The sequence below is a fragment of the Alosa alosa genome, chromosome 24 (genome assembly GCF_017589495.1).
Source record: "Alosa alosa isolate M-15738 ecotype Scorff River chromosome 24, AALO_Geno_1.1, whole genome shotgun sequence".
Lineage (NCBI taxonomy): Eukaryota > Metazoa > Chordata > Actinopteri > Clupeiformes > Clupeidae > Alosa > Alosa alosa.
Genome location: NC_063212.1, coordinates 6,775,465 through 6,844,999, shown reverse-complemented (window position 1 = coordinate 6,844,999; position 69,535 = coordinate 6,775,465). Strand labels below are relative to the sequence as shown.

General features: G+C 43.5%; 4 protein-coding genes and 2 long non-coding RNA genes across 15 annotated transcripts; 4 read left to right on the top strand and 2 right to left on the bottom strand.

Annotated features, from left to right (window-relative positions):
- Window positions 1–10,773: 10,773 nt before the first annotated feature.
- Window positions 10,774–11,347, bottom strand: LOC125289447. Its single transcript, XR_007192635.1, has 3 exons — window positions 11,271–11,347; window positions 11,047–11,126; window positions 10,774–10,836 (listed from the first exon to the last, which is right to left on the bottom strand). It is a non-coding gene; the product is annotated as an uncharacterized LOC125289447 (long non-coding RNA).
- A 249-nt stretch (window positions 11,348–11,596) lies between these two features.
- On the top strand, window positions 11,597–16,927 carry znf131 (zinc finger protein 131). 4 transcript variants are annotated; one of them, XM_048236289.1, is made up of 8 exons: window positions 11,816–11,950; window positions 12,528–12,575; window positions 12,694–12,832; window positions 13,167–13,268; window positions 13,382–13,526; window positions 13,654–14,396; window positions 15,199–15,329; window positions 15,615–16,927. In XM_048236289.1, the coding sequence occupies exons 3-8, from the start codon at window positions 12,709–12,711 to the stop codon at window positions 16,182–16,184; spliced, it is 1,815 nt and encodes a 604-aa protein (XP_048092246.1). In that variant the 5' UTR covers window positions 11,816–11,950; window positions 12,528–12,575; window positions 12,694–12,708; the 3' UTR covers window positions 16,185–16,927. The 4 variants fall into 4 exon arrangements, with proteins under 4 accessions (XP_048092243.1, XP_048092246.1, XP_048092245.1 ...); XM_048236288.1 differs by having other exon boundaries at window positions 11,816–11,967; XM_048236286.1 differs by lacking the exons at window positions 11,816–11,950; window positions 12,528–12,575 and adding an exon at window positions 11,597–11,721.
- Window positions 16,696–17,795, bottom strand: LOC125289446. The gene is made up of 3 exons (XR_007192634.1): window positions 17,540–17,795; window positions 17,025–17,109; window positions 16,696–16,830 (listed from the first exon to the last, which is right to left on the bottom strand). It is a non-coding gene; the product is annotated as an uncharacterized LOC125289446 (long non-coding RNA).
- Window positions 17,133–29,070, top strand: nim1ka (NIM1 serine/threonine protein kinase a). Of its 7 annotated transcripts, none has more exons than XM_048236296.1 (6): window positions 17,133–17,311; window positions 17,546–17,613; window positions 24,589–25,228; window positions 25,691–26,048; window positions 27,312–27,580; window positions 28,042–29,070. In XM_048236296.1, exons 4-6 carry the CDS (start codon window positions 25,697–25,699, stop codon window positions 28,804–28,806), a joined length of 1,386 nt encoding a protein of 461 aa, XP_048092253.1. In that variant the 5' UTR covers window positions 17,133–17,311; window positions 17,546–17,613; window positions 24,589–25,228; window positions 25,691–25,696; the 3' UTR covers window positions 28,807–29,070. The 7 variants fall into 7 exon arrangements, with proteins under 7 accessions (XP_048092253.1, XP_048092250.1, XP_048092249.1 ...); XM_048236293.1 differs by lacking the exon at window positions 17,133–17,311 and adding an exon at window positions 24,104–24,209 and having other exon boundaries at window positions 17,569–17,613; XM_048236292.1 differs by lacking the exons at window positions 17,133–17,311; window positions 17,546–17,613 and adding exons at window positions 17,911–18,062; window positions 24,104–24,209.
- Window positions 29,071–29,244: 174 nt separating this feature from the next.
- Window positions 29,245–34,798, top strand: creb3l3l (cAMP responsive element binding protein 3-like 3 like). Its single transcript, XM_048236590.1, has 10 exons — window positions 29,245–29,364; window positions 30,299–30,487; window positions 31,193–31,529; window positions 32,023–32,141; window positions 32,254–32,346; window positions 32,537–32,643; window positions 33,511–33,579; window positions 33,713–33,797; window positions 33,948–34,041; window positions 34,142–34,798. The coding sequence occupies exons 2-10, from the start codon at window positions 30,350–30,352 to the stop codon at window positions 34,507–34,509; spliced, it is 1,410 nt and encodes a 469-aa protein (XP_048092547.1). The 5' UTR covers window positions 29,245–29,364; window positions 30,299–30,349; the 3' UTR covers window positions 34,510–34,798.
- Window positions 34,799–39,078: 4,280 nt separating this feature from the next.
- Window positions 39,079–40,614, top strand: gadd45ga (growth arrest and DNA-damage-inducible, gamma a). The gene is made up of 4 exons (XM_048236589.1): window positions 39,079–39,229; window positions 39,334–39,435; window positions 39,546–39,756; window positions 39,874–40,614. Exons 1-4 carry the CDS (start codon window positions 39,180–39,182, stop codon window positions 39,985–39,987), a joined length of 477 nt encoding a protein of 158 aa, XP_048092546.1. The 5' UTR covers window positions 39,079–39,179; the 3' UTR covers window positions 39,988–40,614.
- The last annotated feature ends 28,921 nt before the right edge of the window (window positions 40,615–69,535 follow it).

Below are 69,535 nucleotides of genomic sequence, written 5' to 3'. Positions count from 1 at the left end.
AAAGATCCTGAATGTATGCAGATGCTAAAGAATCAAATTCTGTCTGTAGCGTGATACGCTCCTTGTAGAGGTCAGCAGATGGCACGGCTGCATTTCTCTGATCGATATCACAAATAGAGTTTGCTAGTTCAGTCATGCGTTTTGCTCTATCCCTGTTGGCACTGGCAGTGTATGATATAATTTGGCCTCGCAGGTAAGCTTTCATAGCCTCCCATACGGTCCCTACGCTTGTCTCAGACGGCATGTTAGTTTTCAGGAAAACATCAATGTTTGTCGAGACAAAGTGAATAAAATTTTCGTCAGATAGAAAACGCTGGTTAAACCGCCAAGCTCTGTTCGGGGGTACATGGTCATGAAAGCAAAGCTGCAACACCACTGGACTGTGGTCTGAAATTACTATACTCTCATATACAGTGGATTTCAAGATAGAGAGTAGATTTTTGTCGAGCAGAAAGTAATCTATTCTAGAGTAAGATTGATGCGCAGAGGAGAAAAAAGAAAACTGTTTAGTTGTAGGGTTTTTAAATCGCCATGGGTCCACGATCCCATAATTCTCTATGAAAGAGTTGATAACTCTGGCAGAGTTTGACAGTGACCTAGAGGGGGCAGCCGAACGATCAAGAGAGCTATGCAGAACACAGTTCCAATCCCCTGACAAGATTAAACGGTGGGAATTTAAGTCGGGCAGTACCGCAAAGAATTTTTTTTAAAAATCAGCATCGTCCCAATTAGGGGCATAGACACATGCCAACACCACTGGTATATTGTATAAAAGGCCCTGCACAACGACATATCTCCCACATGGATCAGCAATAATATTAGACTGAACAAACTGCACCTGTCTGCGTATCAATATAGCGGCCCCTCTACATTTAGCCTGAAATTTAGAATGGAAAATTTGAGAGAAACCATCCTCCTTAGCCTTGGCTGCTCTGCGTAGGATAGCCTCCTTTTCCTGGTAGTAGTGGCATTTAATCACAAACGCTCGAGGTGGTTGGTCATCTCCAGGGCGCTCACGCAAAGTCCGATGAGACCTGTCAAGCGTTGGGCAGTTCTCTAGACCCAGCGTGTCACGTAGTAACCCTGCCATGAACTCCGACGGTGCTTTCCCCGACTCCCGCTTCTCCTTCACCCCGGTGATGCGGAGATTGCACCTCCTTGACCTAGCCTCCAGATCTTCGTTTTTATCCGTCAGTGTTTTAATGTCCCGTTTCAACTGCTGAACCTCGTCATGTAGTTTACAGATGGCTTCGGAGTGGTTATTGCACGCTGTGTGCATACTCTCCAGTGTCCTCCAGTGCCCTGGTCCGACTGCTAACTTGTTCAATGCTACCTTTTAGCTCCTCTCGCAGCAGGGTAATTTCCCGCTTCAGCTCCAAGGACTGCATCTTAGTGTTCTCATCCATTTTCTTAAGCAAATCGTCCTTAAGACACTGAATCGCCTGTAGAATAGTGGCGTTTGATGAGTCGCTGCTGCTGATCTCCTGGTCGTTGTTAGCATTGGCGCCATTTCTAGCCTTAGCACTTAGCACAGCAGACCGTTTTTGCTGGGATGAAGCCATCGTTAGAGGAAAAAGTATATGTATCTGACGCAAAAAAGTGGAAATACCGTGGTGTAACCGAGATAGAAGTATTGTAGAATGAGATGGTATACTGTAGTTAATATTGATTCATCTTAATATAGCTAATATATACAAAATGTACAGTTCTGACGAGGAGCTCAAGAAAGTGCAACCTCACTCGGCACCGCTCATACCGGAACTCTACCGCACTAAACAAATTAAAGTGTATTGCATAGCCTATTGTTATAGGTCACTTTTAAAATCACGTCATATTATATAATTATATCCTGGCCATGGATGCATTAATCATTGCATCTGTATTCAAAAATGTCGGGTAAAAAGCAATTAAGCATCCTCTCATTCACCCTGAGAGGAAAGCCCCTAAAAGGTCAGGTTAGTGGATGCTCAGAGGTGGTGAAAAGGCCCATTATTGAATTGTCAGTGCCATGTGTCAAATCATTTCTTTTGCAAATCTGAGCAATTATAAATTATACTTTTGCCCCATTTTGACTTAGGAGGGCATTGCTCCTACATACTTTAGCCAATAATCAAACGTCTGCTCTCTTTTGGAAAGCTGAGACACTGTTGGAAAACAATTAGAATAACTGTGTGATGTACTGTCACAAAGTTACAAAGGCTAAATTATTCTTTTATTTTTCTACCGGATAACAAGCATCTTTGAACTGACCACATTTCAGCCCTCTAGGTCTTGACTTGATATGACTTGAGTCCTAGCATTAGGTCTTGTCATGCTGTGTGCAAAAGTAGATCAATATAGAATGACAACATGAGTACTTTAGACCATTATTTGCCAAGGTATGTTCATGCATTTGGTAAAATGCCCTATGAAAACTCCCCATACACTCTAAAAAACATTGGGTTAAAAACAACCCAATTTCAACCCAGCCACTGGGTAAATAGTGGTCGAGCCCAGCACTGAGTTATAATAGCCCTGAAAATTGGGTTGTTCGGTCAACCCAATGAGTTGGGTTGATAGTCTAACCCAAACATTGGGTTATCGTAACAAAACCTACATAATTGTTGGGTAGGCTATCTTATACAACCCAGCATTTATATTATTTTCACTGTCATTTCTGGGTTATGCTGACCTAATTTGTGGGTTATTCTAAGTATCTTATTTTCCTCCTTAATCCAATCACTATTAATTGATAATAATTAAAACAAATGTTTCAAAATCATTAATGTTACAATATAATGTTTTAAAATCCATCCAATGGGCAACAATAGCCATGCAAAAAAATAAAACAGTTCGACATTTATTTATTTGGCAGTTTATTTTTTGAACAGATAGCTAGAAAAAGCTTGTGATACTTCCATGAAGGCAGGCAGATTCCACCGTCCGTTTTGGGGGTCACCCCAGAATCAAAGAACAAAAAAAAAAAGAGTGCATTAATCACTGTTATTTACAGAACTTTATATCAAGACTTTCATGAACCATTATCATTGAATGATGTTGACAAACATTAAAAATCCACCAGGAGACAACATATTAGCGCAACACACTCGGAAACCATGACCACCTATGGAGTTGTTCTAATAACTTGTAGATGTTACCGGGTAACATTAGCTAAATGACTGTCTGATAATGCTACAACCAAAAACATCCAGTAACGTTAAGTTGCATGGCTATAATATGAAGCTACCCTGAATGAATTAATAAGAGTTTGCCATTATTAATACCGTACGTGTGGCTTGTGAAGACTAACATTACTTCAACTGTGTTAGCTAATATTAGCTGACAAACGTTAGCTGCTGCAACCATAGGCTACAGCCAGCCACCACGAAGCAATAGCATAGCTTCTAGATAGCTATATGGTCGTCTGCTAATGTTAACCAGCTTGGTATGTCCATTTTACCGTGCTTTCGAGATGTCTCGTAAATCCGCCGCCCGAGTTGGAAAGTGTAAATTACCCAGCTTTCTTGCGGCATTTTGGGCAGGCACGCCCACTTCACCTGAGGGTACCCCGAGGTGGACGTACGACCTTACAACAAACATGGCTGCGCCCATAGTTGAGATGAGATTACATGTATTTTTTTGGCCCATGTACTGTGTTGGTCATGTTAATGTTGATGTAATGCTCTTACACACTAGATTACATTGCTGCTTCAATCCGGTCACCAATTCACGCATTGCACGGTCTTGCTGTGCCTGCAATACAATGTAACAATTTGTTTTCCAGCCGTTTAGCTAGGGGCTGGCTACATGTAGCACAAAACAATAACAATGACTAGCCTCCTGCTAATGCCGCTCGTGGCTCGAGAGAAAGGCGTTCCTAAAGCCACTCATTCCTACATGTTGTACGAGTGGGTGTACGATGATACACAAGACAAATAAAAAGCAGCATTGCGTAGTGATATGAAAGAATTGACTTAGAAGCACAAAGCCCATTTTCCTTGACAACGGTCTGAAATACTTAGCAACGGTCTGTTATTCAGAATTAGCAGACCGCCGAACGTTGGGAAGGCCCATTCAAGTGAATGGAGCATTCTGCAGCACTATGAAGAGCCGTGTAATAACGATGTTTTTTCAAACTCTCAAATAACTACACAGCTGTGTTAAAGTCACCCAGTGCTGGGTAGTGTACTTCACGTCAGGTGGGAGAGAGGAGGGGCACTGTCCCAAACTATCAACCCAACAAGCTGGGTTACAGAAAATAACCCAACATGAGTAAAAACAACCCCACAAAATGACCTGACAGCCTCAACCCGGCGTTTGGGTTGTGATTGTCGATGGGGAATGTCACTCTGGCCTGTCCTCAAAACTTGAGAGCCCTGTGCATAGTAGGGCCTAGGCTACACACCCCCGACCGTCGGGAACCACCACTGGCATGCTGTGACGGAACGCAAGACAGGCCCCTAATTTTCTGTCTGACTCACCACACGTTACCCCATGTATTATAGCCCGGTTTCTAACAGGTTTCTGTGCCAACATGTAGAAACACTACTCCAGCGTTTATTTGGTGAATAGAGGTGCAAATTCCTTTCTTTGGTTGTTGTCCGTGATTCACATTAACTGTGTCACCGCCAGTGCATTGTAAACGTTTTTTCCCAAATTGTGTGCCGTCGGACTCCTACGCACATTCCTACGTTTTGCCTGTATGGATGCGCAACATCTAAATGTAACATGCAAGATGCAACAACCATTTCTAAGAGCCCTATAAACAGGTTAATTTTTGACATTAGCCTACTACTAGCCTGGGTGTTCCCATGCTGCCTTGCGCGCGATTTGATTCACGCTGCTAAGGCAGCCTGGAAACTACCGCCCTAATTTTTGCCTCAGATAGGGTACCAATCACAGAACAGGGGGGAAAGCTAGACAATGATGAGCTATGCACAGACGCATTTGATAGACATCCGTGGCACCCAATAAACGGATCTGGGCATTTTTTTCAAATACGAGAAAATAAACGTTTGGTTCCCAGACCACGTCTCATTGAGAAGTGGTGGCGCTAGCCAGGCTATACTACTAGCATATGAATGCATTATTTATGTTGTAAGACGTGAAAGAAATGAATGACATAGGCATGCACAAATTCATCATTTAAACTAAAAGGGCATAAGTTTCATTTTCGCTATCATTGCAAGAAAATAGACTACAATATGGAAAATGCTTCAAAAATCCCTTTGAGTCTGATCAGCTCCAAAAATTAATGGGGTTTCCTTAGCCTGTGCTACACCTTTCCAACAAGTTTTGTGAGAACTGGTACCGGTACCTTTTGAGATATTGTTGACATGCCTATTGCACCGCTACCCTGGGAATCCAGAGTTCTCGCGGAAGCATTTGCTCAGCGAGAGACTGGCAACGAGTAAAGATGCACGGAACTTTTGCCCCTTGCATCGCGGGGAACCAATCATATCTGTGCATCTGATATAGGCGAGCCAGAGGCAAGCTAAACAGATGGCAGACGTAGTGTTATCTAATTGCATCAAAGTCCGGAATCAGTCAGTTAACATTGGTCGTATTGTGTTATCCAATTGCGTGCAGTGAGATTTTCAAATGCATGCTTGGTGCCGCCCCTCGAGTTGGGCCATTACATTATTCGTGACCAGACCCATAATCTTTCAGATTTGGATCTGGAATCTCCAGGCTATCACACCGCAGTATGGTGCAGTAAATGGAAGATTTTGATAGCCACTTGCACAAAAAACGCCAAACCCACCAGTACAAACCCCTCAGGGGTATACTCTCTCTGGAACCATCTACTATTTGTGCGTTTGATTCACGTTTGATTACATTTCAGTTGGTGGTGCTGTCCTGAAAACACAACACTTCTGCTGCTCTTAAACCCCACTATGCCACTTTCTTCATTACTCAGGTACAAACCCCTCTTATTGGGGACTTTGCACTAGTTTTTTATTGACTGTCTATGCACAATTTCAACAAAATTTTGGAACCATTTACTTACTTACTTACTTTTTTTGTTTTATTTGTTATGTTTGTCTGTTTAAAATTGGTAAAATTCTTGTCTTCACCGTTTGATTTTCATTTTGTAGTTGGTGGTTGACAATAAAGCTGCTTTGACTTTTGCTTGTTGGTTCCTATAGTAGCCTGTAGTGTTTGTTTTTCTTTCTTTACTTTTTTATGTCCGTATATTGGGGGGACATTTTGGTCATATTTGAATATGGGGGGGGGGTCTGATAGTCTGGGGATAAGACATTCTCATAATGCCCTTTTGCCAGCTTGTGTTTACAACCCTTGTTTGTTTGAGCCACATTGATATCACACTATTAACAATAATATGCACAATATTAAGTTGTTATAAGCAGTCTTCATTGCTTTGGAAATGGAAGCTTGTAATGACATCTTGCTTCACATTTCTGTTTGCAATTAACAGTGAATTATGGGCCGTAGCCACCTAGCTATCTAAATGGAATGTGTTTCAGTTGGCTCGGCATTTCATGTTCTTCATGCCCAGGGTCCTATTTTCTCAGGGTCCTATATGTTCCTGAGGTCCTATGTTCCCCAGGTCTTATGTTTCCAGATTTTGATGCGCATTCCACTTTGTGAGGGCTTAGGGCTGTGCCACTGTAAAACTGTGAAGTGCATGAGGGCTCACTCGCACCCTTTCTGTGTCCTTTCCGTAAGTCAGCATGTATGCAGACTTTACCCAAGGGAATTACCAACATTCCCATTGGCTCTGTTGAGAGGCACCATCCATTCACAGCAGTGAACTGATGCACAAGCTGCAAGTCTGGCCTGGTGCTGTAACTTGGTGCTGTAACTTAGCCTACACTGTGAGAGATCCGCCACTGTCGTAGGTCCATCGAGAGGTTGAAGCTGGACTTCCATGCTGGCGCTGCCTGGACTAGACGGACGGTTGCTGGGGAACTTTGAACTGAGAGCTGCCTTGAGACATCTGTCCCAGGCCCATCGGGCTACTTGCCTGTGCAGAGACACTTCATTGGCATGTAGTATACTGTAAATGTGCCTGCGCAACATCTGAAATTTGTCCCGGTAAATAAGATGCAACACATTCTGTAATCTCAAATCCCTTTCTTCATATTCTCCAATCACCAACTAAGGTGTCAAAGGAGAAGGCTAATATTGTTGTATTGACAAAGGGAGGCTTTACCATTTAATAAATGTATTCATTGTGGTACATGTTTTTTGGTAACAATTCCTAATATGACTTTAATGAATAACATTAAATTGTGTCTGATGAAAATATATGACATTCAAACAGTTTGTTTCTGATATATTTAAATAGGGTGGGAGGGAATATCTCTTTGGATATAAATCTGTATAATTTTGTATGTTTGACCAGAACATTCATTTACCTTGTAGCAGTTTTGAGCTGTATGAGATAAAACTTGTCTTTCTTCTTTACATTCCACAACCACATCTCATTACGATTAAGGTGGATACGGTTTTCTTAAATGTACCAATAATGATAAATGTAGTCATTGCAGTCATGTTTTAGGAGTAGTAGTAGGCTAGTATTTTATTAGTTGTTGTGAAACATTTCTTTTTGTAAATATAATGTGCAATGTTATGAATAGAGCTAAAAGTTTTGTGACTGTAATAATATTTTCTTAGAACAGGGGTTCATGCAAAATAAATGCATTTTTTTTAACATTTTAACATTTCCTGAGCTTGTTTTTTGCAGTCTTTACAGCCGTCTGTCACTTCAGTTGGTTTATGTTTTTCATTATGTACTTCTGAATCATTGTGTGTGTGTGTGTTTTGTGTTTGTGTTTCAGAATAATTATCTGGCATGGCAATTTTTCTCTCTCTTCTCTACACCGTGTTTGCACTGAGCATGGCAACAGGTCAGTCAGTCTTGCTAGTAGGCAATCTAATTATCATGTGTTCTTTAAAAAAATGTTTAGGGAATGTTGCAAAACGCTGCTGTCGGGTGGAAACCGACAGCAAAAAGTGAAAAAAAAAAACTGTATTAGGCAACTATGAATAAATGTTTCACAATCTCAAAAGTGAAATATTTAAGTTGTCATTCTTATCTAATTAAGTGATAGCCCATAATATCCCCCTTGTTCAAAGTTGTAATATGATGGCAGGTTTAGTGATTTGGGGACTCGGGAAGATATGAGCTCTCGAAGAAAACAGACCTTTTGACTCAAACTTGAAACAGACCTTTTGCCTTGAACTGCTGTCCCTCATTGACACATTTTAACTGTGTCAAATTCGTCTTGAGATTCATACTCCAAAATGCTTTGGTGGTTTCTCTGGCAATGGCGAGAATATGTTTACTTTCAGAGCTACTGTGTGAAACAAGGAGGGAATCTTGTATCTATCCACGACCGTGACGAGGCACAATTTGTCGGGGAACTATCAGGCAACAGTCGGCCGACATGGTTTGGAGGCGCGGGGACTGCTGGGGTAACTTACTGCAGTGTATCTATTTTCTTATACAGTAGATGTTGGTTTGATGTCTGTTTGTACTGTCGTGAAGTGATTTCAACATGTCTGACTAAGAGAGTAAACACAGATGTGTAAATGTAGGCCTACTGATCAAAAGATGATTTGTATGCAGGCTTTTACACTGTAAAAAAAGGGAAAAGTCAGGGCTGTCCAATTTCTTAAACCATATTACGCTAAATGACCAATTATTCTAGAATTTGAATAAAACACAAACTTATTGTTCAAATAGTCATTCCAATCAAGCAATCCATTTTTCAACATTTTAAACAAACTCATGTTTTTCTTTCAAACATAATGTTATTAGGCTACGTTGAACAGACATATTTTGCCACAATAATGAATGTATCCAACAGAATTATGTAAGATCAATGTGAAGCAAGTAGTAAACCTAATGAAGGCAAATGAACACATGGTGTCACCATTTCATTGTTTTCCCACAGGCCTTTGCAAAAACACTGAAATAATTATGCAGCTAGCAGTGTTGCCAAAGGTTTTCACATGGATTTTCTTAAAAAGGGTTATGATTAGAGACCAGAATTTGGAGCTGAGTTGTATGTTATACTTTGACACGAGTATGTTAGATATTGAGCACGCACAAAGTGTCAGTGGTTCAACATCTCTGGAATTCAAAGAAGTTGGATTACTATGGCAGTTCTCTTTGAACATGTTCACAAGATTGCATCTTGAGTAATAAATATGAAAAGGATTTTGACCATTGATGTTGCAGTACCAAGTGTCTGACTGCTCACTCCTAGTACAAGTGTCCTCCTGTGGAACATAATGATGGTGGATTAACAGGAATATTTAATGAAAAATTAATTGACATTTTTCATTGGAATTACTTCAGATTGGGTAACCATGGTATGAATCAATTTTGTAAATTGAAAGAGAAATATTGGACTAATTCAAGACATTTCACTCATGTGCAATCGATAGACAATAAAATCAAGTAAATCCAGTGTTTTTTTTTCTTTCCGGTGTACATGGTACTGGACTGATGGAAGCGCATTCGACTATTCCAACTGGCATTCCTGGGAGCCTGATAACTCTGAGGGAGATGAACACTGTATTGGTGTCAACTTGGGTAAATCATTATCCTCATTATCCAAACATTATCCTCATTCTCTCTGTTCTATAAAGGTTTGCATACTATAGACCTATAGTTCTATGCAATATGGCTAAAACTTCCTCTGTGTTGATGTGGAAAAATAGTGTTGATCATGATTTTCCATGATATGTTCTGTGGCTTCTCTTGGTGGTGGCGTGTGGAATGATGTCCGCTGCAACGTTATTATGCCGTTTGTGTGTTCCACGTAGTAAGGTTGGAGTTTGGGGTTTGGAGTGTGGAGTTTTACGACTCTCTGTGATTTGAAACTTTCCTCCTTTCTTCATAAATGGCAATACAACACTAAGCATCAGTGCCTTTAAAGATTATGTTCTGTATCACTGCATTTGTAGAATAACTCTGGAATTCTTTCTCTTCCTTCAATTTGTTTTTTAGTTCACTTGCATACATCTGTTGCTGTTTTGAAATGCCACAGTTACCATATAGCCTTAATGTTCCCTTCGTATCCACTGACATCCAAACATCCAATTTTTGAGGACCTTTGACACAGTCTTGCCTGCAGTCAATGTTGCTAGGAGAAGAACACTAACATCAGTCTTTGATTAAAAAAATGTGTTTCATAGATTTCAATTCTCAAGACATAAGGTGATTTATGAGTTCACGATTTTGATAAAGCTGATTATTGTTCAATAATGTTGAATAAAACGTACTTGCCCTTACAAAATTATCTAATATAAAACGTGTTGCTTTACTGTAGTGTGCATGAGGTTTGTCCATGTGTGCTGTCTATGAGTGCCATTATCAGGGGTTAAATAAACCACACCATAGCCTTTTGTAACCTTCTAGTGGTGTGAGCCTATAGAGCACACATCAACTGACACATTTCCTTATTTCATGACATGTCATGCCATTATCTTATGATGTGAAGATTCAAACTTGGCAAACTGCACGATCTTTGACATACTGCATCACTGCCACTTTCTCTGGATACACACAATTCTTTATGAAATTCCATTACTGTAAGGAACACTGTAACTGACATTTTGCTTCAACTGCTTGGGCCCCGATCAGCGCTTGCTGATAATACTGAATCCTTTTTATTTAACTAATGAAATTCAATTACCCATTTTATAATAAGTACATCACTGTTATCCTTCCATTTTAGAAGTCATCAAAAAGTAGAGGAATGGATGAATTATTTGATGGAAAAAAACCCCACCAAATCCAACAATTGTGCTGATGCATTTATTTATTTGTCGGTCAGGAAGAAGGAAAGTTTCATATCAGAGATATCCAAACACCACTACCTAGAGAAGAAACAGAACATATCTAAATCATGAAAAATCCACATCAACACAGAAGAAGACGTTTTAGCCATCTTGCATGGAATTATATACAGTAGGCCTATGTTGTGTAGTGCAGAGCAGAGTATAACTCAACCAATGCAAACCTTTATAGAACAGAGAGAATCAGAATAATGTTTGATAAATGTTTGGATGATGAGGATTATGAATTACCACGGTTGTTGATGGCAATGCAGTGTTCATTTCCTTCATAGTTATCAGGCTCCCAGGAATGCCAGTTGGAATAGTCGAATCTGCTTCCATCAGTCCAGTAACATGTAAAAGCGAGAGTGCATTATTGAAAGGCATTCAATAGCCTACTGCATAGGCTACTGAATATTATCCTATAATACATTCTAATAAATGCAGTGAGCAGAATTTAAACATGGCTACATTACTTTTTTTGAAGATCAAAATGGTATAGGCCTAAGCCTAACAGCTGTTTTGAGGGCCAAAATTATTTAATCTTTTCATCTGGGGGGGGGTTATGTCCTTGGACCCCCCATAGCAGTTTTTGATAATAATTCTAATTTGATTTATTTTCTTCTAAAACATCATTACTCAATCCAAAGAAGGGCAGTACTGCATTTGGATTGCAAACGTCCAATAAAGTCACAGAAAAGCCTCTGCACCATGCTCTGCAGTGCACACACAGCATCTTTCACACAAATGCGCTGGCAATCCCCAGTTGCCGAGCAACTTGAATGTACGACAGTAGTCGCTAAGACTTCTGGGATTTCGAGGCCTACTTGGAAAAACGACCGCCCTTTTCTGTCGAGCGGAGTAGACACCGTTGCTGGAGTCACGTTCTAAAAAACTTCTAAAGAAACCTGTGAAACCCTTACAGAGGTAGGTTTTGTGGTTATGTCACCCCAGTAGTTTCTCAGAACTCTCATTTGAAAGGGAAATGTCTGCTTAAAAGCTGATTTTAATGCGCGATTTGATGACGTAATGCCAATGGTCAAATAACAAATGGCGAATACAGTGAAAGGCCTGCTAGAAATGAGCATGGAGCGTTTTCTAAGGTCGGAGCGGCTTTACACAGTACACCACGATATCCAGTTACATTTTCGGAGAGGTGTGCAATGGTTATTTGTAAGTTTAATAGTGAAATTTGGCGCAGTGTTTATATATCTCAGTATGCTGGAAGGCCTTGGTAGCTAACATTAGCTAGCATCGTTGAATTACCCTGTCGTTTCTGTAGACTAGACTGCCTACATATCGTCTCATTGGTCAGCTTGGTAGACTACAGTGAGACATGTGATGTACAACTGGGGAGGCTGAATGACTGTTAAAATAAAGTTGAACTAGTTTGATTATATTACACATCTGAACTCTTGACAAGTAGCCAGCTAAGTAACTGCTGTCCTGCGAAGTGAAGAGCTAGCCTGAGACTATTAACGTTAGCTAGCTAAATAATTAAGGCAAACTGAGCACCATCAGAGCCATTCTCTGGCATCACTGTTAACCAAGTCAACCTAGCTATCATAGCCAGTTCTAATCCAAAAGTGATGTAGCACTGAGGTCTACAGTGCTGTGCTAGTCAGTTAGCAATGACAGATGTAATATTTTCAACAGACGAGGCATTACACTTTGGGGACATATTTTCCTTTGGACTAACGTCAGTGTTAATGTTATCATTAACATACAACTAGGAGTCTGCGGGGGCAGCTCGCTCCACAGAGAGCCCACATTACTAAGGTGTAAGTTCTCGGAAGACCATAGCCCAAGATTTTGTTCTTGAAATGTTACCTACACCACAGACCACTTAATGATAGTTACTCCTTTTCTGACATGTTTCTGTAATGTTTCTGTTGTTAGGGAAAGGCTTAAGCCATGGCTGATGAGGGGGTGGTGGAGTGTGGACATGAGTTCCCAGCTCATTACAAGGTCATGCTTGACAAGCTCAACGAGCAGCGCCAACTGGACCAGTTCACAGACATCACTCTGATCGTGGATGGTAAGACGCCACATATTGCACACATATTTTGTCCTCTTGGAAGTAGCAACTAAACGCCTGTATTTGAATGGCATGAAATTTGCATTATTTTTTCTACAACCAAAGGGATGGTTTTCATTCCCAGTAAGCTGTCTGTGTTTCATTTATCTGCTTTCCTACAGTCAGAAGAATTGTGGCCTTGACTGTTTAAAGCAATCAAGTAATGTGTATTATGGACTAGAGACCATCTTGAATTTCCCCTTGGGGATCAATAAAGTATTTATCTATCCATCTATCTATCTATCTATCTATCTATCTACATTCTTTGGCCTTTCTTATGCCATTCTTATTTTAGGTCACCAGTTCAGAGCCCACAAGGCTGTGTTGGCAGCATGCAGTCAGTTTTTTCACAAGTTCTTCCAAGACTTTAAGCAGGAACCATTAGTAGAAATCGAAGGTAGGTGTCTCATTGCACCAGATTCTCAGATGGCCTTAATATTGTCACTGCTTATATTTTATGTCCCCATTTGCATCACGGTGCTGATTTTACCCGTTCCTTTTCTATATCAGGAGTAAGCAACTCGGCTTTTCAGCACCTCATGGAGTTCACCTACACGGCCACGCTGTCGGTCAACGGCAGCGAGGAGGTCAGTGATGTGTGGAGGGCGGCTGAGTACCTCCAGATGCAGGAAGCAATCAAAGCCTTGAACACCAGGTCCGTCCCTGGGTCTTTTGCTATGAATGATTACTTTGAATTTGAATTTCTACTTGATGTAGATTTAACTCAAGCCTGTGTTCTATATGTGCAATATCATGAGGTTGCTTTCACGTCTCTCCTGTAGAATCAATGGCAGCACGTCGCTGGTCTCCACTCCAGTCCTGGCGGGGAAGAGCAAAGCCAAGAAGAGGAAGATCGCCGAGACGTCTAACGTGATCACCGAGACACTGCCCTCGGTGGAGGCGGAGACGGTGGAGATCGAGGTGGAGGTGGGCGGCGTGGAGGATGCCTCGCTCGAGGAGGTGGTGGATGCCGCTGCCCGCAACGCCCAGGCCTCGTCCGACGACTCGGCCCTCGCCCTGCTCGCTGACATCACCAGCAAGTACCGGCCTGGGGAGACGGCGCTGCAGGGAGCCGGTGCCGACAAGTCCCCCGAGTTGGCGGCCGTAGCAGCGGCGGCGGTGGTGGACGAAGAGGAGCTGGTGCTTCAGGAGGAGACGGTGATGGCGCCCAAGGCCCTGGAGAGCATCGAGGTGGTGGAGGTGCAGATCTCGCAGCTGGACAACATGTTCCGCTGCGACAAGTGCGACCGCTGTTTCAAGATCTTTTACCACCTCAAGCAGCACATGAAGAGTCACGAGGCAGCCGGCGAGGGCGGCGGTGGCAGCAAGCCGTTCGTGTGCCGCCACTGCGGCAAGGCGTACGCCCGCGAGGGCGCCCTCAAACAGCACCTGAACAGCTACCACTATGAGGCCGAGGAGCAGTCGCGGCGGCAGCGGCCGCAGAAGAAGGTGCATGTGTGCGAGTACTGCGACAAGCAGTTTGACCACTTCGGCCACTTCAAGGAGCATTTACGAAAACACACAGGTACGTGCACTTCAATCATTCCATTTGGAACTCTGGCACTCATAGCAGATGTGCGGTTGACGGCATTAAATATACTGTGAACGGTTTGCACCCTCATTGTTTCCTCTGTTATACTTTCAGTGGCTTACTAAGTTTTAAATGATCCATTCAGAACCGCTGAAATGAATGTGTTTATATTGGGTGCTTCTAGTTCAACATGCTGGCCAAGTTTGATCACTCTAGCTATGGTTAAGGGCTATGCGCAAAGTCTTGAACACATCATTACATTCATGTACTCGATACACTCCCATAGACTTGCATTGTGTTCTGTACAGCGCCTCTGGAGGTACAATGTTGTATTACAAATGAATATGGTCCAAAGCTAACTTGTTTGCAGGCTAACTTTAGTTGATATCTGGGCAACACAAAGCATAAGTGTTTTTGACAATATGTTTGAAAAATGTAAGTGTATTTTTTGGGGCTTTTTGTCTTAATTCAGATAGAATAGTAAAGAGACTGACGGCAAGCGAGTGGGAGAGAGATGGGGCGGGGTCAGGAAATAACCCGGGTCAGACTCAAAGCTGGGCCCCCGTGGGCACTTGGACCCAACTGTGGTACGGGCACTGTAGCCAGTTCGGAACAGCACTCCCGCCCCCCTGTTGTTAATTCTGTGTAGGGGAAAAATCTCCTAAGTGACACTTCAAGTCCCCAAAGTGACACATCTCTAATTTGGAATATTCAGTCTCTCTTCTAGTTTAAGAACCCAGAGATAATTGACCTTGACGTCATTTAGCGTGTGTGTGTGTGTGTGTGCTCTCCACAGGTGAAAAGCCATTCGAGTGTCCGGACTGTCACGAGCGCTTTGCCAGAAACAGCACACTCAAATGCCACATGGCGGCCTGTCAGAATGGTTGTGGAGCCAAGAAGGGCCGGAAGAAGCTCTATGAGTGTCAGGTAAGAGGCTCCCAGCGGGAGTGTTTGTGTTGTCCATCTCAGTTTGTGTTGAAAAAATAGTTCTTGCCTGTGGCAGTTTCTTGTGTCCAAATAAGCCCTCAAAAACTTTGATAATCTCTTGTCTCCATTTCTGTGGAATGTTAGTAGTAATGATGGGGAAACCATATCAAGAACTTTCAGGTTGCAAACAGGGATGCAGTCTTAAAGGTTTAAGTTTAAATTGCCCTGCTGAAGATGTTCTACAATGTATCTCCATTAAGAGGAACCAATAACTTCTTTTCTCAGGTGTGCAACAGTGTCTTCAACAGCTGGGATCAGTTCAAAGACCACCTGGTCATCCACACAGGAGAGAAGCCAAACCACTGCACGTTTTGTGACCTGTGGTTCACCCAGCCCCGTGACCTCCGGATTCACCTGCGCGACCTGCACGGCATCCAGGACGACGCAGTGACCAGTACCACCGCCGGCGCCGCGGAAGAGGTCGTCCTCACCGAGGCTTCCGCTGCCACCACCGTCCTCTCCACCTCCACGGGCGAGGTGACTGAGGAGGAAGCCGGACTGCTCCTGACCACGGAGGATGGCATCCGGGTGGAGCACGTGACTGTGGAGCCCATGGACGTGGTGGCCGTGGAGGAGACCCTCGTGGTGGAGGCGGAGGAGGAGGAGGGGGCAGTGGCAGTAGTCACGCACCCAGGGGAGGAAGCAGCGGAGAGACTAAACGAGCACCAAACTGTGGAGATTCAAGTCGGAGAGGTCACGCACGTGACCATGACGGACGAACACTTAGACTCTGACGTGCACGTGGAGACAGTAGAGGTGGACGATTCAGGGGAGGTTCAGACAGTGCAAGTATGAAAGCCAGCCTGCAGGGGGACTCACTCTGCCTGCACCCGCTCCCTCTCTCATAAGGAAGAGAGAAACGTCTCGAATAATAAACAAATAGTAATATTTATTTTGAAACTGAGCTCCTCCTTCTGTGTCTTCCTGTATCCGCCACGTGGGGCCGAGGTGGCGTCTATGCTTGAATGCCGTTTGGTTGTTTTAGCAGGAAATGCTGGTAGAAGGATCAAATTTCTTATGTGTTTGTTTGCTTGTTTTGCGCATTTCATAAGACTCAAAAATGCAAAAATGAAAAGAAAAGATGTGCTGTCACCGAGGACATTCAGTGATCGATTGACAACTAAAAAAGAGACCAATGAGCGAGAGTGTAACAAAGAAAAACAGGCTTTATTTTTGTACACTTTCTGTTTGTTTACACACAGTCTGGTGTTGTCATTACCATTGATGTTGCTGTTGTGTCTGCTCAGGGTGGTGAGTGAGTCGCCCCGAGACTGCTCAAGGAAGTGACTGTTGATGATCGCTTACAGCATATGCGTCTCAAACTGCACTCCATAAAAACCCCTTATGCAGATCCGGTGGGACGTGGGTTTGCTTTCAAGCAGAGGTCTCCGGGCATCAACAGACTTGGGGAATGCACGCTGAACCAGGCTTTGTGTTGATCCTTTTGTAAAATGAAAAAAAAAAAAAGTTTCAATCATCTTTGGCACAGAGCGTTACAGTATTGCATTGTCTAATAAACTTTGAGTTTTAAAACAAGAGCATAAAAGGTGGTGATGTTTGATGACGCCTTATGGGTATGCTATAGTGTTGGAGTATTTCTGAACCAAAAAGTAAAAATTAATGTGAAGATATTACCTTTTGTGGTCTTGCAATGTCATTGGCATTATCGAAACATGGAGCACGTAATGGTAGCGCATGATGAAGTCCTCAGGCACAAAGGCTGCACAAAGCAATTGAGAGTATTGTCACAATTTTCATATATTTTCATATATCCATCATTGCATTAATACATGAAACAAATGACAGCTTTTAACCATCAGTCAGACGGGGCAACTCAATACAACTCTACTACCCTCTAGTGTTTGAATCCGTTTCCAAACTACAGTCGACTACCCGCTGACTCATTTCGAATGTTATTGGAGGTTCGTTTGCCTCGGTTCAAGTTTCCCATGCCTCGTGCCTTTGTTTGGATTGATTTGATATTGAGAGTGTTTTACTGAATATACGCTCCCATTTGACCATAGCTCTGTGAATGGTCTACTCGAGTATACTGTAAACCATTAGCACTGTTTTTGTTAAAAAGTTTTCATCTTATTTGTAGATGGTTGTTGGCCCTGTAATAAAACATAACACGCTGTTTTAATCCTCACCCGCAGTGTTGAATGTCACCGGTGGGTGTAACGAGAACAAGGGAATCACTTCGCGACCTTCCAGCGCAATAACAGTAAGTACCATGGATAGTTCCCACTGCGCACTAGTTTCATCAATAATGTTCAGTTGTGCACATCTTTTTGTCTGATACTGTTAAACCAGCGTCGTTATAGTTTACACAGAATAGCTCTGTACACCCAAATCCGTTGTCTTTATTTGTGCTGCTATAGAAAAGCAAGTCCGATATCAGCCTTTAAAATAAAATATATTTATGACGTAACATGTTCCCTGGGCTCCCGTTGGTTTAGCTTCTGTTCAACTTCCTCCCCCATACGTCTAATTGGCCACAAAAACTGTTAATCAAGAACATACGACTCCCTGTTGCTGTTAGAAATCAGTATTATACACTTCAAGAGAATATGACAATACGCGAATAGGAGGAGTCATGCAGTGTCATTGAGAAAAACAACAAGATTATTAAATATGGGCACTGTCGGCTCTCGTGTGTCAGCTAGTTCGGAGGTAAGAGTTATCTTTCTATTTCCCGCAGTGTGCGCTGCAAGCAGATACTGGCATGACCAGTAGCCTACCTGTCGAATTGATTAGACGGTAGCGATGTTCTTTTCAAACCATTTATTTTCGCGTGAATTGAGACTGTTGCTTGACGAAATAAATAATTTTACCAATCATGCAGTCTCGCATAGGCTACTTCTTTCTTCATATTAGCCTATGTAATAGTCCAACACAGTCACAGATGCACAAAATAGCTCGCACCATTAACAGCCAGTTTATTCCATTGGTGAAATGATTGCTATTTTACAAGTAGCATAGTTCTTGATAGGACACAAGAAGTCCAGGTTATGGATGAAATGCAGTTTACTTAGTCTTTGGTACTTTCACCTGACGGGCAGGTGAACCTGGCAGCCTCTGAGCACTACATCACAGCTCGTCTAAAATGACGCATTGATGTTGCCAGTGAGAGTCAATAAAATGCGCTTGTTTCAGCGCATGACGATAGGGGGGATTACCCATACGTGGTTAAGCATTGGTGTGATTTAAGGTGAGCTGTCGCTGGCAGGACAGGGGCGCCACCACCTGCACAATCATTTGACATGAATTGGGTTGTTCGGTTCTAATGAGTATGCAGCGAAGACTCCGAGGAAAGGTTGGAGCTATTACACCATCACAGAGGTAAACTATCTTCCTGTATTCAAGTGTTGAGTGGGGAACATATGACATGAACAAGTAAAATGTGCATGATTCTTTCAAAATGCATGTAGTCTGGTGTATCAGCTGAGGTCTATACAGCCAAAGAAAAGTTAGGTCACTGAGTTCTGATAACATTAATTATTTAAAGAGATAGGCTATTGAACTGTGGCAATGAACAGCAATATGACCTATATGATGCAAAGCATCAGATGAGACCCTGCACATTGAATGGATGTGTGTTATATCACTCCAATGGAAGTGTTCTTGCGTGGAAGCTTCTAGCATAGGTCTTTAAAGAAGGTTGAGGGATGGGTCCTTCCTAATGACTGTCAAATGCAATGCTATTCATTACTTTTGCTTTGATTGCTGGCCTTCGTCGTCCGAGTGAAACTTTTGTGTTTTGGAGCCTTTGAAGGTGCATCAGTTGTGAGCTTTGTTTCATATTGAGGGATAAAAGCCTCTTTGATGCTTCGGAATAAATCAGAAGATGCAAATGCAGCGGAAATAGCTTTTTATACTGGTTGCCCATCATCTGCATGACCCCCTCCCCTCTGCCATGAGCCCTTTCTTGAGGCCAACACATGATCAATTGGCACCTTAATTAATATTTTTTTGTTATGATGATTTTTGACGCATTTGAGGGTTATGTTATAATGGCAAACCTCATTTCTAACGATGATTTCTGGGGTAGTTTGAAGTTGGGTGCTGTAGAGAAAATAAGAGATTTAAGATTTATTTATTTTGGTGATGTTAACACCATCACTGCAGGCTACCACACACACACACACACACACACACACACACACACACACACACACAGGTGAATACCAACAGCATTGCAAAGATTTCTTCTTCCTTAGCAGTGCCATGGTAACTAAGGACCCTAGAGTATCATGGCTAATGAGTCTGCATGGATTCATTCACTTGGGGGAAGAAAAGACTGTCCATCAAGGGACTGAGATAGTGTGCGTAACACAGAATGTTTAATTTGCTAACTTTATTTGTCCTCTCTCGCCTTATGTTTTTACATTTCTGCAGTAGATTGATATACAGAATAGTGGGCTATAGAGTAAAGCTGAGTAGGCAAGCTTTGTATACAGTTGCCATTTCCAGTGCATCGCACGGCAAGGAGTAACTCTTACCATGATAGTTTACCCTCTGCTTATAATGGCGATCATCACAAAACTGAGACGTAGTGTCATCACAAAATTGGCAGTTCAGCTCTCCTTTACTAATGTTTTGCATTTGTCAATAGTGGAGACATGCAGCTTTGACGTCATGACACAGTACTCTGATGTTATCACATCAGTCATCTGAGGCCTTGGCTGCATATTAAATGCTAGTCAATAACAATGAAGGACTTTATTTCTGGTTTGTGAACACTACCTGGACTCTGGAACTGTAGCACTAGTGAACATAAAGAACTGGGCACATGTAGAAGTGGGTTCATTATTGCTGTTATTTGTGAAAGAATGTAAACATGCAGTAAAAGAAAGCACTAGTTCCACGATATTTAAAAATGGCAGGGGGGTGTTTTGTGTACGTGTGTGTGTGTGGTTGTGTTTGTGTTTGTGTGTGTGTGTGTGTGTGTGTGTGTGTGTGTCTAAAACTCTCATGGAATTGTTTGCCCATATAAATTCCAGAGTGGACCACCTCTTGGTTCCTAGGCTTGCTGGCCTCCTATTGTCTCCCATCTATTCACCCCTGAGCTCTTTATCCTCCTGGACCAGGCATCTCAATTAATGCACATGGGGGAGCTGTGTGTGTGTGTGAGAGAGAGAGAGAGTGAAAGAGTCTGCTTTTGTATGTTTTTGTATGCTAAACTTCTCAGTTTTCCCCAATGTGCTGCTCCCTTGCTCACATCACTCTCTCTCTCACCCACTCTTTATCCCCTCTCTCTCTCTCTCTCTCTCTCTCTTTCTCTCTCTCTCTCTCTCTTTCTCTTTCTCTCTCTCTCTTTCTTTTGCTCATTTCCCTCACTCACCCTCCCCTCCCTGGTGGTGATTTTGAAGTGAGTATCCCAGAATTCTCTCTGACTGCCGAGGCACATGTTGTTATTTTGTCTCGATGGGGAAGAGATGATGTCAGTAGCTTGATGATCCTCCACAATTTGCACCACCTGACGTGCAGGCTCTTGAGCAGCTCAAAGCCAGCTGGTGAGTAATGTCGCACTATTTGGAATTACATGCTGGTCATTTTTCAGGAAGGCACATGAAAATGGGTAGATGCTTGTATACTGATACTGTTGTTTCTGTTCATGTACAGTTGTTAAGTTGAAATGGAATGGTATAGTCATTAAATGTGAGTTGATGTTTGTTAAAAAGAATTATAATCAACAGTTTGGTAGCCTTTCAGGGAAATTCAGGGAAACACAACTCTTTTGGATTTTCATCTTGTTTTGTCTGCTACTTATTTGAACTTTTCTAGCACATGTTAATAGTCTGATATGCACATGCAGAGCACAGATTCAACTTTTACTCAGTGGTGAACATTTGATACCATTCTTAAGTCTGTTTGTTTACTTAAACTTTTTTTTGTCACTTAGGGTACTGTCATCCATTCTGTTAAGTGATTGTTTATAACTATGCTTATGACATATACCCACCCAATGTAAAGAGGTGAGGAGTTGTAGCATTTTCCTCTGGTGAATGTCCGTCCAATAGCAAAGTGAAATCTCACTGCAGAAATACAACACCGGGGCAGTGTGTATGGTGAGCTCGCTTCTCTTAACTGATAGCTAGTAATTACAGCCTAATCCTCAGCTGGGGTGGCTACACTCAAGCAAGCACAATGCATTGCCAGGCAACCAGGTGAAATGGTCAAACAGACCATAGATGTAGAAACCTATATACCGCATTGTCATTTGACATATTCAACTCCTATTGTTTTTAAATGTGCTATATAAATAAAGTGACTTGAATTTACTTGGCATATTAGTGAAACAGACCCTAATGATGACAGGTTTCCGGCCTGGTTTCCATGTCTTCACCATAAGTATAGAATGTGTTGAAATGGCAGAGTGCAGAGTACATTGGAATCCCTCCAAATCAGCTCTCTTTCTCAGAATGACATCTTTGGAATGTGTTCATTTATTCTAATTTCCACAGATTTGATGTCCCTTTGTGATGTATAAGGTCTGCCTGACACGCCTTTTGTTTTCAATCTTTGGTCTAAATAGTCGATTACCTTTAAGCTCCTCATTTCATGTGACAGATTGTTTTCACTGTTCATGAGGTCTATGGCAATCAAGTATTCTTTCACAGAAATGTAAATGTGCCTGTGTGTGTGTGTTGCGTGTTTTCACACAGACACACCTGTATCCCACATGAATAAGCTGCTCCGTCCATGCCAGTCCCTGAACTGAGATCAGCGGGGAGCACTCATGGTGTGGAGAGGCACGGGAAGGGTGTTTGAAGGTGGAGGAGCTGGAGTGTTCATCTTGGAGAGGCACACACTTTGATTTCCTCTGCCTTGCTCCCTCCTCCCCCCTCCACAGACCCACTGGCTCTGGAGAGAATCAAAGACGCTAAAACACAAACCTCATGCATGCTAAAACATGGATGGTGGCAGGTCTTTAAATCTTCCAGATTAATTGGATGGCGAAAACCAGTCTGATGCCAGTGGTTAGTTATTCTGTCTCAATTGTTATGGAACCCAATTATTTTATTGTAACTGAAGTGGTCATCAGCGAAGGCTAATCAGGGAACGGCCATTTAGCTAAGGATTCTATTTCAAGGAAAATGTTCTTTAGACATTGCTGGCTGTATTGTAACGGTGGGTTTTATTTTAGTAGTATTTTAGTTTAGCATTTAAACTATATAGCGTATTTAGTGGTAAATAATATGACTGCTACACAGTGTTGCGTGTACTGTCCGAAGAAGATAAATCACGCTTCTCAACTGCTCTCCATTCCCCACTCCTTCAACTCCTTGTAAGCTGCAACTCTTACCCTTGGTTGCTGAATGAGTGATGAAACTGAAATTTGAAAATAATTGTACAAAGATATATGTGTTCTAATCCCACATTTATCGTTGTATTCTCTTCGAGGTCACAAACTAGTGTGCACTACCTAACCAAGGTCTGCAGCGATTGACAAAGTATTGTATTATTTGACATTTGGTGGCATCTAAGTATAATATAAGTATATATAATCTTTTGATCCTGTGAGTAAAATCTGACAAGTCTGTATTTGCATTGCACACATATACATCTGCCATTAATTATATTATACACTGCTTTGTATGTCTATATTTTTATCAGTGTGTGCACACGTGTGTGTGTGTGTGTGTGTGTGTGTGTGTGTGTGTTTGTGTACCTGTGTGTGTACCTCTGTGTATGTGTTCACCTATGTGTGTGTGTCTGTACAGACTTGTGTGCAGTGCTTCACAAAGAGACAAGTCTGCATATGTCTACTAGTGTGTACAGTATATATACGTTAGTGAGTGTATTCATTTGTGTGTGCACGTGTGTTTATATGTGCAGTGCATGTGTGCATTGCCAGTGGGCTGTGTATGTGATTGTACATCTTGGGTGCACTGCCATTGTGTGTATGCATGTGAGTGAGTGAGTGAGTGTGTGTGTGTGTGTGTGTGTGTGTGTGTGTGTGTGTGTGTGTGTGTGTGTGTGTGTGTGTGTGTGTGAGAAAAAAAAAACATGAGCCAAAAGCTTTTATTCCTTATCAGCCTAGTGCCCACCAAGTATCATGTGCCCAGGCATTTCAGTGTGCTGGGAATCACTTTGAAAAAAAAAAACACTATATGACCGCATTGCGCTTATTATTATTATTTTTTATTCATGTCATTGAAAGCTTACCTCAGAAGAAATGTGACTCTTAACTAACAGCTGTTCAGTCGGCTGTTATCACATAGCAGAATACTTTGCATCAGGTAGTATTCGGACATTGACCATTCACACCCTATAGATTATGATTATTAGAATGTTTTTGGTAGAAACAAGATGTAATGCCGCCTCATCAGTTGTCCATCAGCCTTTGTGTGTGTGGCCATGGTTACGTACTTCATGTGTTTCAAACACCAAAGTTGTTTTCAGTTGGAGGCTATGCCAACTAAGAGACCGATACAGAAAGTCTTTTTTTTACCTACTGCAGTAGCACTTTATAATGACTCCCCCTGAGCACGGAGAGAGAAGAATAATCTTTTAGAATATATTTTTTAAATAATCTCTTTAAGGTTATTTAGGCTATATCTTGGATTATATGATTATATGAGTGTTGTGTTTGTATGGCTGCTGGAACACTGTAATTTCCCTTGGGGATGAATATCTAATCTATCTATCTATCTATCTATCTATCTATCTATCTATCTATCTATCTATATCTTGTCAACATCATTTAGTCATTCTTGTCGGATGCACGGTACCAGCTCTAATCAACAAGCCTGCAGAACTAATTGACTGAGTGGACAACTGTCTCCTCTTTGGGGAGGTTGTTAGGAGCTCTCTGTACGTGAGATCTTTGTCATGAGTCCTAAAAATGTTCTAGGAATTAACATTTCAGAGTAGACGCACATGTCTTTAGGACTTTTCTAACCCACTCTTTTTGTACAACCTGTATAAACCTGTATATCACTCATAGAACTCATTGTTGAATTCTCAAAACATTGGAGATTACCCACTGCAAATCACTGTGTGCAAAAAGTTTTTGAGTGGCAAGAAAGTTACGTGATCAGATGTTTTGTTGTTATTGTTGTTAGTTGTTGTTAGTCGTCAAGTGGCTGTTTTTAATGAGGAGCCCTAAAGACTCACCTGTCACATATGGCAGTGGTAACCATGTCCTCTTTAAATCCTTCTGTCCACCCCCTCTCAATCTCTCCCTCCATAGGCGTAAAGGGATCCCTGGCTGTGCCAAAGACTAAGGTGGAGATTTGCAGAGTCGATAAGTAAAGCCGGGATTAGGATCTGTGGCAACCAGCGTGCGTTCTAATCCCGACAACAGGGCGGCCGGAAAGAGAGAGAGAGGGAAGGTTGCCGGGCCCCTGGGGAAACGTGAGCCAGAGAGGAGCCAGAATCCGAGAGAGGCGGTTGAGCCCTGTGGAGTGGCAGCGGAGGTGGTGAAGAGGGGCCTTTTGCTGCCCGCAGGAGAGACGGTAAGAGTCCCCGGAGGGCGGCCTTTCCTGCTGAGGACATCATGTTCCGCTGAGCGGGGCCACAAAGGAGAGGAGGAGGAGAGGGAGGGGGAGACGTGCTCCTCCGCTTTTTGGAGCAGGGAGTTTGGCAATCACAGCGTCCTCGGCGCACTCAACACCAGGCTCTGTCTCTCTCTCTCTCTCTCTCTCTCTCTCTTTTCTCTCTCGTTATTGATGAGTGGCCGACGCCGTCAAGAGCCGCAGGACCTGCCAGCACCACCAGCTCCTCTCCCCCTCATCCACTTTAACATCTGCCCACTTCTGAGGGCTTTTTAGGATGCGGAGACACATGGACACGCCCGAGGTCAGAGTGGCCACTGAGGACAAGATGCAGAGGTGAGCTGTCACTGCACATAGAAAGTCACCCAATGAAGCATGTTAAATTTGGCTTCATCAGCTTGCTGTATAAACTCCAGAATTTTCTATTTTTCAGGAAAGTATAGTGCAGACAAGAAGCTAATTTACCAGTGCTATTGACATTATTCACATAATTGACTTTATTTACCATTATGGCAATGCTACTCATATTTGTGTTTGAATGATATGCACATTGTTTATGTGTTCCTTGTAATGTCTATTGTCAGTTCCAAGTCAGTCCATATTCACATTTCAGTTCACAAAACATTTTTCCATTCTTCACTTTTCCATCTCAAGTGTTTGCTGATGATCCATCTGCTGTGCCTCTTTGACAGTTTGTCACCTGAAAAAGACCAGACCTCCATGCCATGAGTTAAACTCCTGCTCCTGCTCACCCCCTGCTCACCCCCCCCCCCCCCCCCCCCCTTCCACCATCCCCAGGACGGGATGACGGCTGTGCACCCATCTGAGGGGGGCACTGTCTCCTCCACCAGCTCCGTGCCCGTGGTGCGCTCCGGGGCAGCCGTGGCCCCTGCGGCCCCCCCTGGGGGCACCTCTCAGCGCTACGCCCGCTGGAGCCGGCAGGACAGCTCGGACATCTGCACGGACGATGAGGGCGGCGGGGGCCCGCCGCGACGCCTCTCGCCCCTGGAGAAGCTCAACCTGGACATGTGCCAGGACGAGAGGGTCGTGCGCGAGCTGACCGTAGGCCGGCGCATCGGCTTCTACAAGGTGCGCGGCGAAATCGGCTGTGGCAACTTCTCTCACGTCAAGCTGGGCATCCATGCCCTGACGAAAGGTAACACGAGGTTCTAAACATCAACAGACGAACACTGTTTAAATCATCTAATGGATATTCCAACCACTAATTAAATCATTATTATCCATTGGTGCTTATGCTTGCAATTACTGTTTATATATATCCTGTTGATATTGGCACTGTTTTCTCAGATAAAGTACTGTACTGATAAAAACTGTATTTTCCCATCATGCACGTGGGAATGAGATGGCTTACGTGTTCACTGTGAATTATAGCAGCATAAGTGGGAAGTATTAACTCCCCACTTAATTTTCTTCTCCTCATGACACCCACAAGCACGCGCTTGTCTGAAGTTTCCACCAGCAGCTGAAGTGCGCAGCACCCTCACAGTTAATTAGGCCCCGATGCAATCAAGCGATATCTGACCTTGGGCCGCTTACCACATTACAGGCAAAGCAATGACACACGACACGGCGTATTGCATATTTTAAAATTTTTATGATGCCCTCCTTGACATGGTAATGTGAAGTGGGGGATTGCCCAACTCCCTCTGTCAGCGGCCTCTGAGTGCCACATCGGGAGCGGATGACTCGTCTGGCCTGAATTGATCAGAACGTCTCGGGTTTCTCCACAGACGTCTCGAATTTCAGCTCACCTCATTAGAAAGTGAAAGGGCGTGTTGAGGACAGATGTGATCTGCCCTTTCCAGCAGTGAGATGAACGGGCAGAGAAGGCGCTTGCTCTGGTCATCTGGAAATCCACGACGAGGTGTAATGAGACTCTCAATGTGCCCCTAACAAAGCAGATTTGGAGAAGTCGCCATTAGCCTTCAATTATTCATGCATATTGAATTACTATAGCACTTTCATTGCTGTCCAAGTTCAGACTTCTTATGATATCAAAGACAGACAGACAGAGCATGCCCTGCAGTTCTCCTAAGCTCTTACAAACCCATACCCTATAAACATCTCCTACTGGCATGTGAATTGCTGTCACTGCATGGTGTCAGTGGATGAATGTACACTATGCAAATACTGATGTTGAACTGTGCACCCATACTGATCAGCAGAGATGAAACCAATGATGTGACATCAATTGAATATTAGCTTCTTGTTCTGATTATAACCAGCGATCTTTGGGGTTTTCCATTTGTGGTATTGCAGTTGCATATTAGGTGTTGTGTATTGGGCACTTAGGTATTGGTAATGTGTTCTCATGGTAGTGCATTTTTTTAGATGACAAATTCATCCACATACACTTTTATTCATACATGTATATTGTTGTCCCCTTTCTCACCCACAGACAAAGTGGCCATCAAGATCTTGGACAAGACCAAGCTAGACCAGAAGACGCAGCGTCTGCTTTCGCGAGAGATCTCCAGCATGGAGCGCCTGCACCACCCCAACATCATAAGGCTCTACGAGGTGGTGGAGACCCTGACGCGCTTGCACCTGGTGATGGAGTATGCGGCTGGGGGAGAACTCTACACCAAGATCAGCACCGAAGGGAAGCTCTCGGACATCGACTGCAAGATTGTCTTCTCCCAGGTCCTGTCGGCTGTGAAGCACATGGTAAGTGTGTCCGGCTGTATGTTACGCCATACAGATGGCCAGTCAAGGGTTAGCTTGGTTGGGCACCAGAGTCTGTGGAAGAAAAGCACATTAATGTATCATGTCAGCTTTGGTTCATCTGTTGATTTGGATGTTTGTTAAATCAAATCAAGTCTCACCAAAACCAAAACCAAATTGTGGACTGTACCTTTGAAATATTTTTGTGTGTGTTGCAAAGCCAGGTTAGTAAATCAAAGTTAACCCTTCAGATTAAACATCAATGAGGGTTGAACCCTGATCAAAGCTTTGGTATACTATAAAAGAGGCAGATGTTGGATATGGCAAGGGTTGTTGGAGAGACTAAAGGTGGGTGGGCTGTTATGTCTTCCCTCATTTTGTCATGTGTGGAACCCTGGTCTGTTATGCCTCCTGATGGAGAAGAACTTATGATAAGAACTGATTCTTTTCTTCTCTCCCTGCAGCATGACAACAACATCATCCACCGGGACCTGAAGGCGGAGAACGTGTTCTACACCTGCAGCACCTGTGTCAAAGTGGGCGACTTTGGCTTCAGCACGGTGAGCCGGCGCGAGGAGACCCTCAACACGTTCTGCGGCTCGCCACCGTACGCCGCGCCCGAGCTCTTCCGCGACGAGCACTACATGGGCGCCTGCGTGGACGTGTGGGCGCTGGGCGTTATGCTTTTCTTCATGGTGACAGCCACCATGCCCTTCCGCGCCGACACTGTTGCCAAGCTCAAGCGCTGCATTCTGGACGGCGCGTACATCATCCCGGCCTTCGTGCCCGAGCCGTGCCAACAGCTGCTCCGCGGCATTCTCCAACCGCAGTCGGCCGACCGCCTCACGGTGGCCCAGGTCATGGCCTGCGAGTGGCTACGGCCGGTCGACTTCCCCCCGGCCGCGGAGCCCTTCAAGCTGGACCCGCTCTACCTGGTGGAGGCCGAGCCTGCTGAGCTGGAGGAGGACGAGCTGGAGGTGAAGAACATTCTGGAGTCGCTGGGCATCACCGCGGAGCACCTGCACAACAACCAGGGCAAGGACTGCCGCAGCTCCATCACCGGGGTCTACCGCATCCTGCTGCACCGTGCGCACAAGCGCCGTGCTGTAGACAGCATGCCAGTGGTGACGCATATGGTCAGCGAACCGGTCACAATGGTCACTAAAAAGGACCGCTTGAAGGCCTACCGGAGCCTGCGGCACACATCTAAACTGTGCGTCATACTTTGATCTTGCAGTGGGACTTGTCTTAAACAGGGATTGGCCTATCTCTTTTTGGGAGCAGGAGTGTGGTTCTTGAGTGGAGTAGAGAAGTATAGAACATGTATTTTTCATCATAACAAGAAAAAAAAATTAATTGCCTGATCAGGAGAAGGTGAGCATGGAGCTCATGTTGTCGAACTTTGCTATGACACCTGAGTTTGTGTGATAATAATGCCATGATTGTCATGTATTGTTAATATGCATTGTATCCAATAAAACTCTATTATTGAATATGAACCTTCTGATGCTTTTGGCCAAAGGTTTGTGAAGCGAGATTCACATATGTATTTTATTCCCATGCAAAAAGCCTTCATCAACTGACACTAGGTTTCCCAGAATCCTTTTCGAAGACGTCGAATAGACGTCGGTGACTCGCCATTACAGTACGTGATGACGCAATTTTTGCCTTGTTGGAGGGTGATTTCATCAGGAAGGCAAGACACCCTGCGGTTTCCTATTCATGTGACTGCTACATCTTACGCTAGTGTTAACAGTAGTAGGCATACAAGAGTCGCGACACAAAAGGTAAGATGATTCATAAATTCCTGATGTATGTGTTTTCAACGCATTCAAATAACCAATGCAAATGTAGACTCCGCTATGGTAACGTTAGTCTTTTATGCAACATAGCTGGTTGGCGTAAGCTAACGAAGACACTATGTTAGTCTTGTTAATGTTAGCCTTGGATGTCAAAATAGAGCTCGTCCACTAGTGTTAGATTACTCACTACTAGTTTGACAGAACTGGTTTGCTGAACAACATGCGTTTGGCAGTTGGCACGTTTTACTTTGGTATTGCTTTCTTGGTCCCAAAGCTAGCCATCCTATTTATTTGGGTGAATAGCATTGTAACCTTGTCTGAGGAAATGACAGATTACAAGTTTCCTGTTTTTGTGGCATGCATCTGACGTGCTAATGTCAGCGTCGTATATGTGCAAAGCTTGACGGATAACTTAGGGCAAAGTCCTGCTAGAAAAGCATACATGTCAGCACACCTGGGTACAACTGTAGCCAATTTCAACGTAACGTGCATGTGTTTTTAAAAAAGTAAGCGCGTCCATTTATTTTATTCCTGTCTTTGATTCTGATCTATCTAAAAACGAACGAAACACGTATGTGTCATGCTCGTTTTAATTTCATGAAGTGTGTACGTTTGGTCTGAATTTCATACATAAATGTACTGCGGATGTGGCATCGTGCTTCTTTGTTATGTTTCTGGCCTACATGTGTCATGTGGTATTTGTAATGGGTGGGGATACCATTATTTTATGGCAGGGCGACGTCCGCGAGCTTATCTTGTACAATACAGTATTTATTGCTTGTTCAGCATTAAATATATTAAGTCTATAAAAATGCATGTTGTTCGTAAGGTGTTGTTGGTAGTGGCCCACGTGTGGGCGTTTTAATGTTGGCATCCTATTATTCTAAGTAACAACACCGTTTGTTTCCTGTAAAACCAGCATTTCAGGGTCTACGGTCCCTGTTGATAATCGGTGAATTCTCCATTCACAATGTCTCTCCCTGACAATTTGCCGGAGATGGATGGAGCAGACCTGCTCGGTCTCCTCTTTGAAGACCAAGACGTTGGGACCCAAGGTCCATTATTCTCTAATGGGGATATGCTTGACGACTGGCTGTCAGAACAAGATGTAAGTCTCTGGGGAAATAATCATAGCATGTTTGCACAATTGATTTTTTATATCTCATGTAATTTATTGTATTTTGGCATTGATATCTGCTTTTCTCTTCAGTTTTTGAAAGGTTTCCACTTTTAATTACACACTGCTAGAGAATGTGTGCCTTGACAATATTGCAAATGTTGCCTGCCTGTTGTGTAGAACACATTCTGCTATAATTGATTTATATCTTTTTGTCATAAGTCGATAAACCAGTCTGCCCTACAATTAGAGTTTATACAGTTACAGTAATTATCTTCTTAAGTAATTACAGTTGACCATTATGTCACAACAGCTTGTGGTATGCGTTTTAAGGAAAAATGCTTTGACGTCATTGTGAAAACAGGGTGTGACTGGGAGGAGTGATTGGAGTCATAACTTTTTGGCAGGCTCAGTCAACAAGTATACCCTTCAGACTTCAATTGCATGTGCTTCACAATATAATGTCTACCAGATGTTCTGGTTGTGTGTAATTGTGACGTTGAGGTAAATGCGGCGTCACACAGTGTATGTGGCGATAATGAAATGGTAATAATGAGCAGAGTTAGAATCCAGACCTCCTAGTCTCATCTCATGCATTTTCCTCATCGTGCTTTCTCAAATGCCAAGACTCAGTCTGTACTGACAAGCTCTCTGTACTTGCCGTCCAAGTGAAACCTGACATGTGTGCCATTTCAGGTGCTGAACGCCATGGACACGGAGGACTTCCTCAACAGCCTGCTGGGCGAGGAGGTGACCGCCGACGCATCGTCCTGCCTCTCGCACTCGCCCTGCGGCAGCGACAGCGGCATCTCAGACGACAGCGGCGGCTGCGGAGGCGCCGGTGCCAACTTCGTTTGCCCCAGCCCCCAGAGCAGCGACACGGAGCTGGCCTGCAGCCCTGTCTGTATGGACGACTCGCCCGAGGTCCTGGCTGTCCAGTCGGACCACAGCTACTCCCTCATACAGAACGACGGCAGCATGCTCGAGAGCGTCAGGTCCGAAAGACCCGACTCTGACGTCTTCATCGATCTCAGTAAGAGATGGATAGATACTTTATTTATCCTCACAGAAATGTAGGCGTCAATAGACCTCTGAAGTTCACCTACAAAGAGGACCCAAAGCTCTCCTTATATGGGCAAAGATGGTACCTGGATCTCCTTATTTGGGCAAAGATTGCAGTTTTTGGGTCCTTTTGTAGGCGAACTTCAGAGGTCTGTTTAGAGTTATGGACTATAGAGGTCTCCCACCTGTTTTCCTCTGAGAGCTACATGAACTGAATAAGATTTGTATGCTTTTTAAAGGTTCCTTTCAACTCATTTACATTCTCTTTTTGTAGACTGTGAATTTGATTTCGTATGAATTTTAACATGTTGCTGGGTTATCAGATTTATGAACATCTTCCTCAAACCTTTTGAAGAGCTACTTAGAAACAGGTGGGGACCCCTGCTGTGAACTAGAGTGGACCCTAATGACTTTTTGTTTTTGACCTGGATTGCAATATGTATTTTCGTTTATTTGTTCTTCAGATGACCTGGAGGAGGCCATGATTGAAGACGACTGTTCTGATGAGCTTGACTGTTCTGATGAGCTTCCCTGCTCTCTCACAATCGAGGATTCAATGTATCAGAATAACTCTCCAGAGCAGGTATCGGGAAGTCAGTTTTACACCACAAAAATGCTGCAAGAATAATGCTGGATTTTTAGTCTTGTCTTAGCTTTAAATATCTTTTACTGAGATGTGTATGTGTGATCTTTAGTTCCAGTTCAAGGAGATTGTTCTTACTGATGAAGAGAGGAGGCTTCTTGCAAAAGAAGGCGCTACGATACCAAGCCACATGCCTCTCACAAAGGTATTTTTAACTTTTGGTTATTATGACTTTGTAGTGTTTTGCTACATATCCTTGAAGCAAGTCAATAGGGTGAACCTATGGTACTGTTTCTGAGAATTTCTGAGTCTTAGTCTACTACCCTGAAAGGGTTGTTAGAAAAAATTTAGACAACACAAATGCAGTGATTCCTTTTTGTTTTTTTATTCGGAAGGCTGAGGAGCGAACGCTGAAACGTGTGAGGAGAAAGATCCGGAACAAACAGTCTGCCCAGGAGAGCCGCAAGAAGAAGAAAGCCTATGTGGATGGTCTTGAGAACAGGTAAGAATGTGTGAGGTGCTGAAGTGTCTGTGACAATAGACACGATTACTATAGAATGCAGAACAGTACAACAGAACAACTGACTAGACCAGAGCCTGTCTACGGAGAGCCTTGGCACTTCCTATTAAGTCTCATTGTATCGACATTGGTTGCAGTTCCATTAGAATTTCACTGGGGGTGATCGCGGGCGAGTGCAGGTTGAATGGGGGTCTATGGAGCTAGATGGCTAAATGTATCTCTTTCACCTGCTTGTCGTGGAAGAATCGTAGATTTTATTGTAGTTTATGCAAGTTCAATATAGATTTTAGATCTAAAGTTGAATGAAAGAGTACTTATGTCCTTTTCATTTCTTACAGGTTGGGTTGTTGTTGCCCATATCACGCTAGCATTGTGCTAATGAATGACGTCATTGACATATTTGAAAGGCTTTTTAGAAGACTTACATGACTTCAAAAAATATAACAATCAACAGTGTGTATTTTCTTTGCCTCTCCTAGCGAATGCAACATTCAAATTACTACTCAAAAAATTATATCAAGAGAAAAGTGGATATTGAGGGGTAAAGCTCCATAGACCTCAATGCATTCTGCTCTCGCCTGCGAGCGCCCTCAAGTGGAATCTGAGGAGGAACTGCAACCAGTCCAGAAACCGGAAATAACCAGACAGTGCCAATTCTCTTCCTATTAGACATTCTCTGACTAGACTACATACTGTTTGCTGCTGCTTGCTTTGGATGCTGCCACTCCTGTCTCAGGGATTGTGTATAAATCAAGAGTACCAGAGATCTAGATGCCATAAACAACATGGTAATGTAGTCTATCAAATTGTAAACTGTAAATCTCAATTTATTGTGCTCCATTTGTGTAGGGTTGCAGTGTGCACTGCCCATAACCAGGAACTACAGAAGAAAGTCCAGCTCTTGCAGAAGCAAAACATGTAAGGCAACCATTCTTCTCAAAAGCCATTTTATCCTCTTAAGTTTCTTCTATAACCAGCAGCTTATTATTATATGTGTTCACAAATGTGTTCTTAGTTGTGGTTTGGTTATTTTTGTTGTGGCACATTTTAGGTCTTTAATTGAGCAGCTCAGAAAACTTCAGGCCATTGTGAAACTGTCCACAATGAAGACCACCACCACCAGCACCTGTGTTATGGTAAGTAGCATTTCATGTATTCAGCTCTGTTGTTCTTTAGCATGGGAGCTAATAACCCTGTTTTTATTGTCTGGGGGTTTGATCAGTTTTTTTATTTTAAGAGAGGGCCATGTATATGTTGTTGTTAATCATGTTTTTTTTGTTTTACAGGTGTTCCTGTTGTCCTTCTGTTTGATTATATTCCCATCTGTGAATCCATTTGGCAGCAATCAACAAAAAGGAGAGCTGTATGCTCCCTCACATGGTGAGTCTCCCAAGCCGTAAACTAATCTGTTAGCTAAAGTCATCCCCAATCAGAGTTGTAGACTTTAACTCAAATTCACTCTACCCTCAATGTCCCTCAGTGATTTCAAGGAACATCCGCTCCCTGGACACGTCAGCCGAGCTGCTGCTGGAGGTGGAGGACGTGGACGTGGGTGTGGGAACGCCGTTGGTGGACAACGCCATCCTCTCCAAACACAACCAGACGCCAGGCGTGCAAACGGTGGAGCAGCCCGACTCGGAGACCGGTGTCAACAGCAACTCGTCGTCCGACTTCCCCAACGCCGCTGCCCAGCAAGACCTGAAGCCGAGCACCAACAGGGCCTCCGAGGGCCACTGGGACGCTGCCCCCGCACCCGTCGTCTACGAGGGCATCAACGCCAAGGAGAACTGGATCGACCCCAAACCGACATCGGTCATCTTACAGCAACACCGTTCCGATGAGATGTAGGCCTGAAAGGGATATTTTTGTTTTTCTTTCCTTTTTTTCTTTAATTCAGGGATATTACTCTCTGAAGGGCCCCATAAAAGACCCTTATCTTGACCTCTGTTCCTAGTGTCCTATGGGCAACTTGTGCAATTCCTGTTATTTGTAAGCCTTGATATATGTTTATAAATGTAATTAATTAACTCATTGAATGCCAAGCTGTTTTCGGAAGCTTTGTCCTAGAGTGCCAGCAATCTAGACCATTGTTGATGATTTTTGTACAGCCACAGCATATTCTGTGTTATAGCTATGAACACATACAATGGCTCGTTTAAAAGGTGAGACTTTAAGCTCTCAGTGGGTGCAAACCACTGGAGATAATGGAGATATAACGTCTTTCATGAAATATTAAGTGTTGCCAGTAAACTTTCCGGGAAGTGATCAGTGAGACCTGGCGAGACTGCCACCTAGTGATAGACCCACGAAAATGGCCTGGTTTTGAGAGGACGTGCATGCGTCACTGATTCGACCCAAAGCGGCAACCTAGTTATGATAAAATGTCCACATTGTGCGTTTTCATGAGTTTTCGATCGTCATATATTTCATTTCCATTCTTCACAGAGTTCCCAAAATCACACATAAGGTGTGTTAGAGTGTCTAGTTTCGTAATTTAAAAAAAAAAAAGCTAAAAACGTAATATTATGTTTTTGGCACTCAACGCATTGGAAGGAAAAACGTAATATTACGTTTTTGGCACTCAATGAGTTAACAAGATGAGATTTCACACAGGGCCCTTCAAATGAAATGTCATATTTTTTACTGAGCTTTTGACTGCACTTTCTTTATGCACCTTCAAAGCTACTTCCTGTGTAACAGGCCATGTCATGCCATGTCATGCAAAGAGAAATGTAAGTTTGTCCCTCAGTGTTCACGTTTGATAAAGTGATGGGCATGAACTCATCATGTGCTCACATAAAGCCATTGCTGGGCAGTTCATTAGTTGTATTCATTTCCCTTGTAACAAGGGTGTCCATGCTTGTAGTATTTCTTCAGGTTACTTAACCTCTTTAGATGTTTGCCATTGGCTTGAATTGCTCTTAAATAACGAAGGACTGTCCAGTGTCCACCCAGCCCCTACCCACCCCTAATTTCTGTTCTGTAATTTATTTTATTTTTGCTTAATGTTTTTTTTGTTTAGCTGTAAATATGATTTGCAACCATTTTCTGCTAGCACTATGTTGGCTTGTAATCATCTTTCAAAAGGTTGTGGGTTTGGATGTATCTAGATTCATCTAGATTGGTTCCTGAAAATGTAATGACCTGCTTAGTCAGTGATGCATTTAGTTATCTGTAATTTAGTCACATTATGTATTTTATTTGTGCTTGTAAAGGTATGTTATGGGTCCCTTCTTTAATTTTTTCACCTGTTCATGATAGTGTAAGGAAATATTAATGTTATAAAGTAGCACTGATGTATCCTAGCATAGACTGTGAATGTGTACATCTTTCTTCAGATCATGTTACTGAAATTACTCAATTCAAATGAATGTTTTATTAAAAAGGTCTTAAAGCTTGATTACATTCTGTCAATGTTTCTTTGTGTGGAGTGTTTGGACCTGGCAGGTTGATGTGTGCATTCTGAATCACTTGTGCCACCAGGGGGCACTACAGAACAATGGTGATGGAGTGAACTGGACTGGAAAGTGATCGCAAACAGACAATGGAAACGGAACAGACAGATCATAGCTTGTCAGACTTTCACAAAGCACAGGGTAGGCCTATAGTAGGCTAGGCCTTAACTAGCATACCAAACGTCAGATAGCCTTATTTTGGTCAAACAGTCCTGCGCAAGTCCAGGTGCATCCTGAACTGTACTGTAGATGTTATAGTTACATTAGATTTTGGGACATTCTATAGAAGTACTATAGGACAAAGAACAGGCTACAGATATTAATAGAGGTGTTACAAACCATCATAGAAGTATTGTGTATATCTTTAGTTTGTGATGTGTAGTTAGTTTTAGCCTAATGTTGCGGTCATATGCAGTTTCACCATTGTGATTTCCTTCCTGTATACACTAAACAAAGTTATACAACAGTATACAAAGGGTCTGGGATGTTCGAGAGGGAGAGGGGTTAGTAGGCCTAAAGGTTATCGCCACAGTTATAATTCGGTTGCACCTAATGGAAAGACATCATTCAACCTGTCCTGACCTAACTGTTGTATGGTAGCCTATCTATGTTGTAAAGTCAATTAAACTGGAGAGCTTATTAAGAAAATACATTCTCCCCTATCTTGGATTAGTGTCATATTTTATTACCTGAGTTTGTGAACTCTATGGTAGGAATTCAGTGTGTTTACCTGGAGCCACTGGTTTGTCTTTGGGAGACTATCTGGGCCAGACAGCCCAAAAGCTGAGAGGCCAGTTGGCATGGGTCCTGCAGGAGAACAGGCCTGGATAGGAGCAGCACCTGCGATAACACCTGTACATCCAGCAGGTCCCTGGTGTGCAGCACAGAGGAGGTGAGAGGAGGCAGGGTGTTAGTGGGAGGAGGTGAGCAGATGGAGAATGAAGAAATGTGCGGAGGAAGGGAGAGTGTAGAGAAGAGAGGAAGACAGAGATAACTAGTTATGAGAGCTGTTCAACACATTTGCATGTAATGACACAAGCAATGAAATAAGGCCAATTTGTGTTGTTTGTTTGTTGTTTAGGGGTAGGACTATTCAGCAGGGAGCCAGTATAGTGCATGTTGACTAACATGATGACATTAGCCATTGGAAATTTAAAAAAAAAAAAAAAAAACAGCAGACATTTGTACAAAATCAGTTGCATCGATGTTCGAAAGCATTGGTATTTGGTCAAGATGGGGAGAAACTGCGTCAATGATGTGGACAAGTAATAAGATGATATATGGAGTTTGAACAAGCAGTTTTGAGAATTACAATTCTGAGAAATGCGTCAAATCATCTGAGAAAAAACTGTAAGTGACAGTGGGATCATTCTGGCCATGCATGCGTGAATCAAGACACAAGATGACCTGAGGAAACCATCTTACTTTTCTCAGATATTCTGATGAATTGAACTAAGCCATGCCAAAACTTAAAATGGTTGATAGTCTATAGCCTACTTAAAATCTCACTGAAATCTATACTGGAAATCTCAAAGACACAGTGCATTGGTATGGATGGATCATGGGTGTCGACGGGGAATTGTCATTGTAGCTAAATACCGCAAACATCAACATAGTTTACTGTAAATATTTAATAATTTACATTCTACATAATAACCTTGACAAGTGGTAGGCTATTGTGATGCTCATTGATAAACAACAGATGGCGCCATTGACTTTCTTATCGGAATGACTAGGTCACTCTCAGTGACAGAGCAACACTATGCAGTTCAGTAGCCTAATGTTCGAAGTGTGCATTGGTCTGCATAATTAGATTAATGCCATCAAAAGAAAATCACAATATTTATTCGCTTAAATTTGCACTTTGTGAACAAGGTGTAACTTTCAACCAAAGATTGATAACGCAACAGCGTAGGACTACATGTTTGTACGACTACCAACAGATGGCGATGTAAGATAACTTAATCGTGGTGTTGTGGAGGCTGAGCAATTCACAAAACTAATTTTGTGCAACAGCCACTTACAGTCTGCAAAAATATTAATTTGCTGGAATCCCCAAGACTACATTGGTTAGATAATCAAAGAGTGATGTTTGCATTTTCGGAAAAGAATATGACCCAAAAATCCTCAACAATGATTTAAAGCCATAGGCCTATTCAAATGCCAGTTTGGCAAATTATTTTTATTGTTTAACCTTAAATCTAGAAGTTACTGTGCACTCGTAAAGACACTTAAACACAAAGCACTTTTTTCAGGCTGTTGGGATGGCAGCTAAAAAAGGGGCAGTTGCTCGCTGACAGAACAAAAGAAGCGTCCGCTGTAATAACCGAGTGTCGCGTGTGCCTCTTTTGTGAGACGCTTTCAGCAGAAAGCAGGTGGGGCACGCGCTCATTGTAGGGGTTGGGGGTTGTTTCCTGCACTCAGTCGCCACACGCCAAAGACTTGACGAATTAGGGGATGTCTTTGCAAATGCAAATAAGAGGCGTGTGTCAAGCACAATCAAGAATTGCCTATGTGGGGTTTTTTTTGTACCAAATACAAATGTAACAATGTCGAAATGCAATGCTGCATTATTCCTATAAAAGTGTCTTACAGGTTTTGCAAATTGTGCTCTTTTGCCTATGCGCAGACTGGACATTGTATCTTAGGCCTACATGAAAAATAGCCAATTATTATCATGATTGTTACTGACCAATTGTATTAGTAAAACTGGCCATTGGAGCTCTTACGGCTCTTACAGTGAAAATAAGCGCAGCCGCTGCATTTTCACTTTTGCTATAACTCATTTATTTGTACAGAAGTACAGGCTATTGACACGGGCAGCCCAGATTGCAGTAATCCTCCCACGTGGGGTGTTTACAGGCAGAGAGTGTTGTGGTGGTGCGGAGCAGGAGCCAATCAGCGACGACGATTGCGAGAGAGTCAACCCCACTGCCGAGAAACAGCCCTAACCCGGTATTTAAGCGCTGACTTCTCTCTCTGTTCTATCTTCAGCCCAGAGCGCACACAGTGAACGAACTAGGACCTAAACCTTTCTGGATACTATACTAGCCTACATCAACCATGACTCTTGAGGAAGTTCACGGACAAGATAACTCTGAAACAACTGACAGGTAAGGCACTTGTTTAGAGGCATTGTAGTGCATCACAATAATGAATGCATTTACTGCGCAATTGCTTACAATAGTGACTTAACTCGTTATTCTCTTTTCCACAGAATGCAGGTCATCGGTACTGCTTTGGAGGAGCTACTCGTTTCGGCGAAGAAACAAGACTGCTTGACAGTCGGGGTATACGAATCAGCAAAAGTCATGAATGTGTGAGTAAAGCAGCTAATATCTTTATGGAACCTGATAAGTATCTTTACTATAGTTACATGAAAGGCTTATTTGAATCCGTTTCTAACCAAGTGTCATTGTCATTCAACAGTGATCCAGACAATGTGGCATTCTGCGTGTTAGCGACTGACGAGGAATACGAATGCGACATTGCCCTCCAGATCCACTTCACCCTCATCCAGGCTTTTTGCTTTGACAATGACATCAACATCGTGAGGGTGAATGACATCGAGCGCCTTGCCGGTATTGTTGGCACTGACGAGTCGGATGAACCTAAAGACGCTCACTGTATTCTTGTCACGGTAAGCTTTGGCACCGCTTCAGTTCCTGTTTGACCTATCATGCCATTTATGCTGCAGCTATTTGTAGGTTAAGTTCGTGTTTGGGTCATGCTAATTTTGTGCGCCTTGTTATTGCAGAGCCCCAATGTGGACTCGTGGAAGGATCCTGCTTTAGACAAACTCCGGCTGTTCTGCGAAGAGAGCCGCGGCATGTATGAGTGGGTGCCGACCATCACCCTCCCCGAGCGCTGAACTGGGTCACTTCTCTACGCTTCTGCAACAGAAGGAGAAGGAACCTGTTCCGAATCACCGAGTGTGAAGTTCCCACTCTGATAGCGGAGGATGCAAAGCGTACCTCCAGATTTTGGGGACTCTCTCTGGAATGGCGTGCTGGCGCTGAAAGAAGAAGATGGACTGGATGGGTACAGGAAAGTTCTGGGAAAGTCGACGAGGAGTTGACCGAGTCGAGACGGACTTATGTGTTGGATACAGTATGATTCCATCACACCCTCCACACTCGCAATCTTGGATGGGAAAGAAAGATAGAGGAGTCGAAACGTCAAAACTGGAATGTGGATAGATGGACTTTGAGAGTTTCTAAAGGGAAACAAGGAAGGAACTGGACTGATGCATGAAATGAACCTGAAATGGCATGGTGGATTTTATAAGATTATGGGACATTACTGATTGAAGCAATGGTGTTAGCTTCCCCTGGCAATGAAGCTAGTTGTTTCTGGATGGACTTTCAGACAAAATCACTGAGTCATCTTTGTTATGCCGAAATGATGGAAAAGAGATGTTCTACAGTAAAAACAAAATGCAATGATGCTGTTAAACAATTTGCAGACATAAATAAATATTTCAAAAGTTTATCCATTATCACTTGTGTCAGTTGCTTGTTTGGTATGTAATGTAATGCTTGAGCAATGCAACATGCAGAAAAGAATGCTCCATTTGTTCAGTCATGCCAGGCTAGTGAGATACGAGACTGCACACTAGGCAGATTTTGCAGGAGGAATGGCAGGCTGTTAGCAAGCATGCTGCTGAGACCTAGTGGGAGAACAGTTGCAACATAGTCGTGGTTAGGCCCCATCTCTCTCTCTCTCTCTCTCTCTCTCTCTCTCTCTCTCTCTCTCTGACACACTTGCTCCTCTCTTTCAGCCATGCACCCTGACCTTTCACCAGTCTGCACCAGCTGTGTAAGAGCTCGGTGCAGTGGGGGTCTTCGGTGGACAGTGCCAGGACCTGCTGGTGCAACATCTTATTGCACAGTCCAGTCCACTGGGTACTGCAGAGAGAACTCCCCACATGCAAATGTGACAAGCCTATTTGGACACATGTGCTGAAGTCCTCTCGATTGCTCTCAATGTATTATGCAAACGCAAGTGTAGTAATACTAAATTTGGTCAGCTTGCTTGTGTAGCTGTGCTGTGTAATATATGCAGAGGCTGATTGTTAGCAGGAGCTGCAGGGCCAGCAGCACATAGTACAGTGTAGGCCCAGCTCTGAAGGTCAGGTGCACCGAGGGTAAATGCCAGCTGTAACAGGTTCTGCTTAGATTAAAGCGTCAGAGAGAAAAGGAAAGCTGACTAACTTCACACCCACACATATACACAGATACGTTCACACATACACACACACACACACACACACACACACACACAAAATAAGACACTGATTTTTATCTGCTCACTCTACAGTTAAGACATCACTCAAAGGGTTATCACAGCTTTTTTTCCAGCAACTGCACAGATGAGTGTACACACTCGACACACGTGTGCTGATGATCAAAGGAGTTGGGGGTGGGGGGGGTTCAGAGTAGAGATTTGCAAGAAAGCAAGAGGTAGTGGAGGCTGTGGAATTCCCCCGGGTCATTGGGCGTCCAGCCTGCAGCCAGTCTCACCCACATGACAAGCATTACAGGAATGATCCTTACAGGAAAGGAGGGCAGGCCTCCTGCCGTTTGCTGTTCAAGCTGAACAGAGGTTTCACAAACATGGGCAGGTGAGATGACCACTCGTGTTAGGCGTCATCATTTCTCAGGCAGTAGGATACTTTTTCAGGCCATGGACACACCAGCAGTCCTCTGTTTATAACAAACTCAGCACCTGCGGAAACATAAGTGCAAAACACATATTATAATGCTGTGCTTGCTGCTATTACAGAACTATCACAACCATAATACTGTTTCCTGTGGATTTTAGAATATATAAAATTGCGGTTGTTTTTGCCACAGTAACTTATATAATATGTCTGCACCTGATATATATATTCACAACTCTGAGTGCATATGTGCAGGCACAATATCATATTCTACATTTATAAGTTGCTTACACCACACAATTGAAATCAGGAGATGTGAAGATCACGTGTGGCAAGTGGGACATCCTCTTCTTGTGTGGCTGTGGTTCACATGGACGTGTGGTTGATGGAAACAGAGTGCTGTCAGGACGCGCAACTCCATGAGGTTGCGTCTTTCCGGTCCACTTCAGCAGTGCTGTCATATGATTGATGTCAAGTGACAGTCAGTCAGTATGAAATAGCTGTATCACCATTGCATTGAGAAAAATGACATATTTGTTAATAGATCCAGTAACTATGATTTTTTTTTTCAAAATTGGAATTCATTGAATAAGCTCAACAATTAATTGAATTGGCAGTTTGACAGAACTGTTTGTAATTTCTGTCAAGGATGTTGTGTTGTTTTATTCTTGGAACTGGTGTGCCATGATTAAAGGAAGAAGCCATTAGACATTCAAGTGTCAACTCACACAGGCAGCTTTGAATTGAGATGAATTTAGTTTCACTTGTATTATGATCACTAGATGTGACATTTAGCCTTGGTTGGTGTCTGCGCTCCTTTCAACTGCCCCTTCAGTTATATTACTCTGTCTCTGTTTGTGTCACACTACTTTCAGTAATGCTGCCCTTTATCCATGTGCAGCAGGTGCACTTTAAACCAAAACTAACAGAAAGAAGCTAAACTGAAAAAAAAACAAAAAACAGAAGAGATGTGTTGCAGATGGAAGACAACAAAGAAAAACCCTCCTCCTCCCCTCCCCTGATTCATGGTGATCTGCTGCTGCCGCATGACTTGAAGCACAACAGAGGCACTGAAAAGAAACACACATCTGCCAAATACAACACACATGACTGCAGATGATGCAAAAACACAAAACAGCTCTTAGACTGTTTTGCAAACCTGACTGGCATGATATCAGAAAACAAAGCATTTTGACACTGGGAACAAAGCACAACACAATGTTGGTGGTGTCAATCTGTGTTGTCCTCAGAAGCAAACTCCTGTTACGTGTCGTTGTCTCCAATTCAGTGAACGCCACCTTCTAGAGTTGGCTCTGAGTGCCTTTTTGACTGGAGCTCCAGACGGGGCCATACGGGACAGTGTGTACTGCCTGTCACCTGGGAGAGATTAATACCATGACCTCATGGGCCTGTTCAGCACGGCTGGCTGCATGCCCTGACTCTTGCTCCAGTGTGGCATGGGCTTCCTGAAACGTCTCTAGGGTTCAAGGGTTCCACTTCCAGGGGCTTCCATGGTCCAACTTGTTTGCAATGTCGATTATGCAGTTTGAAATAGTTTTCAGTGTATTTGTTTATCATTTGATTTCATGGTTGTTGTGACCAACAGAGGATGTCTGTCTAATGTCTACACATCGAAATGCCCAGCATGCTTTAAAGTATTGTGTTGAACATTTTTGCAAGCCTGAGACCTGGGCAGACGAGGCCAGTGAATGCTTACAAACCTCCTTTATTCTTGTTCTGCAGTCTGCATAGCTCTGAATTCTCCACCAGGGATCTAGGCTTGTCCCTTTATGTAACCTGTAATGAGATAAGTGAGGTGGAGGGGGCTGTATTGGGTGAGCAAGCGCTTCCAGAATAGCAGCAGCAGAAGCAGCCATGCTGAATATCCGCAGTCCTCCCAACACCTCATGGTATGAGAACAAGCACTTGGCCCTGGAAGTGGGGAGTAGGGAAATGGAGTGGTTATGCAGGGGTATTTGTCCAAGGAATTTGATCAGTGGCCCATTTTAATCTGTGGTAGGATATAGTTAAAAATAGCATTAAGCTTGTGGCATGACAGGGTGAACACAGGGGCGCCTCTAGGGGGAGGAAGTTAGGACGATTCTAAGGGCCCGGCACTGACAGGGGGCCCCCAGAGAGCCCCCCCACCAATAATACTATAGGCTATATTATCGGAGGGCCCAGAATTATTGTCTGTCATAGGGCTCAAATTATCTAGCAGCACCTGTGGGTGAACAACTTTGAAGTTTCAAGTGTTTTTTTAAATGCTGCCTAAAATGGATTGGCTAATTTGCCTCAGTTTGCCATATAGTGGAGCTTCCTCTCAGGCATATTTGCAAAATTCTTTTTGAGTTTGACCCATCTGGGTCACGTCTTTGCAGAGGAGGTGCCAAATCCCGCACTCTCCTTTTAGAGATGTGGCAGGCTCTATTTTCGGTGCCGTCGCAGCACTCGACAAACACTTTCGCCACGCTCTCCCTGTGCTTGTCCTACAATGGGGTGACATCACAGAGCTATCCGGAGATGAAGGAGCGCCGGCCGGCCGCCATCACAAGGCCTGTGATATGAGCAGCAGGCATCCGTGCATTCTCCAGATATTTGGCAGCTCCTTGCGCATTCTCTGCGGAGTCCAGAGTTAGCAATGGCCTAATAGGGGCTGGCGAAGGGTGGTGCCTTGCGACGTCGGAGAAATGCCTGGCATCCAAGTGCCCGCCCAAACAGACCCTCACATAGATGCGGTGCGAGATCACAATGCTATGTGTGGTACTCCAGTGAACACCTAACAAAAACATCATCTTCAAAGTATCCATCCTTAAAAGCTCCAGGACAGTGACATATTTTGTCTTTTTATCTAGTCCAACAGAAGTTGTGTTAGTTGTAAATGTAAATCTTCATACTGTGGGGTTTCACCCTTTGTCCAAAAATAGTAAATGTTTCGTACAGTCAGGTTAGAATGAAAGGCATAACTCAGATCTTCCTTTTGTGCTCTCAGTTCACAATATCCTTGTTTGGCTGCAGATAGTGCTTTGTTCTTCTCTGCTACAAGCCTACAATGAACCACAAGCTTTTTCGGGGTGTGATGCGGTGACGACTTCATTGTGCAAAACACACAGTATGACTAATACTGGCTTGTCAAATATGCAAAACAATATTATTCAATTGGTAGTCACTCGTTAACTGCAGCATCATAGATTCATCAAGTTATTCCTTTTATCCTTGGTGCAAATTATGATAGGAATGAGAATGGAAATGCACAAACTCGTGCATCATCCGAGATCATGAGTAATGACGCTGATGTGATGTTGTGACAAGGAATGTAAATATGTGTGAAGCAGCACACATTCCTCTGTGCATTAAGAAACTAATGGCCAGAGCTTATTGGATTGTGCTGTTAAAGAATGCACATATACAGTAGTTAAGACTGTCAAGCTGATGCAATGCTCTTCGGCAAAGTGTACAGTGACTATTTCACAAGATCACATCATATCTGCCCTGGAAAAACATTGGAGGTCCCTAGCAACAAGGAATCTACTCCTCTCGTTTTTCCCCCCTCCCTCTTTCCCACTACTACTACTACTGCTTCTGCACTTTTCCCCTCCTACAGGAACTCAAAACAGTCCGTGTGTTTTGACAGCCGAGCTCTGCCATTGCTGGAAAACAAAAGTAAGCCCTTTTTGTTTTGGTGATGTTCCATAATCTGTGTGGATGAGCCGGTCGAGGGGGAGGGGCCGCTGCCTGAGCGATGGGAGAACCTCGGCCAATGGGACGCGGGGGCTCCCCCGACAAGATCAAACACGGGCTTGTTGCTGGTGGTAACAGGATTGCCATTGGCTCGGTGGGGTGCTGCACCCTCAGCCTTGGTATCCTGGAGAGTGGGTATTTTGAACACAGTTATTATGTTTATCAAAAACCTAATGTACTTGATTAACCTTGTTTTTCCCCTTCACTGTCAAAGAGGGTACCCTTGGGTGAGCTTTAGAAGAAAAAATGACCACAGTGTCACGAAAACCCCATTTATAGTTGATGCGTGTCGGGGCTGCTTACCATGTAGGCCTACTTTTATCCCACAAAGAGACAACAAAAATTAAGCAACACTGAGAAATACTGCGAATCATTTTTAACAAAGAGGGGGTAGGACTGCCCCCTTTTTTCAGGGAACATGTGTAAATAACATGTTTGTAAATGTGTGGGTATGTTTGTTAATGCAGTATTCTTTCATCATCACACTGTACTGTACTGTATATTGTTACAGATTTCACCACATTCCCATCTCATACATTGTAAGCTGGATAACTGCAAGGAACTAACTGTTAGATTGATCTGGTCTTACTGTTAACAATTTGCCCATATGTTTTCTTGTATTATATATTTTTTGTATGCAATTTAATTTTGCATCAACAATGTATTGCATCCTGATATGTTTATGGTTGTAAATAATTTCATGATCAATTCTTTCTTTACAATGTACTGTAATGCAATGTAATGTAATGTTTTGGCTCTTTCAGTGGGTGGTGTCTTCCCAGACCTCTGTTGTTGCTTTGGAGACTAGCCCAAAACTTCTACCAATCAGAAGTGTGCATGTCATTCAGCCCTTTCTACTGCTCTTACCCGCTCTGTTGCACTCCAACCAAACGGCATGTTGACTCGAGGTGATTTTTAATCTCTCTTCTCCAGGAAGAAAGCACTACTGGGCTGATAACTGCTTACCAGAATCTGTTTGGGTGACATAGTATAGTATCTCCAGTAACCATAAAACAGGGCGTCCATTGCTGATTGCCAAACACAGTGTCCAGAGTGTCCTGTCTTCCAGTAATTCCTCCTATTCTTGAGACTGCAATCCTGTCCGTTCCCTCTCCTCCCTGGTGCTATTAGAACCGCCTTTACGACACCTGCAATCAACTCACTCTGTGTGTTTAACATTATGAATGAATGTGTATGGGTGCTTGACAGCTTATTAGTGTGCACCCTGATAACTTGCTTTGGTCAGCGAAGGATAACAACAGCATTTATACAACCCACCACGATACTAATCAATGTGACAATGAAAAACGAATAAGTCAGACAGTAGAAGGTGTGTATGCGTGCAGCGCTGTAAACACAACACCCATAACTAAGCTTGTTATCTTCCTGAGGGAGACAGGAGCAGGTGTGGGAGAGCCCAGGCCATGCTGCTTGGTTGTGTAAACAGTTCTGTGTGTGTTTGTGTGTGTGTGTGTGTGTGTGTGTGTGTGTGTGTGTGTGTGTGCGCATGTGTGTGGTGTGTTTGAATGCAGCATGGGGGTTCAGCTCTCTCATATACACAGGATGCAGCTGCTTTTGTGTCACCAAAGCAAGAAGCCACCAGCCTGCCAGAGCACCCCAGAGAAACCTCTCGGCACATCTCACTGCTTATGGTTAGAGGAAAAGAAAAAAAACGAGTGAAAGAGAGAATGAAAGAAAGACAGAATCCACTCAGACCGTGAGAACAAAGAGCCAAAACAGCCAGCAGTAAATAAATAAATAAATGGATGAAACATTTTTGGTGAACTGCACAGAGGCGTAATAATGCATGTAAAGCATTATGGGGATGCCCACCCTCAGTCACCCCTGCACACATTACTGTGCATCGAGGGTGTTCCTCACTGCTTCAATTGAGCTAGACAGAGAAACTAATAGAGAGACAAAGCTCATAGGCACACAAAGGTCACGCAGCCACACAAAGGTCACGCAGACACACAAAGGTCTCTGTGCTACAGAGCAGCAGTGGGCTGTGTGTGGATGCCAGGCTGTGTGTGTGGAGGCCAGTGTGTGTGTGTGGAGGCCAGGCTGTGTGTGTGGAGGCCAGTGTGTGTGTGTGTGGAGGCCAGTGTGTGTGTGTGTGTGTGTGTGTGGAGGAAGGCCAGGTCAGTCTGTGGTTGCTGTACAGTAGGCTGAGTGCTAGGAGACTGGGCAGGGGATGCTCCAGTGGGGGAGTGTTAGAGGCCTGGCTGAGCGAGAGAGAGTAAGCGAGCGAGCACTGGGCAGACTGGAGCCTGCATGAAGCACAAGGGGTAGAAATGAGCACCAGCCACCAACCAAAGGCTATTAAAATGTGGACGTTACTGGTAGATGTCAGACACCAAATAATGTTTTTCTGTAGAGTGGCTGGTGAACTGGACCAGTAGCTGGTAGATGTTTCCATTTCCTCCAGAACTGGCCCGGCTTCGGCCTCAGCTGCTCCGATTTGCAGGGGGCTTTGAGAGGGCAATGTGTCCAGACGCCTCCCCTGACCACACCACATGCCACACAGACACACACACTCAACCCAACACACACACACACACTCTCTCTCTCCATTTGTCTTTTGATATGGTTGGTCAGTTGATATGGTTCCATTTGAGGAAGAGATTTCTGTCTGTGTCACTTCCTGTCTCTATGTCTCATTGTCTCTCATCCTCTTCTTTGTCAATTTTCTCTGCAAATCTGACTTCCTCCCTTTTTAACAACACACTTGCATCTACTCAGCAGATTAAAGCTCCCAGCCCAGATAGAAAAGGATTTGCTTTCATGTGTCCACGCTCTCATCTTCTCTTTCAGATCATCCCAAACTGAACTATGCTTTCCTGTTTTGAAAAATAAAATGATATGATCAAAATAGAATGATATGATCAACATAGAATGATATGATCAAAATAGAATGATATGATCAAAATAGAATGATATGATCAAAATAAAGTGAAATGGCAGACAATACTCGGAGAGAGGAGAAGCCCAATGCACAACAGAAACCCATGAAATGTGCACAAATTCAGCTTCTTTCACCTTGCTTCATGGCAGCAAAGAGAGAACATGCTGCTGCAAGATCAGTTGGCTGTGGTCTTTGTGATGTCTGTATTCTGTCCCATGGAGAAAGGGAAGGGGGTACTTATCTAGCTACTTTTTGTCTTCCTCGTCTTTGTGCTCCACTGATGCTGTTGTCTAACAGAATCCCCCTTCCCCCCCACCCCCTTCTCTTTTTTCTTTCTCTCTGTCTCTCTTTCTTTTTCTCTTACTCTTTCATTCTCTCTCTCTTTCTTTTTCCTCCTTTCTCTCTCTTCTCTTATATTTTCTATTTTCTTCTCTCTCTCTCTGTCTGTCTGCGCTTGGTGACGACACGCTGGGAAGGACGCCTCAGAAACAGGCAGATGGGGTTATTGGGTTCACTGGCAGACGCGTCTCTCGCCCAGAGGCACTGGCTGCTGCTTCTGCTGCTGCTGTTGTCATCTCCTCTCTCAGCCATGAAAGATTTTTCCTCGTCCACCACCATGTGCTTGGTCAGGTCATCTGCACATACCTGTGTGCTATTGGATCACCTTTGTTACCTTAAAAATCCTCTTCAAGTCTATGTATGGTTTAAGAGTTTGTTAGCAGCCCATTAGCGGTTAATGGATTTCATATGAGAACTGTTAAGCACCATGGCACGCAAGTCATTGTGAATGGAGACTACTACACTGTGTTTGTCTCTCACTCTCTCTGGGTGTGTGTGTGTGTGTGTGTGTGTGTGTGTGTGTGTCCTCTTTAACATGTGTATGGGTGGGAACGGTTCTGTCTGGACATGCAGTCACAGCAAAATGAAATTGAGCATGAATTCACACGCACACAAACAAATACAAACACATGTACATGCACATGTATTGACACACACACACACACACACGCACATTCAAGTCTTTGATCCTCAGTGGCAGGTGCAAGACAGGGGTCAGGTGTGCTCTTACTCATCACTATGAGCCATATGGTATTGCAGTTCGTCCGCCCACGCCAGCCAACCTCACACAAAGGACCCACAGCTTTCTCTCTCTCCCCTTTTTTCTCTCGCTCTCTCTTCTCCCTCTCTCTCTCTATCACTCTCTTTCTCTTTCTTTCTAAACCTACCGTACCCTCACCTGCCAGCTGGACTGGGACCAATCACGGCACCTGGTCCTGGCCGGACAGCGCTTGAGTGACAGTGAGACTCTGCCCACGCACAGGCACTAGCTTGGCCACCCGAGCTCACGGCTGCAAGCGGAGCGCGGCTGTGAGGTCTGAGTCAGGCCCAGTGACAAAGCATGACACCGTGGCAAGCCAAAGCCAAGACAGACAGATGGACATGAATCACCAGCGAGCGCTTTACAACCATTGCCAGCCTGGACCCCTCTGCAGCGTTGTGTGCGCATGCTGTTGCAATGACCACTGCTGACCTGGGGCTTTTTTGCTCAATCACGATGAATGTAATACTGTTAATTGCTGCATTTCCCTTTTTTTGTCCGCCTGCGTCTGTGTCTGACTGCTGACTGCTCCACTGTCTGGCTCAGCTGAACTCGTGCCAAGGCAGCACCCCACCACACCATCCCCAACCCCCCCGCCCCCATTTATGTGTCTAGTTTCTTTTCTATCTCAATCTCAATCGTCTCACTCAGAGCAGAGTGCAGTGTTGAAACTAGAGTGAAGGGCAACAGTTTAGTGACTGCAGACCTGGAGGTGATTGTGTGACGAGCGCGCTGGGACTCCTCTCTTTCAACCCTCTCTGGCTAAATGGATATTAAGGAGAGCTGAATGGTGCGATAAGAGTTATGGAGAGACAGAGAGAGGGGAAGAGGAAGAGAAAGAGAGACAGAGAAAGGGAGGGAGAGAAAGAAAGACAGTCAGAGAGAAAAGGAGAGAGAGAAAGACATAAAGAGAGAGAGAGAGAGAGATGGATAGACAGCTGTGTCTCTCCCTCTCCCTCGTGCCTCTGCCCCTGTGACAGCTGCCTGCCTGCCTGGCTGGCCGGATCGGCCCTGGGGCCCACCGGGGCCTCCCGACGGCAGGGAAGATTAGAGAGGCACTGGGCACGTGGGGCTCTGCTCCAGGCACCCCATTCACCACACACACATACACACACACACATCCATACACATAAACACACACGCCAAACCCCTCCTCAGATGTAAGCAGAGCCTCTCAACCGCTCGCCTCTCCAGCACTGGAGGACAAAAGACAAGCAGCCCCCAACCCTACTCCACCAACCCCCACCCACCCAGCCACTCACCCCCAGCCTAGCACAGGACCAGGAGGGGTCTGTTAGTGGTTGGGACACAAAAGAGGGCCAGCAGCACAGTCTGTGCTTTAGACACTGAGAGGCTGAAGGATGGAGAGAGAGAGAGAGAGAGAGAGGACAGAAAAAAAAACACTGATGTGACAGCTGCTCCTCCTAGAAAGAGTGGAAATTTAAGCCAGGTCTTTTCACCAAACATTAGCCATTTGTGGAGGAAGAATAGAGGCTATAGTTCTTATTTAATGGCATGGGGGGTGGAGGGGGGTTAAAGTTGGAAGCGTGTCTGAGGGGGTGGGGTGGGGGAGAGTATGGGCACACTTCTGACACCCTCCCTCCTCAAAAAGTCAGTTTTGTTAATGAACACTGTGCAAACACTTTCACCTCCTCAAGGATAAACGTCTGTATGTGACATCTAGGCAACCGACTCTGTTTCCACTCAAACAAAGACAGAAAGAGGAGGAGAGGAAGGTTCCGGATGACACCGTTTTAACATAGTGGCCTTGTGTTAAATGAGGGCAGTGAACGGGTCCTCAATGGATCACTAGCAAGAAGTTACAGAAATACATTGACAATAAGTTACAAAACATGGACAATGATAAAGATTTTAAAATACTTTTCATGGCATTTTTTTCATAGGCTGGTTAAAATTAAATATTGGATATTGATATCTTCTTGGAATAACTCTGTTTACCGTATAGTGTGGGCAACTGGACCCACAATAATCCACAAGCATGAGACAGTAGAAGATAAAAAATGGGGCCAAAATCACAGATTGAACAGCTGAATGTGTTGTTTTACATAATGAGGCTAAAATGGTAAGAAAGTGCCGCACACGCAGGCTCCATATGACAGGTCTTTACTTAACTACATTTCGGTCTATAAGGCCTTCATCAGATTTTTTCTTAGATAATGAGGCAAACATAGCAGGCACGTTTGTCATTAGTAATTAATTAAGACAGACACGTGTTACACCAGCAATGCATGAAAAGCATTTTTTAATTCAATTCAAATTCTGCATTTTAAATTGGCCATGGCCTGGTCGCCTATACCCTCTTCATTACCCAAACAAACCGACTCTGGCGTCCGCATGGCACAGACTTGATGCAAAGTGACATGTCCATTCAATAGCACGGCAAACATAATTAATGAGCAACCGTCTCATTTTAAAAATGCCCCCATCAATTCAAAAGACAAAAGACAAAAGACCTTTAAGATGCAAATGCCGTCGTTGAGGCTGATCTGAACACACAAGCTAATAAACACAATCATGGCCATTGCTGGCAGAGCAGTGTGTGCCCATTATAGGGACACCCTACAGTGTTCTCACAATATCAAGCATATATATATATATATATACAATATAATATATATACAATATCTATTATCAATATACTGCCCTGCAAAGCCAAAGAGCAGTATCTGCAAAAATGCCAAACTGAGAAAAACAGCTTTTTGTGTTTTTCTTACACCAAGTATAAGCATCAAATTATATTCAACAACAAGGGGTATCATTAGATAGATGAAAGTGAAGTGAATATTAAACATTTTGTTTTTTGATAGGCAAAATTTGGTAGTTTTATAGGCTATACTGCGCTTTGCCTTTGCATTGCTGCTTATACTTACATGGCCATACAATAACATTTTGCAGACTGTAAGTGTAGCAAGTGATCATAATCACTCACTTTTTATATTAATTGAGGAGGTACTTACTACATTTTTAGTTAAGATATGCTGCTTGATGCCTTAACAATGGCAACTCTTGTCATTTATAAATATTTATATAAGGGACCGTTCGTTATTTATAAATGGGGTCACCGGAAGGATTTTGAGTGCTTCAATCAAGAGTTGTATGACCCTCCCCTACCTGCAAGAAAATTATTAACGACCCTCCAGCAGTCTTTTCAAAAATGACATGACCCTCCCCGGCCAATTGTTGATAAATTCCACCCACGCTATAACGCGCTATGGAAACACATCGACTTAAGCTGTCGTTCTAAACTCACCCTCTGCTTTCTGATCTTACACATCACACTTCACCAAGATGGTGGCCATTTCAGTAGATCTACTCACTAACATTGTTGTGGAAACACAATAAGCATGGAAACTAAATGCACACTTCCTGCAACTGCATTAGCCTACTTGAAATAAGTTACTCCTCTAGTAAGTATTCACATGAAATAAAACAATAAAACATTGAGACCATTCAACAAGCACACTGGGTAATAACAAATTCAACACATGAACTTGTTGCTATGGACTCATCTCTAGGCTTCCTCAGTCATTGTAAAGTTGCCGAAGCTGAACATTATCCAAAGCTCAATTTCTCAGACGAGCGTCAATTTGGGAGCTTGCTAAACTCCTTCCTTCTCAAATGACTTGAAAAGGCTGTTTGCACAATTTCACAAATAATCACAGGGACCGAAAAATACCTAACATGCCAACTTTTTCCAGGTTTAGGCCTATCATTTTAACTTTTCCCCACTGTCTTGCCGTTTCTCTCTAGGCAGGAGAGACGATTAACAAATTGCACTTGTTGCTGGTTACCAATAAATAGGCCTACTATATATTTTTTTGCAAACAACAAAAACAGAAAGGATGGAGACAGCAAAGCTAGAGATGGGCAGGAACAAGGTCAATTGGTAGAAATGCTTGTCAAAACATTAGGAGCTGGATGTGTGGATGAATGAAGCACAAGTATGCTTTATAAGCATGCACACTGTTTAAAGTTAGGCTAGGCTACACGGTAAACTACAAGTAAACCAAAGTTAAATTTAGCTTTTTTAGGGCTGGATAAAGTTGACCAAATGGATATAGGCTGTTAGGCGTGAATAAAGTAGGCTACTTTGTTGCTCCAACCCTTCCAACGTTAATGGGGGCCGGATGTTGACATTTTCCATTATTTTGCGTGAGAAACCCGGGAAATCTCCCTTATTTTCATTGTTCAATGTTGACAGAGCTATGGAACGAAAGAGAACGTTATATGGCGACAGAAATCAACAATCAAACAAGCCACTTTGATTTTTTGCTGTTTTCATTAAGACAAAAGATGGGTGACCCCCCCCTCCTAGACAAAAAAAGTTAGATGACCCTCCCCTCAACAAAGAATAAAAAGACATGACCCTCCCCTATTTTCTTCCGGTGACCCCGTTTATAAATAACGAACGGTCCCTAAAAATGGAACAAAATCAATCGGGTATTCTTGTAGACTTTCATGTCAAGCAATATTGCATTGCTGCACACCAAAATCTAACCTTTGACACCTTTACACACTGCTGCTTATATTTGTCAAAGTATATGTTAATTACTTTGTAAAATCTGATTGACTATTTTGAATGAATGATACTTTCACTGGCATTTAATATACTGCTCTTAGCCTTTGTAGGGCAGTATAATATAATACAATATCTGATTCACTAATTATAACTATTTGACCATTCTGCACATTTAGGGAGTGTGAAGTTGCGTAATAGATTAAAAACTCAAATAATGGTACGGTATAATAGATGCAAATGTATTAGACTATTAGTCAAATAAAAATGACATCATGCTAAATGAGAAGAATATTGCTTAAATTAAAATATTTGAAATATATTAGGCCTAGTATTTTATAATAATATAAAATAAACGACCTCTTGCTAATTATTGAGGAAGTGAGCCCTGTAATGTAGGGTTTGGGGTTAGGCATGTCCCAAAGCAATCACCATAAACCCATACACACGGAGCAGTGAAAAAACGCTAATTCATTAGCATTGCCTAACTTTAAATGCATTTCACTGTGACTAAGAGGTCAGTGGCTTTTTAGTGGTTTTCATCATAAACAACTGTGTTTTGAAAAACAGAATCAGATATAGCTGTAGGATGTAGCAAGTCTGCAACCTCTGTTCACAACACGACTGAGGATAATACAAAAAGTGGTTATGAAGCATGTCATTTCCTTGCACATAGCTCCCCAAAGGAAAACCTCTCCCAACACTAAATTGACATAACTTCACAATAAATCCATCCATCAAGCTGTGTAGATTATCTCAACCTGACTGAAAGCATTATCCTGCTGACAAGATTGGGGCTCCCATCATCTGGTCAAGCATCTGCATTGACAGGCAATAACAACAATAAACAGTCTTTTTCCCCCTTCACCCTCAGATAATCAAGTCCCTTCAGCTCTTAATGTGGAGAAAGCACACATGCTGCCACATCAGAGCCCATTCTTAAAAGGACACTGCTCAAAGGTCCATTCAGGCGTGTGATGTTAATCAGACCTGCAACGTTACAACAAGTCGTCATCGGTGGCTGACAACAGGTTAGTGTCAATGCATCAGATGCAAAAGATAATTGCCAGTGCGCCAAGTGGCCCATGGGCGGCTTGTTTACCTGCGGCATGTGGCAGCAGATTGATATCACCACCGTGTTTAACAGATGTGACCACGGACGGGTGGTGGTCAGTGTGTGTGAGTGAGTGTGTGTGTGTGTGTGTGTGTGTGTGTGTGTGTGTGTGGAGGAGTGAACAAAGGGCACACTTTTGTGTGTCTATACAGAGACTGGGACTGTTGGCTGGAAGAGGCCATGTTGACTGTTTGCTGTCTGTTCTCCAATCTGTCGTGTTTGCAGTCATAACAGGGCACACATGCCGGCCCCTGATAGGAATCTGAGGGAAAGGGAGAGGGGGGGGCAGCTTGCCTTACCTGTACCTGCTTGCCTGCACATCTGCACAATTGAGAGACAGAGGGAATCTGTGTGTGTGTGCATGTGTGTGTGTATGTATGTGTGTGATGGTAGAGATAGAGGGAAATGTGTCAAGGTAAACTTCCACTACTAAGCCTTAACCTGAAACTCTCCACCTGCCCTGGTCAGTAATCTTCCATGTGGCAGATTGTGATCAGATATGCATTCTTTGATACAAAAGGTGTTTTCAAAAGAAATAGTCATGTAAAGAATGCATAGGTTGAAAACTGGACACTGAATACTTTTGGGCCTCATATGACTCATAATGACAATTTATTACTTGAAATTACTTGAAAAAAGTACATGAAATGGAAAAAATCACACACACACACAGTGACAAAAGGTAATTTTGGTTTCCTTTTAGTTATCAAACAAATGTGTGAGAAAAATGTCTAAAAATACGTTTTTGAGAATGTTTGCAGTATTAGTCAGTAGCCCAAAGCTGCATGAGTGAATCATGTTAAATAACACCCAACCGCAGAGGCTGCTGTTTTTCTCCTTGCAGTGTGGTTCACAGATACCTGGCACCAGCAGTGTGTAAGCTCTCCGCTGCTCGGCACCATGTCTCACCTGGCTGACAATGTTGACACCACACTTGTCCATCATCTCAAGGTGAACAGAGTGTGCCGACTTCCAAGGAGACTTTGTGCACATCCCAGGTGCTGAACAAAAAAAGGGTCAAGTTTTTTAGGAAAAAAGTTCGCACACTCCTTGGTATTCTTTTATTGAGTTTAATTTCTCATTTGCCACATGGCGTTTCGACCTTGCGATCTTCCTCAGATTCACTTGAGAACAGAGTGTGCTGCTCAAAGCACCAGGTGAGTGGGTGAGGTGCAAAAGATGACCCCAGGTGTTAGAATTCGTCCCTCCGTGTAAGCGCTCGAGGGGTCACGGATGAGTGCCGTTAGAAAGTATGCAGAACCTGACAGAAGAGCTAAGAAAGACAAACAAGGAGAAGTGATTGAAAGCGATAGAGGGAGAGGTAGAGAGAGAAAGAGAGAGAGACACAGGAATGTCCTCTGACTCACAACACAGTCATAAAGTCTCACACAAACACAAAGAGAGCAGAGCCATGAAAAAGAGAGGGAAAGCACAGAAAAACACAGAGAGAGAGAGAAAAGAAAGAAAGAAAAAAAGAACTATAAATAGTTGTTTCATACTTGAGGCCTGACTCGCCTTTCCCGGGTCTTTGTATGCGCGAGTGAATGGCCTCATGTCAGGTTTCTCCTCTTAGACTAGTGCGACTACCGTGTGATGTTCTCCTTTGAAGTTGCAAAGGAGGCGAGATCTTAAGGTGGACCATCTCCTTTGATCATGTTCCTGGGGAGTTACAGGAGATGACAGAGAATGAATGCTGCCATGCCATAAGGCAGCGGCTTTATTGTTGATGGATGAAATGGCGTCCCATGAGGTTTTATCATTGTATTTACTGCACACTTGCAAAACTATTATAAACCCATTACAAGCACTTTAGAAGCCCTGGTGTAGGTTTGGGATGGAGAGATCACGGGAGTCAAGCAGCAGCATTAATTCTTTATTTTTCAGTTTCCTGACGATTGCTTGAGTTGTACGGTGGAAAGTATAGGTGGGGACTTTGGTGAACTGCTCTAAGAGGTAGTCAGAGGCTCCTGCTGTCGGTGTAACAGAAGTGCAGTGCTTGGAAAAACCCTTCATATCTCATGACTATTCAAAAAGTTCAAATGCCCCATCCAAATCCTCTGTGTCAGAAGGAAATTTTTAGAGAAACAGCCCACAAGCTTAAATAATTTCTTTCAACATAACCACTGAGGATATGCAGAGTAAAGATCAAAGATCCTTTAGATAAAAAAGTTTTTTGAAATACAATGTGGGGTTTTCTTGTCAATAACGGTTTCAAGGTTTTAGTTTTTACTTTAATTTCAATGATTAATCTCTAATCTTTTTTCATCCCCATGTGCTAAGGCAGATGTTTGATGTGTTCATGGGTTTCAGTTCCTCTCCATGCAGCAAATTCATGCACTACAAAGTGAAACTGAATTAACATGTCTTGTGTTGATCTGTCTATACAGCTCATTTCTCATGTATGAAATAGGGCACTCTGCCAGAATCCTCTGGCAACATCTAATTTACATTAACTGCTCTTACACCATAGTCAGCCAATGCTCTAATAGGTGACTAAAGAAAAAAGTAAATTATAATCTTAATTCATAGACAGAAAATCCATTTACATTACTTCTGTAGATTCTCTTGTGGCACTCTAGAGAGGTGTCAACACAGAGGTGTCTGTTGCAAACCTCCTCTCTCTATCAGGCTAACTGGCTGTTACAGGCCGGTGGCCTTGCAGGTCTTGACACATACTGACACATGCTGCCAGCTAACGACCATACGATGGGTTTGTGAGTCCCAGAGGGCCATTCATCCTGCCCTTTTTCTCTCTCTTTCTCTCACTCTCTCTCTCTTTCTCTCCCTCCCCACTTCTCTGACTCTGCCACAGTTAAAGAGCTCCGGCAGCTGCCCCTTGTGTGCGTGAAATCTCCAGATCTGCGCTGGACAGGTAGCGCCACATGTTGAGAATTAAAAAGTCCTCTCGAGGAGGTCCTCTCGCGTTACCAGCTGCACGCGACAGCTGCTGTAAAAGCGATCGGCTTTCACGCTTCACTCTGTGACCAGTAAAACGTGCGGTTAGAGACGTGTATTCTCTTTCTCGTTTACTGGGACAAGGCTTAACGTCAGCGACAGGGCATGTACTTGCAATGCCGTAACTTGATAGAATAGGATTGTCATGGTCAGTGTGGTTTGGTTGGTATTTTTTTAAAGGAGATGAACTATATTAAAACAAACCTGCACAGGGTTTCATCACAATACAAGACACTCTAACAATACAATAATACATGAGGTTTCATCACCATGCAAATAAATGAAGGCTCTCTAAAGACAATTGCTCATTGTACATGCAGAAGCTCACAATCCCCAGTGACAGTTTTTATTCAGTTTATAGATATGGCACCTTAGACGTGTGTACATAAACTGACCACTTCATAGCACTCGATAATTGGCCCTCCAAACATTCATGGCCCTCCATGCATTGTTTTCCCGTAAGTTCTGCAGAAATCAAAGACACGAGTGAGAGAGAGAGAGAGAGAGAGAGAGAGAGAGAGAGAGAGAGAGAGAGAGTGAGAGAGAATGTGAGAGAGAGGGTGACTCAGAGAGAGAGAGGGAGAGCATTACAGCCCACTCTTTCCCCATCTTGCTGTTCTCCTCCATATCAAACAAGCAATCAGGAAAAGCAACCCGTTACTCATTCCCCCTGTGTACATCTGCCAGTTCCTCCGCTCTGAGAGGAAATGAGAAAACATAAACATTTATGCCGTTAACAGTTATGCCTTCCGCAGACAATGAGGAGCTCAGTGATGGTTCAAAGGGGGCCTGTGTTCTGGTTTACAGCCACCTCTACCTGATAAGACCGCAGCAGAAGTCTGCAATCACTTTTCTCAAACACACTCATGCTTCCATGTGCACAACAAAGACCCTTTATGGTGCACACAATGGACCTTGTGAGAGGAAACAGTTAAGGTAGTTATGAGATGGAAGTCTCTGATTCAGTTGATGGCCTATGGACAGGGAATAACTACTGTACTGTACAAAAGACAGACATTCGTTGAAATTTACCATGTTCTCCAGAACAACTGGCACCCTTGGGAGAGATAAGGGGCAAGATGTCTGCCAGATTGCATAAAGGCATTACATAGGGGATTTCCATTTGCAGAAGGGCCCTGGTTGATGAAAACAATACGTTGATCTGAAGTTCCCTACACATGGACAGGAGTGCTGTAATACCGTGTCTACATCACAGCAGTCATCCTTGAAGGATGCATGAGTCATGTTGAGAAGGGGATATTTGCTTGGATAGCTATCACTTGATCACACACACACAAACACACACACACACACACACACACACACACACACACACAGACACAGCAACACACACACAGACACAGAGACGGACACAGACACACAGACACACAGACACACACACACACACACACACACACACACACACAGACACAAAGAATAAAAACTGCAAAGACACAGTCATGTCACACGGACACTGGATCAGGCAGTCACACAACAGTTGCCAGTCACATGTATGTATGTGTGTGTGTGTGTGTGTGTGTGTGTGTGTGTGTGTGTGTGTGTGTGTGAGTGTGTGTGTGGGTGGGTGTGAGTGTGGGTGTCTGTCTGAGGCTTGAGTCAGCTGAAATCAAGCTCTTCTCTGAGATTTAGGGGGCATTATGCATGTGTGGAGATGGGGTCAGTTGCATCATTCACAATTTCACATGTACCGTACACCCACACATGAAGACAATTGACTGTTGTGCAATGCTTACAAAAGAAACAACCCACCGTCTGTGCATAGGGACATGTGCTAAAAAAGGATGTACAATATTATGTTTCCCTGACAACACAAAATAATGCATGTCAGTTGCAAAAGCTTGGGATCTGGGACACTAGAAGCAGTTTAATAGTGAGCGTCCTTCAGAGTCCAAAAGAGAATCTATCACTTTGATCGCAGCCACTCCCAGCTGGCCATAACAGGCCAGGGCTATTCATAGCTCACAGCATATATAATTATACAGTACGTTCATAACTCGCACTTATTACATTAAGTTCTAAATAGCCGAGACTTAACACGTTCACACAAGGTTTGGAGATGGCAGACACTCTGTACTCTCAGGCCTCGGAGATTTGAGAACTATTTTGACAAGTACAAAACTGAGTCATCATTGTGATAAAAAGAAAAGTTCTGAGGGTAGGGTGATATGGGCTGCAATAGGATCCCAGAGTCCCTGCATGGCTCTAAATTCGAGCTTTAGCTTACTAGGTCCTCACTTTTTTCACACAGACAGACGTTATTTTGAAACCCAGGGTAAACTAAAGTGGAGTCAGTTTTCTATGAGCTTGTCCTTCATGTTATATAAGCTCTTATAAGTGATTGAAACAGCATGGCATCAAAAAGGTCAGGACGTCGGCAGCATAACAGAAGGTAGAGTTGCAGTGCTGCAAAATGGCTTTCTCCACTTTTGATCGCATGCTTATAGTGCAGGCTATGCACATGTAAGGCAGGGGAAAAGTTGTTTCTTGGTGTTTTATGCCCACAACGTTGTCTTCAAGGCAGCGCTGCCTGGAAGGCGCTATGGTTAGGCATGGGTTAAGGTTAGGGTTAGGTTTAGGATAAGGTGCCTTTAAGTCGACGGTGGCAGCGCTGCCTCGAAGACGGCGTTGGGGGCATAAAATGCCATCGAGCAGGAAAGTAGGGATACCAAGGGCTCTGCACTGACAGTGGCCCTCACAGAACATAACTGTCATGATCATTATCTGCTTTCACTGAGCCCAACATGCCTAGCAGCACTCCACGGTCCGCATCTCTGTTAAATTAGATCGGATAAAAGAAGAAGAAAAAATTGGTCCAGTGTGACTAGAATTTTGGTGCATTGTGTCACAGAGGTTTAGTGAGGACAACAGCAACAACAAACTGCTTGCTTTGACAGTGGAGAACACGTCCTGTACTCGAGCTCAGCACGGGAAGCCACAGGCAACCGCAGGGCCGAGACGAACAGACCCCGCTTGTGTTCGGACCTCGTCCCCTCATTAACGCTGCCAAAAAACTCTCCAGCCCACTAACCCTTTAAAAAAAAAAAAAACCTCTATTCCTCTTTTTTTTCCCCTCATCTCTTTCTTTCTTTTTTGTTTTCTGCCCTGGGGCTGTTGGACGCAAAAAAAAAAAAAAAACGACTTAGAGAGGGGGTCGGTATTTATCAGCGCAAGTGGGCTCCAACAAATGAATTTGATTTGCTGCTTGACTTTTCCGCCGGGACCCCCGCTGATGGAAGATTGTGGGGCGGCGGTGGCTCAGTGGAAAGCTTTTTGCGTGGAAAAGGCCAGCGGTGACGGTGGCGGAGCGAAACCCACACAGGGAGGCACGAGAGTGGCGCGGTCGCGGCCGCTCGCCGGGGAGCAGCACAGATGCGGGATTGTTGTGCGCTGCCTGTTTAATCCGTCCCCGTTGCCTTTTGTCAGGCCGGCGCAGCACAAGGGCCCCCTTTGTGTGCATGCCGTGCAGCACAGAGACATGTAGCCCAGGGGCCCCAGCAGCAGACCCCAGGGTCCACTAGGGAGATTAGGGAGTCCATCCAGCATGTCTCCATAAATAATGATGCTTAAATATATACAGTGATAAATGAGCTATTTCTACGGAGCTGACCATTTGTTGACTTAAACTCCTTAATTCCTTGTAATGCCGACATATTACTTATAATATCATAATTATGCACTTATGACTGACATCTGTTAAGTAGAAATATGTAAACAACAAATAGACATGTAAACAATGCAAATGAACAAAAAACAAATGCTTTATTTTGCACAGGAAGGAACATAAATATATGTATAGTGTTTGAATATGTGCGCCATTCTTGATAGAATTCTTGAGAAATTAGGAAATATTATGTGAAATTGTTGTCATTATTGTCTCTACAACATTATGCATATAATGTTACATATGTTTACATAATCTAGATAAAGGACATGTGGAACAATATATGGAACAATGCTTACGTGTTTGTTCTCTGTGGTGACACCCATTCACTCGTAATTTGTAAACAAACAAGCAAACAGCCAAAACAAACTAGGTCCCCAAGCAAAACACCCGGGGGATCCCTCAGGATGTTATTGTGCCGTTCTCAGCAATAACCAATTGGGAATTACTGGGGGAATTACACTTTCCTTATCTCTGTACATGATGCATCCAGTGTGTGTGTGTGCATGTGTGTGTGTGTGTATGTGTGTGTGTGTGTGTGTGAGAGAGAGAGAGAGAGAGAGAGAGAGTTGGGTGACTGACAGCAGAGAGGGTGTTGTTTGCTCTCTAACCCCACCAGTGTATGCTGTTGCTATGGAGAATCTCCCATAATCTGGGCGAAAGCTCCCCAGCAACGGCGCCAGGGCACCCATAAAACCAGGCAATCACAAGCTGCCGCAAATTAAATAGCATAAGCAAAGGGGGGCTTCGTCCCTGTTTGCTGGACCAGTGCCTGCCTCTCTCCAGCACAGGTAGATGGTGGTCATGCCTCCGCTGCCACCGAGATAAACACATCAAACTGTTAATCCGGATGGCCAGATTATGACACAGAGCGCGGCACAAACAGAGGGAACAAAAGCTCCACCACTCCAGTGGAGAGGAGGAGGAGGAGGAGGGGTTTGATATAAACATCCATCCACCAGATTACAGTAACTCTTGCTGCAAACAATCCAAATGCAATCTGGGTGTTATTTAAGAAAGTTTTTTACATGTCTCCTCCCTTACTTGCACTTTAGGGATTGACAACCCCCCCCACACACACACACACACACCCCTTTTCCTGGAGATTACTGAAAATCTGCTCAATGTTTGTAACTAACTGTTTCTTTTTTTCCTGATCCCAAATCTCTTGTTTTAGTTTTGAACAGTTTCTCTTTTGTTTCGTCACATGGTGCAGAATTTTGCGTGATGAGACTTATTTTGACATTCAAAACAGACACGGCCGCCTTTGAGATTTCTACGCCAGAAGCTGCTGAATGGTTCTCGGCCATATGACGCTCCAAGAACATTTCATTCTCGATTTATTTGGCTGGTCTGAATAATGTTGGCCGTATGAGCGCATCATTAGAAAAATATGACACCAACCGGAGCCATATGTTCTAACTCTGAGGCATTTCAGACTGTTCTCTAAACATGCTCTTTATTTGGTGGACTAAAAAACCCTCACTAACCACATGATGAAACGAGCCGAACACTATTTTGGGTAACCCCCCCCCCCCCCCCATAATGTCCTTTCGCCCGCTCTTGAAATCCTCTGCACTGAAAACAGCACCAGTCTGTGTCAATTTTAAAAAAAAGTCTTTGCTAACCATGCAATGAGAATCAATTGCTGCATTCATGGTTAGCTGCACACATGAAAAATGTATTTGTGTGAGAGACGTCACACTGGTCTATGAGTGACTGTTCTGCATGAGGCATGCATGCATACACTAACATTTCACCTTTTGACAAAAAAAATATGGGAAAACCAAAAAGAGATAGCAAGATCACCATTCACACAAGACTGATGCATTTATACAGCTGAAGATACATATGTATTGTATGCAAAAATGAAAGTGTTATGTTCAGAGTTCCTCTCACATATCTCACATTTTTACAAGAACTTTGGCCAAAAGAATGGCAACATAGTCTACAAACAAAAACATCCTTCAGTGTCATAACAAAAAGGTTTCTGTTGAGAATGACATTTTTGTCCCAAGAACACTCTTTGTCCTTTCTTTGTCCAATAGTATAAAATCTAATTTATCATATTTACTGTAGAGTTTTTTTTTTTTTTGTGTGTTCTGAGTCAGACTTGTGGGATTATGGAGCTGAGGATCAGAACTGAAGCCCAGAACAACAGAGGCCCTCAAGGGACACACTGAGTTTTTCTGGAGCACCGCTCAATGAAATCAGGGAGAGTGGACATCCACTCTCAATGACCATCTTCAGAGTTTGACTGTTGATTTTTTAATGTGAACACCATAATCACATGCACACTATCATGGGCATTGTAATGCACAGATACACAAATATATGCATAAACCAATCATCTGTGAACACTGTTGGATGGTGTCAATATTTGGTGCATCCTTAAAAACAAGATCTTGCATCAGGGAATATTTATTGGCTCATACCTTTTCATTACTGAAATTTAATGAAATTTCCATTTTTTAGGCAAAGGATGTGAGTCATTTACCAACAATAATGATTAATAGATTCTTGGATTAATAGTTTCTTCTCTTCCCAGATACCATTCTCACCTCCCTTGCCCTTAGAGTTTCCCATCTCAGCAAACTTTACCGTAAACCCGGGCAGGGAGGCACAATAGTTTAGCTTAATAACAATTTGTGACAATAGATTTTACGCAGGCCAAACAAATAATCTCTTTATCCCTTTTTACCCCCTCAGAAAACAACTACGGCAAGACAAACAGCTTACAACAAATATGCTGTACAACAATAGCTGAAACATCCGTAAGGAATAAAGAGAGTATGCTCCATAATACCAATGCAGGGGAGTGGACAGGGTGGGATTATCCTATGCTGTAGTAGATTAACTCCACAGCAAATTAAGAGGGTTTCCCTACACATATGCAGATGTTTGAAAAACAGATCGTCAGTGGACTTAAAGTGCCTGGGCGTGTCAGATGGCAGGTAAGCAGTGGTGGCGTCACAATCATGTTTACATGAAGTTTGTTTGTTTTTCCCCCCTGTTTGGCATTTGTTGACATGTTTTACTACAATAACAAGGTGGCTAGAATTTCTTTGTCTAAAGAATGTTAAGATGTGTGTTGAAGGAGTGATCTGAAAAGAGCAAGTTGGCTGTTCCATTGTTTTTTTAATCAAAGGCAAACAGTAGAAATTAACCCTATCATATTGGTCATTCAGTGGCTATAGACATCTTAATATATTCACTGCACCCATATCGTCTAAATTTGAAAATCAAAATTTGACTAAGGTATGAGAATAACAAAAAAATACAAGGAAGCAATCAAGCAAGTTTGTCAAACAATCATACCATATGTATTTCTCAAATGGCCATTAGACTTTCAAAAAGGTTTTTCAATGTTTTTTAATAAAATAAAAAAACTATAGGAATATAAAATTAATTGTGCTTCACCATAATATAAAAGCTCTCATAAAGCCAAGTGATATGACTAACTGTAAAATACGGTACATTCACACGTTTTGGGCTGGCAACTGCTGCTTTATTGATGTGCCAATTTATATCATGCAACATTGTCACCTTATACATCTGGTTGATAGTCTATGAACCAGGGAACCATTATATCACTCAGAGAAACCACTGAGTAACTGTACAGCTATTGATACTGCTTAAAATGTATGGAAAGTTAGACTGGACTGAGTGGCGATGGATGATGGACTAATTTGGAGTTAAGTACTTTAGATGAGTGGAGTTGTGCTGCACATGCCATGGTCTACCATGACCACACCCTCAACCCCCCTGCCTAAAACACACACACACACACACACACACACCCCAGTTCTGAGACAGATGCAGCCCAGTCACTGCAGTTGTTCCCCACCTGCCATGCACTCAGGGAAAGAGACGAGAGGTCTGTGCAGCTCCCTGGAGCCGGACTCATGGATGGCTTCACAAATTAACTGTGTCTATTGAAGGATGCAGACAGTGTCAAAGGATTTCAAACACCAGACTATAACCTTTGGCTTTACTGTGGGCCTGTTTTATGAAATATGTTATATAAACGGCCTACAAAATCATATTTTCACAAACGACACTATGTCAGCTGGATGTTAACAGAATCTGTATGTTTACGGAATACACATTCAGAAAAAAAACCTACACAATAAAAGCTTTCTACCAAATGTCAAAATATACTGTAAATTCAATTGATCATGTCATATAAAGTGTATATTGTAAGAACAATATAAGCCACGAGCTCATATTTCTGGGCATACAGTATGTTATACCTCTGACAAAGTAGCACTAGTGCAGTCACATTGCAAGCATTAGACCCCACCTTCCCAAGACTATCTAACACTGGCAATAATGTCTGGTCTTACAAAGACTCACACAGAACGTGGCCCCATCATAGTACATTTTCACTGTCCATCAGTGGGACTGGTTGTATCCACCGTTAGCATTAGCAGAAGTGGTGGAGCTTCATTAGCCCCGCACTGCAGCTGCACTGCTCTGCCTTTGTACTACAAAGCATCTAATGATCTAGTGCTAGCCCTCCCCTCCCTCCCCTGTAATCCGCCTCTCTTTTCCTCTCCTTTATCTCAGTCGCTCCCTCAATCGCTGTGTAAGCAAACAGAGCCCAGGCCCCAGGCTATCCCAGGGCATATGGGACATGTTAGGTGGAGCAGAGGAGTCGTAAAAAAAAGGGAGGCAGACAAAGGGGAGGGAAGGAAAATGAGTAGAGAAAGACACAAAGAAAGAAAGAAAAAGAGAGAGAGAAAGAGGGAAGAGAGAAAGAGGAAGAGAGAGAGAGAGAGAAGAGAGAGAAAGAGAGAGAGAGAGAGAGAAGAGAGAGAGAGGAAGAGAGAGAGAGAGAAGAGAGAGAGGGAAGAGAGAGAGAGAGAGTCTCAGCCAATTGGATTAAGAAATAATACTAAAGGGAGTGCTGTTTGAGACAACACTGAATTGAGTTCATTTGGTGAAGTGGGGTGCTCTGTGTGGTTCATCCCTGTAAAGCCCAAATCATCAGTGTCATAAGCACACTCCAGCAGCTGCTGTCCACCGTCTGTCATCTGATAGGACACAATATGTCACAACGCTCAAGTACAGTCTGCAGAAGAAAGGCACCATTGTGTGGACCAGACCCTAATGAACTCTTCTGGAGCTACGGTCTCTAAATAGGACCTCATCAAGAGGGGTTACAGAAAGACATGAACTCAAACTGGGGTGATTTTATTTCGTTTAGCAAGTGGTGAACACATTTTCATCAACAAGCAACATGCACGATCAGCATTTTTTCTGAATCTGAACGCCTGCATGGAAATTAATGAACTAGCCATGATACCCACATCTTACCCAATGCATTAAGAGCAAAGGCATGCTATGCTATGAGGAGCGCATTGTGAGGGAGTTCTAAAGCTATTACACCCTTCAAAGACGGCGTAGCCTTTGATTTGCACACGCCCAGTGCATCTTCAAAAGGCCCACTGGCTGCATGCAGAGTCTAGGAGTGGAGAGGCAGGTAAAGGAGAGAGAGCCAGCTGCTGCACCCATTAACCCCACTCCCCAGACACACGCACAGGTAGACACCCTGATCACTCCTTCACACAGGCATTACAGAGCACACACACACACGCACGCACACACACACACACACACACACACACAGACACAGGCAGACAGACAGACACACACACACACACACACACACACACACACACACACACACACATACAGGAACAGACACAGACAGACAGACAGACAGACAGACAGACAGACAGACAAACACACACACACACACGCACACACACACACACACACATACACACAGAGACACAGACACAGACAGACAGACAGACACACACACACACACACACACACACACACACACACACACACACACACACACACACACACCGTCTGCCATGGGAAAGGCATTTAAGTGTATTTCTCTCAGTCCTGTGTTGTCGGCCCCATTGTTCTGCAGGTGTTTGAGGTGAGCTCTAGAACATAACCCCCACAGAACCCGATACTAATGAATCCCTTATGGAAACATGCAGCGTAATAAGGCACAGTGAGTGGACAATGCACACACATCCCTGTGCCAACGTTCTGATCCCACTGGAATAGGCCCCACACCCTACAGCCTCACACAGCAGATTAGCAACCCTATCCTTACTGCACTGAGCTCTTAGAGGAATCAGTGGTGAACAAACACGGTTCTCATGGATTACGTGGCCAATTATGAGTCACAAGTTCACACGCAGCTGGCCCCAGATATTTGTAAAATGGCCAATCTATAGTGGCGCTCCGTATGTGACCCCGGTCACTGAAGGTGAGAGGCAGTCGGAGTATCGGAGAGCCGCAGAGTGGGACGAAGCCTGTGAATGCACGATGCAGCCCTCTCTGGCTCATTACAAAACAAAAGGCCTCAGAGAGTTGACAGTAATAACAGTGTAATGATACGTATGAGTGCGCAGGCTAATTCTAGAGCCTGAGTGGTAACTGAGCTTTGGGAGGGGAGAGAGGTGAGGGCTTTCTGCAAACTCACTGTGACGGCACTGGCTACGTCACATACTGTAATACACAGCCTGTGTGCCTGTGTTTATCCGCTTTCCGCGGTGAGGGAAATAGATGATTTAGTATGCGGGGGCATGTTGCTCTGCTGTGTTATTTTTAGCAGGGGCCCCTAATTAGGCTGTGCCTACAGAATGGCACAGAATATCTTTGGATTATATTAGGCCGACTGGACGATTGACTGTTGTGTGAGTACTGCATTTGAGGGTAGGCCTAATTGCTTCCCACAGTGGTTTTGCAAAGCTTTTGTCATGGAAAAACTAGTCCACTTTCGAATCCACTAGCAATTTATCACTTGACTATTACTAATTAGCACTCTGGGACAAGGCGTCCGAAGGAGACAGAACAGACAGGAGATCTCTGAAGACTGCTGAATCTTTATTCACCGTATTGCAGTGATAATCCAGTCTAAACAATGTTCAGACCAGGAGTCAAGCAATAGGGTGAGGTGAGATGTCATCAGATGGCGGCCCCCGATGAGATCTGAAATCAAAATGGCTGTGGCCTATCTTTTATACTCCTTAACCTTGAAGTTGGGCCTTCTCTCCCCTCGAAGACACCTGTTGGCCTATCAGCATCCACCAAGGTTACGGATATTGGTGGGACCCCTTGTCATATCATGTATAAAAATGATATGCAAAACTGTCTGATTCTGTTTTTTTCCAGTTTCCATTACCTCATCCTCTCGCTCTTGACCGTCTAGGCCCAGTGTCACTGTGCACTCATTCACCCCACTCTTTGACACCTGGCCTGGTCTGCTTAAGATGTGTACAGGCCTTGAAGTCTCATAATAATTGCAGTAATATCAAAGTTTATAAAAAACCATACATGCATCCTTTAAGTCATAGAAATCCACCACAGTTTTCTGCGAAAGACAAAGGAAGTAAGAGCCACACACTTATCTGATATGAGCCTAGTGCAATGCACATGTGGGACAAGAACTCTTCAGGATGACTGGCCTCGTTTTTCATATGCAACCTTCATGGCAACAGGCCATTTGTGCAGCAATCAACCTGCAACCTAGCCACCAGGAGCAAAAAGAAACATTCTCAATCCAACTTGGCATTCAGTACATCATTGCATCTGAAACAATATTGACAGAAGGCACATCTTGACACACACACAACTCTTTTTGGTTGAGCAAAAGTTTTTACCAATACTGTGCAGGGGTCCTGCACGAAAGT

Bases quoted from the DNA above. Each gene is read 5' to 3' on its own strand.
- znf131 (XM_048236286.1), top strand. From the start codon at position 12,709: ATGGCTGATGAGGGGGTGGTGGAGTGTGGACATGAGTTCCCAGCTCAT. The intron at 13,527-13,653 runs GTCCGTCCCTGG...TCTCTCCTGTAG, and splicing joins ATCAAAGCCTTGAACACCAG to AATCAATGGCAGCACGTCGC. The intron at 14,397-15,198 runs GTACGTGCACTT...TGCTCTCCACAG, and splicing joins GCATTTACGAAAACACACAG to GTGAAAAGCCATTCGAGTGT.
- nim1ka (XM_048236296.1), top strand. From the start codon at position 25,697: ATGACGGCTGTGCACCCATCTGAGGGGGGCACTGTCTCCTCCACCAGC. The intron at 26,049-27,311 runs GTAACACGAGGT...TCTCACCCACAG, and splicing joins CATCCATGCCCTGACGAAAG to ACAAAGTGGCCATCAAGATC. The intron at 27,581-28,041 runs GTAAGTGTGTCC...CTCTCCCTGCAG, and splicing joins TGTCGGCTGTGAAGCACATG to CATGACAACAACATCATCCA.
- creb3l3l (XM_048236590.1), top strand. From the start codon at position 30,350: ATGTCTCTCCCTGACAATTTGCCGGAGATGGATGGAGCAGACCTGCTC. The intron at 32,142-32,253 runs GTATCGGGAAGT...TGTGATCTTTAG, and splicing joins AGAATAACTCTCCAGAGCAG to TTCCAGTTCAAGGAGATTGT. The intron at 33,798-33,947 runs GTAAGTAGCATT...TTTGTTTTACAG, and splicing joins CCACCAGCACCTGTGTTATG to GTGTTCCTGTTGTCCTTCTG.
- gadd45ga (XM_048236589.1), top strand. From the start codon at position 39,180: ATGACTCTTGAGGAAGTTCACGGACAAGATAACTCTGAAACAACTGAC. The intron at 39,436-39,545 runs GTGAGTAAAGCA...GTCATTCAACAG, and splicing joins TCAGCAAAAGTCATGAATGT to TGATCCAGACAATGTGGCAT. The intron at 39,757-39,873 runs GTAAGCTTTGGC...TTGTTATTGCAG, and splicing joins CTCACTGTATTCTTGTCACG to AGCCCCAATGTGGACTCGTG.